The 72089-nt window shown below is 39.7% G+C and overlaps 2 protein-coding genes across 3 annotated transcripts; both read right to left on the bottom strand.

Annotated features, from left to right (window-relative positions):
• Positions 1-21084: 21084 nt before the first annotated feature.
• Positions 21085-22314, bottom strand: gnrh3 (gonadotropin-releasing hormone 3). The gene is made up of 4 exons (XM_072436541.1): positions 22189-22314; positions 21839-21987; positions 21575-21655; positions 21085-21295 (listed from the first exon to the last, which is right to left on the bottom strand). Exons 2-4 carry the CDS (start codon positions 21980-21982, stop codon positions 21242-21244), a joined length of 279 nt encoding a protein of 92 aa, XP_072292642.1. The 5' UTR covers positions 21983-21987; positions 22189-22314; the 3' UTR covers positions 21085-21241.
• Positions 22315-22465: 151 nt separating this feature from the next.
• Positions 22466-49501, bottom strand: LOC140350942 (receptor-type tyrosine-protein phosphatase epsilon-like). 2 transcript variants are annotated; one of them, XM_072436539.1, is made up of 20 exons: positions 49403-49501; positions 39844-39915; positions 39207-39303; positions 38283-38356; positions 37745-37881; positions 36436-36526; positions 36209-36285; positions 35411-35447; positions 35228-35325; positions 33757-33876; positions 31931-32094; positions 29460-29595; positions 28195-28344; positions 26880-26973; positions 26436-26512; positions 26158-26292; positions 25582-25707; positions 25245-25396; positions 23956-24091; positions 22466-23876 (listed from the first exon to the last, which is right to left on the bottom strand). In XM_072436539.1, exons 2-20 carry the CDS (start codon positions 39908-39910, stop codon positions 23802-23804), a joined length of 2043 nt encoding a protein of 680 aa, XP_072292640.1. In that variant the 5' UTR covers positions 39911-39915; positions 49403-49501; the 3' UTR covers positions 22466-23801. The 2 variants fall into 2 exon arrangements, with proteins under 2 accessions (XP_072292640.1, XP_072292641.1); XM_072436540.1 differs by having other exon boundaries at positions 31931-32091.
• Positions 49502-72089: the final 22588 nt, after the last annotated feature.

Raw genomic sequence — 72089 nt, 5'->3', positions numbered from 1 at the left:
CGCACACAACAAGTCCACTACTGCTCGAGTTACATGGAAAAGTAAAGTTAAAACCACACGTTGTTGCACTTTTTTTTTCCCATTGCAGAAACTGTGTATTTATAACTTTGCCATGTTATGCAAAAATTCGCAGACTAAAATTAACCGATGATGCTTTTGAGTTTTGCTAAATATTTCAGTGTGCTGTTGTAGTAGGTGCCTCATGAATAACCGCCGTCATCTTTATAAACATGTACACGATGTGGGAGGGGAAGATGCTGATCACATTATGAAAAGTGGGAGTGAAAGACGCTAAAATTAGCAACTGCCAATACAAGTTTCTATTGAAAAGAGAGTAAAAAATAAAAAATAAAAAGAACCAAAAAAGACACAATTCCTTTTGCATGTCTTGATATGAGCTCTAAATTTGCATCATTGTCTCCTGTTTGCTCCCGTCCAGGTTAGTAGGAGGCGGGAGTGTAGCTTTCAGTGAATTGAGCAGAGCGCGGCTGGTGAATTCACTGAGACAGGAGCACCACCAACTGGCCAAAGGACGCGCATTCACCACAAAACATCTTACTCCTCGCTCTTCTGATGCAAAAAGATAAGTCACATGCATCCAGTTGCAACCTCTACATTTAAACAGTCTTGATTTATTCTTAGCGCGATCTGAAAAACAAGCAAGGCATTTTCTTCCCTTTCCGTCTCCCACCTCAAAAAAAAAAAAAAAAAAAAATCTTCGGAGAAGTTGACTTCATGGTATCCATCATCATGCATCTTTAATGACATCAGGCCAGGAGCATGGGGTAAAATCACAGTAGTGGCCCGGGGCTAAAACCAGTTAAAATGAGGTTCCTCTTACCCCTTCCCATGCAAGAGAGAAAGGGAGAACATCTGCGCGCGGGACAAGAGGGAAAGGGCCCCATTGCAGCCATCGATCGCCGGTTGCGGCCACTCTTGATGGATACATTTGTGCATCGAAAAAGCCCGTCTCGAGAGCGTGGCGGGCCTGAGACGTAAGCTGCGGAGACGCCTTGATTTATGGGTGCTCCTGCAAGACTGAGGAGAGGACAATCTTCTCTCACCCACTTTGGTTTAACTGTAAAGGGCCTTCAGAGACTCAAAAAAAAAAAAAAAAGCCCAAAAAGTTCTTACAATTCAAAACACATGTCAGAAATTGGAGCAGCAGTATAGCTGTGTGTGTTTTTTTTTTTTTTGGCTAAATTCTGTCACACAATTCCACGCATTTCCTCAAATCTATAATCTATTAGTCATGGAACAGCCACTCGTTTTACATTATAGCAATTGTGAATTGGTGCTGGTTGGTTAAGCTCAATTACACACACTAACCCTCAAACAAATAAGTCAAATATAGCTCAGGGCTGACATGCGTTTTATGTCACAGAGCGCCAAACAAAAGCAACAAGCAATAAAAGCCATCTCCCACATTTTCACAGCGTACTGTATTTCGCGGTCATTTCCTGTAGAACTCTGTGATAGTCTGAGTGTGGCTTGGAAACATCTTTCAGTTGCCGAGCCCCCAGCCTTGACCTCGGGGGTCAAAGTCAGTCAGCCTCTTCCTGTCTGTGGCTTTTCCCAGGATCCCCTGCCTGTCGGCATGTCAGCACCTCTCCTGTCTCCTCACCAACTCAGGATGTTGCTTTTGCCTTCCAAGAGTTTCCTGAAACCGGAGGAAAAAAAAAAATCGGTTTCCATGCAGGGGTCAGTTAGTGTGAAAAATATATGAGAAAAAAAAAGCATTAAATATCAGTGTTCTGTGTATTTGACTCAATTTTACAAACCGACTGGCCTTTGACATGTACTATTTGTGGATGAGAGGATGCGACTGTCTCTGGGGAAGCTTCCGTTTTGAAAGCCGAACCATTTTCGTATGCATTTTTAAATAGTGTTTTATTTTTTTTTACCGCATTTTAATGAATCCCATCTTAACACTTATGCATGGAGCTTATTTTTGAATAGCCCTCTGCAGCGGCGAGATAATTAAAGTTAGCATTAAAACCAGGTCGCGTTGGCGTTGGTCTGATTAAAGGGCACGATGGACAATTAAGGGTGACGTTGCTAAAAAAGCCGAGCCGGTTCCACGCAGAGGTGACTGGAAAGTGGGCCGCGGTGTGTTTCTTTCCTTCCTCTTTCTCACCTCTCTATTCTGCAGGTACTGAGTGGAGAAATGAGGGCTAAATGACAAGGTTGCACCCCTGGCTACAGACGTCCTGATTACTTTTTGTCTCACGCCTCACAGCAGCCCCCAAAATAAAGCTGCAGTTCTGAAGCTATACGCCCAATTAAGGGACCGTGTTTGCGACGCACAAGTTGGCTGAGAGTAGCGCACCTCTGTCTCAACTTGGATGCGAAGTCTGATGCTTAAAAATTCTCCCCTCCAAGAGTATACGCGTAACTCCTATTCCCAGGCCGAGCAGCCCAAAGAGTATGTGTGTATAAATGGAAGGCCTGTCATTTCACATTCATTAAAAGTGAAGTTCCAAAATTAATAATGTAAAAATATGGGTTTTAATTAGTCTTCTATTCTGCCCAATGTACTTAAATTGGATCATCTGGTCCCCGATGCCCTTTCACTTAATAAAGAATTAGCCTGTGATGTTCTCAGCTTGACAGGTAGGATAAAGTGCAGAAAATCACTGCTGTTATATAAAGGATATATTCGTTTGTATGTAATTTGCAGCTTAGTCAATTTGACAGGGGGGAGGTTCCCGGCCATGGAGCTCGAGCAGATTTTTTCATTTAATGCATTTCTATCATGTTATGGCGTGACCGCACTATTGCCTTGTGCTGCTCACTTCTGTCGTATAATTAGTGACATTAATCCAATTTGATTGGATGTCTTGCTCGCGTCAAAATGATCATTACTTTGGAAAGCACCTAGATTGCATTACCTTTTATGAGCTGAAAAGAAGTTTATTAAAATCACTTTTAATGAAGCTGTTGGTTGGTTTGATGCATACAAAACAGCTATACAGCAAATAAAGCTTGGCTGATTCAATTAGGCCCCAGTCTATTCTTTCTGTCGAATATTCATCAACATTAAAATTAATAATAATAATATAATAGTAATAATAATAATAATAATAATAATGATAATGATAATGATAATAATACATACATTTATACAAACACATTTTGATCTACAAAATAATAAAGCATAGAAGCAGTAAGCCAGACAAATGAACTAAAAAAGATAAGATAAGTTGTGAAGAGTTGTGCATGTACTTTGAAGGAGATAAATCAGCCTTGACTCATGAGTCTCCAAACTGTGGGGCTTGTTGTGTGCAGGAGGTTAAATGGGAGGTTTAAAGAAGGCTTTAGTTAAAGCATATGGCATCTATGAGTGATCCTTACATTCAGTGGCCTTACACTGGTGTTTGTGCGCACGAGTGGGTGTTGTCGCACTATTCTCAGGCAACGAGCCCAGACAGCTCTCCCTCTCTCTCTCTCTCTCTCTCACTCCCTCGCGCGGGACAGGCACAGCTGTCAGATCAAAATCAATCGCATTTTAAAGGACGTGCGAGCTAAATATTTCATTCTTGCCTTGGGAACCAATTAAGTGCTACATATGAAGTCAGAAGGACTGGTTGAGCCCGAGCCGTACTGGTGCGTACCAGCTGCTCCATTGCTTACCACACCCCCCCACCCCCTTTTACACCATGCAAATGTGTCAGAGTGAACGCTCCAGTTCAATTACCTAGTGATGTTTTAAAAATGCACCAAAGCCAGACTGGCAGTGCGGCATTGGAAGGGATCCACCCCAGGTATGTTGTTTATTTAGTTGTTGTATGTTGTGCTGGCTGTTACCCATTTGCCCTGATTGCAGATGTAAAGGATCGGAGCAGTGCCATGTGTCAGGAGCACCTCACACCGGATGGCAGGGACAACTGGCATCTACTCCTCCAACTGTCCTGACCCTGGCCTCCAGCTCCACCGCACCACCGCACCACACAACTCCTCCCAGATAAAAAGTATCCTCTTCTTTTGGAATGTATCCTCTGGGTGATCTCACGTATATATTTTTGCTGATGGTAAATTCCGTATTCTGTGCCTTTTTTATTTGCTCTCCTGTCCACTTGTCTATTTCCTCTTCTCTTTAATCAGATTCCCTGAGCACGATAAATCACGCTCTATGTATTCCTTTTGGGTTTGAACAACCGTGGCGTCCTTCTGCAGCATCTGCTTTGTCAATTTAAAGGACAAGTAAAAGTACCAAAAGTATGTGCGAAGACTGAGGCAAAGCAGGGGGTAAGGGAGATTAGAGAAAGGAGCAGAGCAGAAAAGTCACACTAAGAAGGTTAAAGTGTGTATGTTGAGGAAAAGGAGGAGAGGGCAGGAGCAACAGTGGCGTACGGTAATCGCCCAGAAGAGGAATCTGTGAGCTTAAGTGGAAAAGACGATATCTGCGAGAGCAAAGAGGAGAAGTGAAAGAAAAACAAAAGCAGTGGAAAGAATGGGGGAAAGTGAGAGACAGTGCGAAAAGTAAGAGAGTGAAAGAGAGTGAGCGAGGAGAGCAGAGGAGTGCGGAGCGGCTGGGACTATGATTGATAATGGTGCTGACAGAAGCCCTCTGGCCATGCTCTCTGTGGCAGTTTGGGGAGACAGGGCCTCCCCGCGTGAGACCGGCTGCCCCTCGCCACTGTCCCAGCACACACTCCACATCTGGTGGGATCGCCCACGCTGGGTCAGGGGTCGCCTGCACCACGGGGGCTACTTTTCGGACTCACTTCCCCAGAATGCTCGGAGAAAAACACAAGGCCTGGTGGGGTACGCTGCAATAATCAGCATTTTCACAGTACAAACATGGCCCTAATCAGTCCTTAGTGATTCTGTGTTATCTGCTGACCTTAGGATGAGGTAATATCTAAAAATGGCAATATGTCCTACATCAAATCCAAATAGTACCACAAACAGTGTAGTGGAGAATTGTAAAGTCATCTGTATAAATAGGAGCAAAGTTAACATATTCTAATGACTTTGTTGCAGTGGTCCTCAATCTTTTTTATTCATGACTCCCAAAGAATAACCAATGGTACTTGTGACCAAATATGATTGTTGTTAAAAATATTCAGACATAAAAATGTTTACCTTTACAGCTTAAGGGGTCATGCCTTGTTTTGCCCAGTTTCATGAGTTAAAAATGTTTCTCCTGATGATCAGGAGAACCCCTGAATCTATTGTCTGCTTGAATAAATAAGAATAGATTTGTGAAGTATCTAAAATCCTCTCAATTAAGAGTAACTTTTCTTAAAAAATATGAATATTTGCCATATACTGTACATCATATACTATAGTTGTCAAAAAGTTCCCCAAATAGAGCTAAATGTAGTGTATTATAACTTCAGTAGATTTATGTTATGGATTATTTAATTTAGAACTACTCTTAAAAAAAGAAGTTAAAAAAAAAAAAAAAAAAATGTTAAGAATCTCAAATCTCAGTGTCATAGATTCAGAGGAAGGTATATAGGTATACATTTATTCTGTTCTATATTAGCACAACATAGAACCGGAAAAAGTATCAACTTAGTAAAAAATGTACCCAACTTGCAAAAGCTGCACAGCACTTGACTATGTTGACTATGTTTGACAGTTTCACTTGCTGTCTGAAAAAGCTGTTCTAAAGCTGTGCACGTGCCTGAACGTGACTGCATGTGAATATTGAACATGTGCCAATGGGTTTGTAAGAGCACTAGATAGCTTATGAGAATTCAGAATTATGCCTTGGATATTGGGGGTTCTCCTAAAACTTTTTTGTTTTGTTTTGTTACATGAATTACAATACTTACTTCCCCAAATTATGCAGTTGTATTATTTACAAGGCATCATTCATTTAGTCCATACTTGGTTGATGTAAACTACTATTGCAGCCACAGCTGCCCTCTGCTTGATTGACAGAAGGCTGTCAAACTGCGTCAAAGCCCTCTCTGACCAGCCCAAATCCCTCAATCACACACTATATTCTTACGCAGACATGTTGAGTGTCTTTCACAAGGACAAGGACAGATCAACAGAAGGAACTCGTCTGAGCAGGGATTGATCTGCTGTGTTTTGGTTGTTCTAACCACTGTGCCACTGCGCCACTGCTGCCCCACAAAGTTTTATTTTTGGCTTGCACCAAAACATAAATAGTAATTAAAAAATGTAAACTTTGTTGTTGTTTTTTTATTAAAAGTAGAAAATGTCATAAATTGCATTGGTATTAATGCTTACAATCAAAATAAAGTTCTAGATCGATATTGTGTTCTTAAAGTGTCCATTATAATTATAATAATTATTATATAGTGGCTTCTGGCTTCTAGAAGAACAGTTTGTAATACAACTCTTTACAAATTCATAACAAATGGCTGTATAATTAAATTCTGAATACAATCCATAGTGTGTATATAAAATAAAATGAGTTTAAAATAAAAACGCATTATTTTCTGTTTAGCCTGCGCTTCTTTTCACATGAGTTTCTTCACTTCCAGCTGATCTTGTCCACTATTCTCTCTTTGCACAGAAAAAGTGATGTGTTAAATGTGAGCTGAGATTTAGTGGCAGTGCACTATGTGTCCTCTGAGTGTGTTCACATCCACTTTATGTGTGTGCATTACTGCCTGTGTGCGAGGAGACAACACTGATGAATTAGAGATAAATAATGAAGGAGCTCAGGGACTGATTTGTGATAGCAAGAGGGCCCATCAACAGAGAACACTAATACTTTTGAATGCTATGCTGTTTGATGTTGATCAAGTTCAACTTGGCTGACAGGGCTGAGAAGACTGTGGGGAGCAGAGGGACCAGAGCAGAGAACCCACTCAGACAGGTGAAAGAGGAGAGGGACAATAGCACTCAGATGCACTCACTGCACAGACACCCAACACACACTTCACACACACACCCGTACACACGTTACACATACACACTCCACTGCACACACTTATTTTAACACTTTCCCTTTAAATAAGAAACGGTCAACTCTTTCCCCACTCAATGATATTTTAGAGCAGAGTTTGGACTATCGAGCCAGGTCAAACTGTCACTGTAAATATAGCAGCACTTCATGGATCTACATTCATGACATGCCGTCTTCCAGTGCTCGGGGCACGGGTCATTTTTGAAAGTGTCACCATTTAACCAGGGGGAGGGCCGGGTCTCCATACCTCCAGCATTAGCCCATGTGGGTGAGTTGGGTGTGTGGAGAGCGTGGCCTCATTATGAAGGAGATAAAGACCGTTAAGGCTGTTTGGTCTTGGGCCGGCTCCAGCCCCTATGGTGAAACACACCTGCTCCCCTCTTTAAAAAGCCCTGCTCCAGTTTAGCTCTTGGCCACGGACGAGTAATGACCTATCCAGGGGGCCGTAACGCCCGCTTCGTTTAGCCTGTCGTTAAGACCCAGAGTCAGCAGCATACTGCGGCACAGTACCGTGCCAAAACTCAGAACAGGGTGTCCTTGCCAAAGATCTAACATCGAGCCTACTCTGTTAGAATATGGATAACTAACTAGCAGACCACATTAATGAAATGGCAGTAAATTTGGCAGTATTACTCTCCACTTGAAGAATTTATTTTAGATATATTGTCAGTTGGGTTTAATACTTTGATAATTCAAGAATTGTCAACATGAATATAAATCAAAAATAAGACCTTGTATTGTGGCCAATAGGAGCAGATTCAAGAACAGTATCCCACTTAGTAATTAGAGAACATAAAGTTACAGCTTGACATTGTTGTCCTGCCTTTGTTGTTTCACACACACTTTTAAGCACTGACACAATCCTATATCAGCCCAACATGTATATATACGCACATAAACACACACTTCACGTCACGCACCCAACACACACATCACATATAAAGATTTCCCAGTTTCCCAGTTATGTTTTCATCAAAGCTTTTCTTTGGCACTACAGAGCAGCGTCAGTATGGTAATGTGTTGTGCTGCCTGGAAAGCTGTCAAAAAGCTCCCACCTTGGATGAGAGACCACGGTAATTCAACTGGGCTCCTGTCTTCTGTGTGTTCAGGTCTCCTCATTATTCCGCTTTGCAGGGTAATGGCGTCTTGCACTGTTTTATCTGTCAGCTCACAGCAAACTATAGTTTTTTAGCCCTGTATATTAGATGCTAACATCAAACGCAGCTGTCTTGACACAGGAGAAAATGAAAAAAATGTTGCGTAAAAAATGGAAACACTCCCGGTAGGCGAAAATTGAATCTCTTTACGTCTGGGGTGATGTGTGTATTGAGAATAGATTTGCTGGTTGGCATCTATGTGTTTGTTCTCGAGTAAACAGCAAGCCTTGTTTGGGTGTAACTGTCAGGTATATGCGTGCGCCCCGTGTGAAAATGGGTTTGTTCGCAAAGTGGGAGTTAGGAAAAAACAGCAACACAAATTCACTCTAGCTGTCTGATCAATGGGGATTTAAGTTACCAGTGACAACTGCATAGCAGATGTCAAGAGACATAGACCCCTCGCTTTCCACAGTGATGCGAGCTGCCTTTTACCAGCAGGGTTTATGACGCTTTCTTATAGCACCTGAACACTTCTGAGAAGTGATTTGTACATGCACTACTTACATCGTTTGAGCACACATTCTGTTTGGAGTTTTATTCAAGTCGCTCAAAAAGTATGTTTCCAAAAACTCAAGTCTGGCACCAGCCCGTCTCCCTGTGCTCCTACCTCTATGTGGGCATGTGGGGTTCCAGGCCCTTGGGTGGAGCAGGATTGTCTATGTGTCTTCACTGAGGTAAGATGGCTGTTTATAGGAGTAGATGAATGTGTGTGCGTGGGGGGGTTCTTTAGAAGACGCGAGTAGAGCAAATTAAAACTCACCGCAGGAAATGAGCGCCCTTGGCACTCCTCTTCCCAAGCAGCTGCACACACCCCAACCATCATCTGCCATTTTGACACATCCACGGGGCGTAGCAAGCGGCGACAAGGGGGAGCGAGGGGTGCCAACGTGACACCCACGGCTGTAAGCATCGCCGGGCCGCAGCCTCCAGCCAAACAGGTGTGTGACATCATGCCGCTGGTTCCTCTTCGGGGGCCTAGGGAGCGGGCTGGGGGACCACTGCCGAGAGGGGGGTGCAGGAGGAAACAAAGGGAGGTTAGGTCTCTACCTGACAAGCTCATTGATAACGTTTGGGACACGAGCCCTGAAGTCGATGGCAAATTGCCTCTAATGTCTCCCGGAGATCATGGGCCAAAGTCAGGTGCTGGGCGCTAAATGGGCTCATTAGTTATGATTTTTTTTCTTTCTCTTCTGGACTTTGATAGGAGTTTCAGCCACACACAAACACATTCACATACATGTGCATATCATGTCACAGAACGCTAAAGCCAGAGGGCTTTTGCAAACTTGGGACATCATGATAACGCAAGATGGGGTTATAGCAGAGCCCAAGTGTTGAGACCTTATCCTCACAAATCTAGTAGCACAAAGTAGCTCCTTTTACATTTGAGTCATGGTTTTATTATTTTGCCCAATTCTGCCCAGCTGAGCAGTCTGGGGAATGCATAAGTCAGATCAGATTGATCAGAAATCACAATTTGTTGGATAATGCACATCTTTATTCACTGAATTTGTAACCACGACTAAACTTAACAGGGACAGACAATAAAAGAAAGGGGCACGCACCTATTTAGAATTCTCTACACGTCTCCCACATACACTCCTGTTCACACTTCAGTCGAATCCCCCAGCGACTGATCCTGTAACAGAGGAGAGGGAGGCTGTGAGTAGCCTGGGGGGTTCCTGAAGGCACCCGTCTGGGACCTGCTTCATAATCAGTGGACAGAGAGGATAGTGGTGGTACAGCTTCCCACAGCCACTCTTCCCCCTGGCTGCCCCAACTCTGGTGAGCACCCCAGGGCTACCTGTTAAGGTGTTCCCCCTGGTCTGGGCTCTCTTCCTGGGCAAAAAAAAACCCTCACATGAAGTCTGCTGTGTCTCCAGAGTGGAGTCTATAAGATGTGCCATGTGATTGGCTAAACCTGTGAATTGTGCTTTGGTCTGTTTGCGTACACATTTCTTTTGACAAGTACGTTGTGACTGTTTGGGCTCATTATATGTGTAAGGACAAACACTCTGTGGTGTTGGGTATGTGATAGTGCATATGCATGTCTCAGTGTGAAAATAAAATGTTTCACTGGTTTTCTTCTGAGACTCAGAGAAGATATATTATTAGTTGTCAAGGAAACATTGCAGGCGGGAGGAATTACTCACCCACATGGATATAACTGCAGCCAAATAACAGCCTGGACAATACAAGTCTCTTGACAGACCTGTTTGGCCCTTATCACCAATAATTCTTGTTAATAATGTGGAATGCCTCTAATTAGTCTGCAGTGAAATTAACTGCTGTAGACTAATAAGAAATTATCTTACAGATTATAAATGTTTAAAAAAAAAAGCAGAACACCGCATGGTGGAAATATAGAGCCAGATGCGCATTTGAAAAGGTTTCAAAATGACACTTTGTCTGATGTGTGGGTTTTTATTGTAGTTACTGTAGATGTATGTAGCATTGGCTGCACTTCTCTTTCCATAGTCGGAAACAAAATTCCCTTGACTGTGCCTCGGGGTATATCTCCTCCTTTTCGCTGTTCAACAGCAGACCTCAAGATCAGCGCTGCTGTTGTAGATGCAGAGAACACTGTAGTAGAAGTAAGCAACTGGGGAGGCAGGTCTGAGGCTGCAGCCCGGACTTTCTCATTCGGGCCCCGGCCAAGAGATCTGGGAGACATGGTGGATTTTAACAAACACACTGGCCATTTCCAAATGTGCCGTGTGTGCTCAGCCGTCCGTGGTTCTCCAAGATATCTGGAGGAAAGGGGGTGGGTGTTAGGAGGCAGGAGGGGGTGTGCAAGGCAGAGGGAGCCAGGACGATGCCGTCTCCAGTTTGGTTTGGTCCGAGCACAGAGCCAGCTGGCCTCATTAGGACTTGATGGGAGGCGGGCTGGCATGAGACGTGCACATGCATGCGCACATCAACAAATGTAGTGTGAAGCGTGGCCTGATGCCCGTGAAAGACCCACACGGAAGTTTTTTTATTTCCTCCTTCAGTCCTTTTTTTTTGTTAAACAAAGTGCACTGTGCACTGTTGACAGAGAGGGTGCATGATGTGAGAGAACATGATCATTAGTTTGTGTCTCTCTTTAAGGGCTGTCTTTACCTGGCTCACCTGAAGGACCTCAGTGCGCTTGAATGGTCGTTTGAGGAGAGCGCAGAGCATGGGTTGGGATTGGATGGAATGAAGAGGGTATGGAGAGATGAGAGGATATGATTCATGGTAGTGCGGGTTCATCACGAGAGACGCCCGCTGACCTACAGTCTGAGGGCCGCTGGACCAGAACCAAGGCCTTGTTCCGACAGAGCGAGTGCAGCGTGAGCTGTGACGGATGGTGGCGGTCTGTTTGAGAGCCCCTGAGCAGGTGTGTGTCTCGCTCACATCTGCAGGCGAGCACAGTGAACCGAGACCAAATGGCAGACGCACGGGGCCCATCGGGTACCTGTGCACTGAGACACACTAATGATTATGGATGCAGGCCTATTAACGGTCACATCTGTAAGGGAGAACAACAACCAGCACACTGGGAGTGAGTCAGCACTTTTGAGCCCCACTGGAACATAGACATGCTGGTGTCAATGTGAAGAGAGAAACTCAGTCAGAATGCTGCCTCGGTCTGCACTCTGGTCTGGCACAACCCTCCTCTTCTTCTTCACATAAGACTTGACATTAGACTTCTCAAAGTTTACTTATTGAACTTGTTGAATCCAACACACTATTGCGTTTGATTTTTTTAGGCAGCATGTGAAGGGCATTTCAGGAGGTAAAAATTATACAGCTAGTAAAGCACATTAACAAATTATCCGATGAATTCATCAGCTTCAAAACAGTGTTAAATATTCATTCTAAGAGTATAGGTAATACATTAAATATAAGGCATTGACTCATTATTTAAAAATGCATAATATGATTTGCATAGTTTTATCCTGATAGGAAATAATAATGGGTAGTTGTCTTGTAGCGTCTTTCATGACGGATGAAGCTTGCATCTTTTTGTTCCCTCATCATCCCTCTCTCCTACTTGCTTCTCATTAAAGTTTTAACTGAGGCTGTTTTAATTGTCAATCCTTTGACAGGTTGATAAAAGCAACTTGACAATTAAGTTCATTGGTTCTGCAATGCATATTAATTAGGTCTTATTTGGGTTTCTATTGTTATTGGAAGGAGCACTCATGGTGTAGCAAAATGTCATCCATTAACTTCCCTCTTCACAGAACTTAATGTAATTAAGCTTGCTATTGTATGACTACGAGAGGAGTCTCTAGAGAGGAGAACTTTTGCTATTCACTGTATAAATGAGTAATGCTGTTCCTGTGACACTGCAACAACGTTATTTCACCAAAATCAACTGTTCACAACTTTATTATCTTTAACAACTGCTGCCTGCTCTTGTTTGGTTAATGGACAAAATAATTCCCTTTCATGTCATTGTGTGTTGGTCGGCGTGTGAGCAGTTCCTACTACAATCATGTTTATGTGCAGCAGTAATAAAGCACTGGGCTAAAACAGACAGGGACTAAAGAGTGCAAAGTGCTTTCGGAGGAGAGAAGAAGAATCGGAGGAGAGACGGGTTTGAAGGGGGTTGTTGGAGGAGATTACCCAGTGCACCTTGCTCAACTCTGCAGGCCCACACACTAACATCAAAGTGGTACCCCCCATCTGCCTGAGGCTTAGTCGGCCCCTGTCCACCCCCTGTGTCACTCCATACATCCTCCTGTTCATGTTGAATAATTGACAGTTCTGTTTTACATGCTCAGCATTTGCCAGGACATGAAGTGTGACTCCAAACAGGGCATGACTCCGAGAGGCTCTGTGCATTGGGTCGGCTTCATTAGAATGTGCCATAGTAATGCTTGACGCATCCTCCGAGCTGAATACTGTCAAGGATAATCCACGGAGGTACAGTCAGCTGAATCAAAGCACTAGGCGCAGTAGTAAAGATGCATTCTTGCTGTGGTTTTATCAGCTTAATTGCTTAAGTTGCTTTACGAGTTCTGTGTCCCAAATGTGCATGTTTTCATTTCATTGCCAGCTTCATGGAGGGAGCAACAGCTCCCATCATTACAATGCAAACGTTTTATTTTTTCTGAAGAAACAAATGTAGTGTCTGGTGTGTACTTAGAATGGGATTCTGCTGAACTTGTTGGATGTCACTCAAGACTGCCAGAACGGCAGCGTATAGCGAAGGACAATGACTGCCATGGGTACGTGAAGGGGGTTAGATGTTTGTGCCAGGGCAATCTCTGAAGTCAAATAAGCCATTATCAGTCTGTCAAGCCAGGTCTCATCGTGGTCTCTTAATAACAGTTAGGCAGTTTGGTGGAGTCTCCATGAAAGCTGCGGTAATAGCTTTTTACAACTACTGCAGAGGAATTAGACAAAGAAAAGAGACAAAGTGTTGCAACAGTTTGGTGTGATGTTGAATACACATCAAAATGTGTTTCTTGTTTACATTGTATTGGCTGGTGGACCTCTCTTGTTGCAGTCCAGTATAGTCCTTGAAGTAGGCGAGAGGAAGGCCAGGCTGTTCATTTGATAGTTTACCTTGACCCCTGAAGTGTGTCGCTCGCACCCTGAGGGCTTGGGCTGGCAAAACCTTTCTGCGCCCCCCCTGGGAATGATAATCTCAACGTGGGCGTTTACCACAGACACCAGACACAACACCATTAGCCACAGCTCTGCTGCTGCTCATTAGGACCCCGATCGATATAGGCGGCCACAGAAATCGCCAGTGCTGCGGAACCGGCTATCACTCTTCAGAGTTATTATCGTAAACAGAACTGGCCCAGATTTAGGGCAGCACCCCACTTTCAACAGTGGAAATCGAGAGCAGTGAGGGCAGTGAGTGACTGACCAGAGGCCTTCAAGGTTATATTAGAACTTGTTCTCAAACTTCATTCCTCAGGATGAAATTAGAAGCAGTTGTGGGATGATTGTATACACGGCTGTATTCTCGGGGGTTCAGTATTATGACATGGCCGCTGCAGAACAGCACTCACACAGACTTACTCCTCATTACGCTGGACATATCTGAGCCCTGATGTCTTCCTCATTGAGTGTCAGAAACAAATGAGCAGAACAAGACCAACATTATACCAAGCAAAACATTTTGCTGAGTGTGCAGTGTAACCAAAATGAGAGACAAGATCCAGTGAGCTTAAGGGCTGAAATGATCTGCTAAATGTACAATGACCCAACAGTTTTAACATATTTGCACTCACAGTGGGACCCTGTTTGAACCCCCCCTAAAAAAGCTAATTTAATTATTTCCCAATTTTTTGCCCCACTCAGCGCAAGTCGCCAAGACATTAGTCACAGGAAATTGTAGATGAAAAGGCAAGAATGGGGGAAAACTGTGTATTCTATTGGTTTCTGGCAGAGTAGAGAATAATATTGAGGCAAAATTGTGAAAATAAGAAAAAGGGGAGATGTATTGATTTTTGTTGGAGCCAGGCAAAGAAAAGAGAGGGAATAAAGAAGTGCTCTTTGGCCGATGTGTCCAAATGATGTCTCATGGGAGGTTCTTAATGGTAGGGGGAGGGGTGCAAGGGGGTTAAGGGGGTGAGGTGGGGGTGAAGGGGGCAGGTGCCTACCCTGACTAAGGCATGGAACTGCCCTTAGGCTAGGGCTAATGGTATTGGCTGAGCTTACTTTAAGCAGCTCTTTCCTAATGGCCAACTATGAGTGTGCCACAGGATAGACAGGTATTGATTGCTTCAAATGCTCTTGAGTTGACAAGAACTGAAAGTCCCTCAAGCATATACAATCTTGCAGCAAATTATGTCACACAGAAAGGTGATTAAAACAGCAGCTCGGGGCAGCCAGACTCATTAAAAGTGTATATGATATTTCTCTTGTTGTCCTTGTAGCCTCGCTCTCGTCTTTCCTACGCCAGTCTCTCAGTTTGTTTGTTTCTGTAGACTGAGAGATGTCGGTTTTCTACACTGTAAACATCCACCAGCAACTCCACTATTTTCACTATAATAGAGTGAGATTCAGAGCAATGACTGTTGAACCTCCATTGCATCAGTCACAGAGTTAGTGCTTTAGCAGTGCTGTTCTATTGGTATAGAATAGATTAATGTCACTTTTTCAAAAAAATGGATCCAGGTAAGGCAGTTACAATGTCTTTAAAAAGGTGCAGTGTACAGGTAATATACAGAGAACAATGCTATATATTTGCTTTGTTGCCATGCCCCCCTTCCTCATACACACATACAAAAATGCTGTGTACAAGATTTTCTCTTATTCACAAGGGGCGCTTTCTAGACTGCTTGAGGCATCTGCTTTGATTGCATAATTCCCAAGAGACGAACAACACAAAACAAAAATACTGACTGAATTCAGACTTATAATATACCGAACAAATAACATACCAGCTCCACTCTTCAAAACCATAGTTCTCTAAAGAAAAGGAATTGGAGAGTAAATTCAAAGTTGAAAGCTTAGCTGTTTTGCAGGGTGCAGGGATGAGGGTGAAAGATGAAACCACTTTTTTCCCTAACAGAAAATGTGCAGCATTACCAAAACAAATAGGCAAAGGTACAAGCATTTATGTACACTTTAGCCAAAGTGGGACATATCAAAGTACACCAAGTATTTTTTTAGGTTTAAATATGGGCAGGATAGGAGGAATGATTGCTGAAGAAATGGAGAATTATGCAGGGGTAATACAACAAGTCCCAGGCATCATCTGGTGCTTTGCCAAGTGTAGCATGACAGTTCATGCTAAGTAAACAGTGTTGAACAAATAAGAGTTAAATTAAATGATGAGTTCCTTTCCCTGATAAAAAAAAAATGAATATTTTTTTAGAATGAGATTTTCTGCATCCAAATGATATGGTTTCACTCAAAGCTTGCAGCTTTCCTCACTTTCGATTAAATGCTCTTTCTCTGGCTGTTTGTGCTTTACAGTGGAGTGTGCTACATCGCTACTTTCTTCTCTACAGGGGCCCCTGGGCTCCCCAAGCAATAGGAGTAAATTAGAGTGCACCTGTTCCAGCTCCAAGATAAGCCATCTCCAGAGGATTTCCTCTGAGTAAAATGAAGTGAGTGAAGAATAAACAGAATATCACAGCATTACTCCGCCAAGGTGAAGTTGCTGCAGCTCTGGGGACACGGTTCGTTTTGCACAACACCCAGCAAAATATCCTCTATAAACCTCTGGATGTAAGACTGTAGGAATGGTCTCTGCTCACAGCGGAGAGAATAGGCGCTGCACTTTGTGTTCCAACAAGCAAGGCATGCGAGTGTGCTTCCTGACTGGATCTGTGCACAACATTGAGTTGAAATACTCTTATTTGAGGTCTGGGTATTGTGGTTTGTTTCCAGCATGTTTTGACTCGGCGTCAACACATCTGTGATAGTCAACCATCAAACTGTGTACTTCTCTGTGTTCCCCCTTTGTTGTTCTGCTGCCAAATATTCTTTCAAAGTATTTAATTAAGTCGAGGGAAAAATCGTGTCAGCAGTGTATCGGCTTAGCTCCATGAGTAACTCCTTGTATATTTCATGGAGGAAATAAAAGCCGTAACCCCAGTGTGACGCCAAAAGACCACTGACCAGAGATGTCTAGAATGCAAAATTCACTCAGTTGGTTAACACATAAAAGGCAAGGATAATTAGAGGAAAAATGTAATTCATCATACGTTTGATAATCAGTTTGATTTGGTCTCCTATCTGCACTAGGGCATTCAAATAACCCCCCTACTATTAGCACCCCACTCTCTCTCACACCAGTGGTCTGTTTTACCCTCTCTTTGTTCCCATACAACACATTATCATTATTGTAGCTAATTGCACGCTTCGCCTTGAAGTCGTGCTGGAGACTCGTGATCCAGGGTTGAAACGTGGACAGGGATCCAGTCTTTTCCACAGCTTGCCGTACACTACTAATTGCCATTAGCTCAGGATCAGGCACACTCCTCGCTGTGGCCAGCCGGACGCCGGTGGTTTAAAAAAAAGTGGGGTTGAGGTAGGGGCGGGGTGGGGGTAACCATGGCACGAGGGCGGTGAGATGTGGGAGGGATGGAGCCGAGGGTGGCATAACTTAGGTGGGATGGCTAGAGCAGATTGGGGAGGGATAGGACATCGGTGGGGGGTAAGCGAGGGGGGATGGAACCGGTGTTAGATGTAGGTCGGCAAGAGTGAAGTACCCTAAAGATTACAGTTGGTTAGTGCGACCCCTCTCTGACAGGATCTGAGCCCTCTGTCCCAGCAGAGGCGGACCCTTGCATTTTGGGGACCCGTCTATTAGTGAGGCTAATAAAGCCCCGGTACAAAGTTTCTGAGGCTGCCGTGCCACGGGTCCAGGAAGTCTGCCACAGGTCCAGGAAGTCTGCCCCGTTATTAATACTGTTCTAAATGACAAAAGAAAGCCTTTAAATTACTGTTAATGAGACAGAGCGACTGCGCTGCCATATAAAAGAGATGTACGGCCCTTTAAAACCAATCCTAATAACTCTGTTTATATGAGCGTATCCTTTTATTATCTTTGTTTATTAAAGTCAGAGCGAGGGATACATTCTTCTAACTCCACTTTTTTTTTCTCTGATAGTTTCTTAATTCAGATGGGAACATTAGTTTTACACCACAGTATCAACTTCCAACTTCAAAATGAGTCACTGTTCCCCAATGGGCCTGTAGCAAAGGAAATGGAATCACAGACATAACTAGTGACAAAGCCTCCATCACCGCACATACAAGATCTGATTCAATCTTTGGGTCTAGCCTAGAAAAATAATAAATATGCCTCGACTTGTAGCTGTCTATAAGTCATTCAAGAGGTGGTTCTAAGACCAAGCAAAGGAAATGGCATCATTAATGATATACATTATGAACTATAGGCCCTCTTAGAAGGCTTAGCTGACAAATGCATGGTAAGGGGTTGATCTCTATCCTAACAAAGGAGCTCTAAAATATGAAGTGAAAAGCTACCCGGTGAAGACACAAGCAAGGAAGAGTCTATTTCCACAACACAAACAGATTTCCTGGCCTTTAGCCGTCTCTTACTGCAATACTTTGAGACATATCCATCAAAACACAGCTGTATTCATTCATATTTCATACCTTCTCCTTCTCCCAGTGCTTTAACACTGTTCTTTGATCAAAGCGGAGAAGTCGGATCACAACAGGAAGGTTCCCTGCCAGCCAAGACGAAGAAGCGAAGGCCAATTCTACTGTACACGCTTCCATATAACTCCTCTGTGGACAAAATTCAATACAAAATGAATTAAATTGTTAAAATGTGACACTTTAACAAATACAATGTTTGTTTTGTTTCCAATTGTAACTTTCTGTTTCTTTCCTGATGCCATCCAGGACAGCATGTGCAAGCATAAACAACTTTACAATCAACTCCAGAATCCATCTGTAAATTTAAGATAAAATTAACTTTTTTTTCCCCTCAAAACCACACTTGATTGGTGTGAGATTTTCACAGAGTTACACTAATACAGTTTCTCTAACTTAACTGATGGAATTGCTACAGGATTGACAGCCAGAATCACATGCAAAACGCATAGCTCAAGAGTGTCACCATGTGGCCGCTCTGGGACATGACACCGCTGACTCCTAGCCTCCCCACAGCAAGTGGAGAGCAGTCAGTTCTCATTTCTTCCAAACCAGTCTGGGTTATTTATCTTTATATATATATATCCTGCAATTAATGCCTTTGTCAACTGCTTTACATTAAGTCTGTCGTCTCTCTATCACCTCGACCAAATCTTAGTTTCAAGACAATGTACTTCCAAAGGGCCTTTTCACTAAAGCTTGGGGAAAAAAGGGTTTGAAGACCTCCCTGACATTTAGACTCTCTCTGAAGATGACTTTGCCTTCTACTATAGCCTGCGGGAACATAGTAAGACCCACGCTAAACTTCAATTGATATGCACTGCCGGATTCCTCTGGGGGAAATTATCATTCTGTTCATAATAAGAGTCACAACAAGCACCTGCAAAATGACTTTATCATACAGTTCGCTTGAATAAAAGTTTCCTCCTCCTGACCCATCATGGACCGTAAATGGTGATGAAATGAAAACGTATAATTTCATGCATATGATAGAATGCTTATTTGGATGGTGGGATGGCGCAGCTGCTGGGATGATTGGCAGGTGCGTTAATGCGACAGCCGTTGGTATCCTTGGACGCCTCCCCTTCTTCTTTTTCCTCCAGCTATTATCCAAATATGTTCTGTTTCTACAAGCAAATGAATGGGACTAAAATCAAAGTATCAAATATGTATTGCCCTTCATAATGGAATTCCCTCAGAGCAAGGACGCCTAACAATGGACCATTCTCAGTATCCTGTCCTTTCCTTCTCTATATGCCAATGGATGTGACCTCCCCAGCGTTGACAATGGGCATCCAGGAACACAGGCTCTTGGCAGGGCTCCACGCTGCCGTTTTATGTGCGCTGTTATATTTAAGGGTGACACCGGGCCCCCGTACTATTGTCTCTGCCGTGATTATTTTCTACCGTTGTTTAGCCCCAGTTGTGGCTCTTTGATGAAAAGGTCGCCACTCAATTGGAAAACAGTCATTAAAATGCGGTGGGTACTATTCACCCGTGTGCATGGGGGAACCAACTCAACTGAGCTGGTTAATCAAAAGTTAATTATATAATTTTCATGCAGATGAGGGGAAACGTTCAAATGAATCCCAACTCTACAATCATTACAAAAAATAAATAAAGAAATAATTCTAAAATGCTATAAAATGTTCAGGGACTGGGAGGCTGTAAACAATATGAAGTTTAATTTGAGGTAAACAAAGTGAATATCCACAAGGGGGTCTGGGAAGGAGAAAGTGAGGTTAAATCAAATTTGGAAACATAGATACCAGCAGGTTTTGTTGTCCTGATGTACGTGCAATTAGCCAGGTCCTTGATGAGGACACTGGGAAAGAGAAAGTTGAGTTTTGCAGCAAGCGCTTTGGGATTTTTTGAAGGGAATTTATGTTTTTTTGTGTGTTATCTGTAAACATTAATTATCCTGCAATTGAATTAAAGTCATATTTTGGAAGAAATAATATAAAAGCATAATTATCTTTTATGAGGATGTTGCGAAATTGCTGAAAGGTAGGGCTGAACTCAAAACAACACGGTCTACAGTGGATTTAATTCAATAACTTTGTCAAAAATGTATAAGGTACTTTTCAGAAACTATGCTTCAAAGGGGGACTGAGTTATGCAAATTGCAGTTATGAATATTAAATGTGAAATGAACAGGCATTGTTCTGGAAGTGCAAGGGAATGTGTTTTTTAATTTTTCTTTTAATTCTTATGTGCTTTTTATAATGTTTACCTTCTCCCAGTTGTGTGAACGGGTTTTGGGTTCATTGGTGTGCATTACAACCACGCTCTAACAATGCGCGGCCATCCCCGGTGTCAGCACAGTTCATGAATCCTGGCCCCTTATGCACTAGGCGATTAGTATGGTGCTCCGTCTGTGGGGCTTTGCCAGAAAATGAGTTCTCTTTAAAACATATGCCCCCTGCTGATTCCCTTTCCTTTCCTGATATGAAATTCCAATTTTATAATGAACACCAATTTCCTGCACGGAGAGGGGGGAAAAGTTGCATAGTCTAGTTTTTGTTTTGGATGAGTGCGGCTATCCTAAATGAAAAGTAAAGCTGTTTTTGTTGTTGTGAGCGTTGTATGTGGATAGAACATTTCAATTGTGTGCGGCTAATCAACTGTCAGGTACAAGCAGATCCGGATCACATGGTGTAATTTTCCACATGGCGTTTGCACTTGACTGCTGTGGCAGAAAATGAAATTACCAAAAGTGGAGCAAATTTAATTAACTCATTGATTTCTAATAAATTGGCTTAATCGCCAGCTGTTGTCATGGTAAGATTGTTGTGTCACAAGTTTGTCATGCTTGTCGGTCGTGGCTGCTTTACAAAGACTGAATCTATTCAAAGGCTTTTAAAAGGGCAGTTTATATGATTAATATTTTATTATTATATCATTATGATTGCACTGACTGGAAAGGAAAGGCAGCACTCTTCCCATAACAAGCAAATAAAAAAATCTGATTCAAAACCTTTATTACAATGTAGCATTGATAGCAATGTAACATACATAAACATCGACATTTTTGTGATAAATAGGAATACACAAATATATGAAGGCAGCTTTCTTCACTCATCATTCCCATCTTATTACAGTCAGTTCGTTTATCTCATTTTTATTCTGAGGGGAACATTTTCTTTCGGTTGAAATGACTGGAATCCTCATTAATCTAAAAAGATTGAAATTTTAGTTAGCTTGAATATTTCATTCCAAACACAAGAGCTAAATAAGGCTGGACCGAGCGCACCACAGTCACCCAAAAACGGCACAATTATTACGCATGCACGTACTCAGTCATGCAAAAAGAAAAAGATACAAACAGTCACTGGACGCTTTGTATATTGTCATTGCTGCTTTGGAACACAATGGCACAAGCAGCTAAAGCACACATTAATATTGTACAATTGAAGTAGACATTGGTCATACATTATGTATAATAAGCACTTACTACATTGTATGGCCTGAGCCTCTCGTGGGTTTGGGCACTTGTCTCATCAGGAAGAGACACCACACCTCCCGTGCCCATCATCTAAGCACAATAAAACGGACATTTCCAGGAGCCATGATTAAATTAGAAGAAGGCCTTCAAGTAGATGTGGCGCGCGGCAACCAACTTTTAACCCATTCCGCGCCATGTTTACCCAAGTGTGAAACCCCAAAACAACGTGCTTTTCTTTTCTTTTCCACAACGGTGCTCTTTTAAAATACTTACTCTAATGGTCGCCTCCAGCTCTCCCACGCTCCTCTTGCCGCCCGGTAACCAGCCGTAGGACCAGTGCTGGGACAGAGCGACCTGCAGCACCAGCGCCATCACAAACACCTGCACCATCACTTTGCTACTGTTGCTAGCTTCCATTAGCGCTGCGGAGGGATACAAACAAAACTTTTTTTAATGAACTATATAATGTCACAACCTCCCATTCCGCCGCACCAAAGCGCACCGCGTGCATTATAAGACAATAAGACATATTCTTAACAATACTTAAGGCGGTAATTAATAAAGCGCGTAATTATAACTTAATGACCAGTGGATAAAAGTAGTGCTGCGGAGGAGTCACTCACCTCTGTGTTTGCCTTGTTAGCATGTTGTGCATTAGCCGGAGGGGGCTTTATAGAGGCAGCTGTCAGGACCATAATCCCCTCTCTGCAGGTGTGTGACACATTCAGGGACTAATGGCACACAAAATACTTCTAATGGAGCCGGCTAAGTGCTCAGATATGCTGACATCACCGCGGGTGTTCAAACAGCATTAAATATAAAACAATATCATCTTCCCCACTTGTTTGTAAGGCCATTGAACGCATCCTTACAGAGGCACATAAAAAGGACAACAAGATGTAATATGGCATTTCTGCCCATTTATAATTTATTGGAGTCAGCTTTTAGCAACAAACAGCAGTTCAAGTCCACAGTCAGAGGGCAGGTAGAATTCAAACAGGGCGACTTTAGATCTGCTCGAGGCTCACATTTGATTTAAAAAAAAGAAGAAGAAGTCTATTTTCAGATTTAAGAAGTGAAGATTAAAAAGATCAAGTTTCCACATACATGTAGGCTAGTGTATTTTTCTGGAGAACATTCTATTGTCTTTAGATGCTTGAGGCCTCTAAAAGTGGGAAATCAGTTGGAAAAATAGATTATTTATTATGCAGAAAAGCTACCACATTGACTACATATTCAAAAGTTATTAGAATTGAATTAGATATGGCTCATATTATAGCACTAAATATCTACTATTCTTTACATTTTTCTAATAGCCTGTTTACCGATAAACTAATTTTACATTAACATTGCTAAAATGTATTTTATACTGTAGTACCCTCTTTTCCTTTATAATGCAAAAGATGCAATGCGTAAATAAAACTGTAATTGAACAGCACATTAGCTATTTGTTTCTATTGTCACTAAATAAATATAAGGTTAAACATTGAAACAAACAAGTAAAATGTGTCACTTGGTGACAAGTTTGCATGATTAGAATCGTCATTCTAATCAATATGGCACTGCATTTACAGACAGGAGAGTCTAAAATAATGTGTATAAAAGTTACTGTGAAACCTTTTAGGTTTGTCTGATGCGGTTTCATATAAGAATAATTAATGTTGCCTGTTTCATTTGTCTGTTTTCAGTTTGCAGCATCAGGCACCAAACTGGTAAGTCATATTGCCAAAGGCAAACGGAAAGTTGGTGAAGTTGAATAAAATTGCAACAGGCAGCAGCTGTTAAGTTATTCACAGACTGAAGTGAGGTCATTTGGAGTTTGTCAAATGGAATAGTGTGTTTCATATTATTCCTGTTTATGATGGCAGATGTAACATAGACCAAGGCATTGTGGTTGTTCAAATAAATAATACAGATAAATATACATTTAAATAAAATGATACCATAATACAATATAATGTATACATAGATCAGGTCATTACATCTAATGGAAATCCCTTACAATGCTGCCGTTATGCAACACAAACTATTGTGTAAATATACAGTATATTAAGTAAACAAACCCTCGCAGTAGTACAATGTATTACTTACATTTCTAGGAGCACATTTAAAATAGATTACTGTACATTACAACACATGTTGACAATGATGAGTGTAAAAAGAGCTTGCTTTAGGAAATAACATTCAGAAAAATTGCATAAGTTAAAAAAGGTACCATGAGCAGTGGGAGCACATATTACTTGAAATTGGCGTAGTCTGAGAAAATGTCAACAAAATCCTGCACCACCCTGTAGCAGAAGTCATACTGCTCCTGCAAGAACAATCAACATCACATCAGTTATTCCTCTGCCTCTGGAATGACTCTGAGTGTGTTTGTGTGTTGCACCTACCACAGTCTGAACCATGTGTGGCCTTTGCATGCGTAAACTTTTGATGGTCTGAAACACATCGAGGAGACCTTCAGCTTTGACTCTCTCCAGAATGTTACTGAGGGCAATGAAGGTTCCCGTCCGACCAGCTCCGGCACTGTACACACCAAGGACAAATCCGTCAACAAACACATCCCACAATGCCCACTGGAAGACCTTGGAAAACTCTGGGATTTCTACCAGAATTCCAATTGAGGTGCAATATAGATACTTGTAGACGGGAGGACTTAGGAAACTATTCAAGAGGGGTGAACCCAAGAGTAATTATCTGATCACACCTGTATTTGTATGTGAACAGCTGCTATGTCTCTGGAGAAGTTACATTTTAGTCAGCTATATTACTTTGCAGTGAACCAAACAGCAATGATCAAACGTTTCAGTGTTTGTATGTTGTCTCATTCTTCTTATCACTTTAAATAATGGGAAAAGGAGCAATGTATTGTTATCTGTCGGTTTATATCAGTGTTTAGTTGAAGTCAATTTAGTATAAATTTGATTGCACTCTCTCTAGTTTGCACATTTGTTTCTTCTGAATGGAAAAGTTTATCAGAGAAAAGGTGACCTCTGTGTAATAGCAGTAATAATCATCCTCACTTAAAGAGACTAATCCAATGCTAACACTAATCAGTTTGGTGGCTGCTGTTGGACTGAGTCAATGTTTACAATGATGGCGGGCAGAAGCGGAGAGAGATGTGCAGCATTCAGTATAGCATTCGGGAGAGGAGCGTAGCGAGACGTTTGGGATTGCAGCGGGTTAGCCCCATTCCCAAGAGGCAGCAGAAAAAGCTTTAAAAAGCCCTCTTAGACAAGTGGTGATGAAGGAATAGAAGAGAGTGATGACACCATTTCCTGTCGTTAGCTCATCTTATCAGATTAATCATAGTGGGAGTCAGTGGAGATTTCACTTTGAGAGGTTTTAATTGACTGTGAATCGGTGGATTGGATCAATCCCAGCGGAGCATGCTGCTTTAGAATCACTTCACCTGAAGCTAGGTTCTGATCAAAGCTTTCTCTGCTAAGTCTTTATAAGGGATCACATAAGTGGTTTAGGCAGAGAACACCGGGTCTACCGAGGCAAACTGTACATTTGATTGTTACAGACATTCGTAGGAAAGGATAGATAAAATTGCAATTCCATCTGATAATGTTCATGATGTGAAATGATCAAGTAATCGAAGTAAAAATAGAAAGACAGCGTATTTAGCGTGGGATTTTTGCTGCTGTCGTATTGTTAAAATGATCTTCCTCACCTGCAGTGGACAATTATGGGATGGTTTCCAGACTGCTGCTGCTGCCTCTGCACAGCAGCAATAATGTCAATCATCCCTCTTCCCTCCACTGGTATTCCGATCTCAGGCCATCCGTGGAAGTGGAAGTGTCGAACGTGTTGTGACTGCTTCTCCTGGCATGACGGAAAATCCAGACAGTTAAATCCATGTAGCTAAACATCACTGTCATACTTGTGTCAACTGTCAACAGCTTAATCGCTTCTGACGTGAAGTGACGGCAACAGGAAAAAAAACAACTTTGAATTTAACATATTTTAGTTTGTTTATTTTTTTTTGATGTTCTGAAAGCAATACGTACCATTTTATAAGTGACCACCAAGTCTTTGAGCGAGAATGTGTCACAAAGTGTGTCTGCAGTCAGCTCCACAGTGTAATCTCCAAATGTCATACTGCCCTCTGATGGCCAGTACTGGTAACACTTCTCCTGGTTTGACAAAGGTCACATGGAAAAGTCATCAGGTTTGATTAACAACCTTTAAAATGTTCCCTCCCCAAAATAATGTGCCAAATGTTTAATGAACAGTGAAAATGGCTGTTATCCAAGTGCCAATAAATCCAATTTGTTTTTTAGGGGCAAGCCAAATTTAGAAAGAAATAATTTGCTCTGTGTTAGACCTTGATCACTTTTTAGATACATAATTCTACTAATTCCACTAAAAAGAGTAATTACGGCAGAACTAGGAGATTTTCCAGGTGCTTCGGGTAAGACCATTGACTCATTCTAATCCCTTTCTATACAATTTAATATATTTAAGCACAATTTTCTTTGGCACAGCACCACAAGCACCTCAAAGCTCCCCTCAATAAAATCAACCCAATAAAACATTTCCACTTCTTTCCTAAGTTCTCTTTCCAAGGCTGCGGCGTGCCTTACCTGCTCTCGCTCCTTGAGTTCGGTGAGCATAACGATTGAATGGCACCTCCACTCCCACACCATCCTCCAGAAGTCCTCCACCGTGTGAGACAGGGGGCCCTGGGTCGCGATAAAATAGTCCTTCTGCCTGTAGCCCTGCAGGGGAGAGCAAACCCAGTAAACAACAACTTCAGGAGAGCAGCAAACCTCATATTTTGCATTGTTTGTGAAGGAAACAATGAGCTTTATTTATACTTCTATGGGAAATCTATAGTGCTAGGTCGTGAGGGAAAGCTTACATCAATAAAGGAGGCATTGATGTAGTCGGTGAACTCTTGTCCTCTTTTTACTGACAGGATTACTCGGTTAAAATCATCTGGAGAAGAAAACAACACAGGGGTCAAAAAAAAAAAAATATTTGCCAGAAGTTAAATCAAATCCAAGTTATTAGCTTTGAACTTGCCAGCACTCATATCAAGCCAGTGCACTGTATAATAAAGTTTTAAAAAAACTAAAAAAGTTTGGTTCTTTTTCCCCCACATTTAACTCACAACTTTCAACTTTCGAAATACAAGTTCGGTTTAAGTATCATTGATCACACAGACATGGATTGACAAGCAGGAAATCTATGTTCGGCAAAAAAAAAAAAGATAAAAAATAAATTCACACACGGTGCCGGGTGTTTGAAGTAGCTTGGATGTGATGTATAATAAAAATGCCGAGAGTGGTGGAGCCGTCCTTACATGGGATGATCTGAAGCACGCGGTTCTTCTTCATGTTGGCAGGAAGGTTGCCCGTTCTCATGTTCTCCTTCATTATGCGGACATTGGTCAGCTTCTAATGGGGGCGAGAAGATGTGGAGAAGGAGAAGATGGGAGAGAGGGGGAGTGAAAGCCAACAGACATGATCAAAAAATGAAAGCCAAAGTTTGTACAAGGAATGCGCTGGTGCTGGTTGGACAATGAGTTAATGCTTTGTATTGGTGAACAAGGAGGAATGTTGTCAAGAAAGTTGCCCTTGCTTGGAAAAACAAAAAATAGATAGTGTAAATTGTATGTGACGGGTGGAGATAAATGAAGTAAATTAGCTGATAAAATTGAATAAAAAAAAAAAATCAGGTACAGGCCCTTTGATTCAAACATTTGTTGGTTCTAAGATTAAATAAATGTGGAGAGATTGTGTCAAAGAAAGCAACACGGTATGCTAAATTAATCTGAAATCAATTCAATTAACCAGGTGATTTACTGTAGCTCCTCCCCTAAAAGAAAAGCCAAGATCTTAAAATTGTGACTTTTTGTTGTGATTTTGGGTTTAGAATAGGGCTGCAACTAACGAACATTTCACTCATCTATAAGTCTAGCAATTATTCTTTCGATTAATTGATCCGTTGTTTAGAACACATGTGATGATAAGACTTTTACAACATTTGACCCAGATGAAGCTGAAGTGAAGCTGTTTGAGGTGGAGCACATTTACGGACAAAAGAGTGTTTTACATCAAATACACTAAATTGAAAAATGTTCCGCTTCATTTTAATGCAGTAACAACTCAATTTGAGACATAAAACCTATGTATAGACGTTAACAATTATTTGTTTATTAAATTAGTTGACAATTATTTAAACAATCGGTTAGTTGCGATTAACTTGTTGCAGCCCTAGTTTGGAAATTCCAATAAACATGCTGTGAAATCTCTTTGGGACAGTGGCAGCCCGGACCGAATAAGTCTGTAAAAATGAAAATACAAAGTCTATGTTGAGACTGAATAAATTTGAGATGTATGGTATAAAATGTAGGTTTATGCAGTACTTATTATTTATACTGCTACTGACACAGCTTAAAATAAAGTAGCTCGTGTAAATTTTATGTGACAGATGGATACGCCCCAAAGTTTCAGCTGATATAAAGAACAGTTATTTACAGCCGAGAGCAGCACCCAGAGCAAGTATTCCAGGAAAAATATTCCATAGCAGGGTGCAGGCTTGTGCGGGACTATTCGTTACAGTGAAATATTTGACTTTTTTTGGCGTGTGTTTTTTTTTTATCACCACACACGTACCCTGAACTCCTCCTCTAGGCCCAGCCTGTCGTGTGGAGCTCGGGTGTTGTGAAGCCGGTGAAGATGGCCCTCCAGAGAGCACACATCCAGCTCCGTGTCTCCGAACAGGTAGTACTCCAGCAGCGCCTGGTAGATGAAGGAGTACTGCATCTGAGGAGGAGACAGCCAGGAAGGAGCAAAGTGAGTTTATCAAAGCCCCCACTGTCTGCGAGCCTGGGCGTCACATGACATCGAGGAATCCTATTGGTTGTTTTGAGATTCCACGATAGGATCATGGGGAGGAGGCATTCTTGTTATGATGATATGTCTAAATTATATTGAATAGGAAAATCCACAAGTGGGGCAGTAGTAATAAGTGGGGAGCAATTAAAGAAAATATAATTAAATAAAACCATCAAATTTGATGAACTGAACTTGAACATTTTCCAGGTGGATTCATTAATCAACTGAATTTCTTTGGATTATTTTTTTTTTTCTCTGGGCATTGTCTACTATCAGAGCTGGATTATTGTTTAATACTGCAATGTGTGGACTGTTTTATGTATAAAGTAACCTATTGAGTGTATAGTAGATCATTCTACGCTGGGTTATTAGCCTATATAGATATTGATATATATATATATTTTTGGCTGCTCAGACCAGATGAAGTAGAGGACTAAAAGTATGTTATATTATATGAGATTTTGGAGTTTACAGACAGACTAGTCCTGTTCTTCTTTTATCATGCATCAGGAATCTACTATAACGTGCCTGTAATTGTCTTGGTTGAAGTTCAAGAATCTCAGAAAACATGAAAGAAACATAGAATTAAACACAAAAAGGCTGAAACTATATTTTAATCAGATGTTTGGGAGATTACACTAGTTAATAGTTTGAATTATAGACAATATACTTTCAATATATTATACTTTCTTGACATCTCTAGTAAAAATTGCCTTATAATATTATGGTATCCAATGCAACTTATGGTGATAATGGAACCTGTGATGTGGTTGGAAGAATATTGCTGAACCCCAGATTCTTTTGTTAAAATTAATGCTTATGTTTTCCTTTTGAATAAATATGAAAAATATAGCATTATCAATTGAAATTCTCTCCTTTTCCCCTCCATCTGATAATGCCACATCATCACATTCTAGAATCTGAAAACAACCAATTTGAGCCTCATCTCCAGGAGAGTTTTGCTGTTTGTTTACGCAGACGGTGGAGGAGTGAGTGGAGCTGTCAGAGCGCGGTGCAGCGGGTCAGTGCAGGTCAACACTTACATCTGTTTGGATGAGCTGACAGCGCTGCTCCCGAATCTTGCTCACAAAGCCGAACACGTCCAGCCTCTGTTCCATGTGCATCATGTCGATCATGCTGTCAATGACGATGAACGTCCCGGTCCTCCCCACGCCGGCACTGTGGAGCAAACACACCGGGTACAGGGGAGTCAGGTACATCACTGATACAAGAGAGACATCAGACTGTAAAGAGTGGGTCTGGGATGCATCAGAGGGTTCTAAAAGGAGAGAAGTTTAGTTAGCGTAGTATTCCTCGCACACGCCTCAAACTGTCACTACTCTATTTACTAAGAGAAAGAGTTTAAGAGTGAAAAAGTACTGGGGAAAATGACTACTCAAGTAAGTAACAGTGGGAGCAACCGACTGCACCTAACATTGGATTTTTAATTTGAAGTAAATGTAAGTGGAAGGACAGTAAATAATGGACAAAGCCTGGTATTTTTAAAGGATAGATCACAAACATTAGAAAAACTACATCATGCCTGAAGGAGCGATGCAAGAGACACAAATGATCTTTTAATATTGTCAACATGAAGCTTTTGTCACTTATTGTCACTTGTCACAGGCGGAAGAAGAGTCTGTTTTACACAGACAAATATATATGACACAAGTAGGAGTAAAAGTATAGTGTTCAAAATTACTCTCAGGAGTTGAAAAAAATAATAATCTAGTAAATGTAATGTAATGTTTGCGACAGCCCACCCCTTCCCTCTTTTCCACTTCTCACTCCTTCTGTCTTCCAGCCCTCTCAGAATCACTTTGTCTACCATGATCATCATCTTCACTGTAAAGGAACTCCAAAATCATTAAATGTGAAAACTATTTTGCTTTTTGAATGATTAAGTTAAATAAAATCTAAGTAACGACATTCCAAATTAAGAGACAAACGTGTAACATAAATGATCAAGCAAGATATGACAAACTTCATAATGTTCGAATTTCGAACATTCCGAATTGGCTCATTTTATTTAATCTTCTTTACGTACCAAGCATAAACTCTCTAACTCATGTTTCAAATCATCATTTAAAAAACTTCCCTGACTGAAAAAAAGAAGTCTAGAGGGAAAACTCACAAAGTCTCCCTAACATAGATATGTCTTTATTACACACAACAGTTTGAAAATATACTTTTATCTACTTCGCCCTATGAGATAGAGATGTCAACCTCCCTCCACCTTCCAGTGTGGACAGCCCTGAGCATGTGTAAAAGTGCTTCACCTCTGCTGCCCTCGGAGCCTTCTAATAGATTTACAGGGGTCATTTGAGCGGCCAGCACCTTTGGGAGGGCAGAGCCGGGGATTCCACAGCGGGGTGTTGAAGCCTCTTTCTGCGGGCCCCTCTAGAACAACAGTCCCTCTCCCTCAGCACCTGTTGCAGCACTTTCTGTACCACCAGGCAGCCTTACAGTAACAATACTAAGTGCACCGAGGAACAGATGGAAATCGAGTTAAGCCCAGTGGAATAAAAACAGGCTGTCCACCAAGATCTAATTCAGTTGTAAAAGTGGTGGTACAAAGCCATCATTATTGACTCAGCGTTTTGATATTAAACAAGACGTGAAAGTGTTTGGCTTTTTAGTGAAATCTGGTGAGGAAATTGCAGATTGAGTTTCACATGCGCACACCTCATGTTTTGTAGCCTGGCCAGTAAGAACTTGTCGCTTTATTAGCAAAGTGGGCCTTGGAACTCCTCCCATTGCAACCTATTTCCATCAAATTAAATCCTACTTGACCAATTATGCTAGTTCATCAAATCTGGCCCTAGTAAATGAATGGAATCAAGTCAAAGTTGATATTTTATGTGACTTTTTAAGTTTTATTTGTGAAAAGGAATTTTGTAAAGTAATTTCTCTAAAGTTGAGTCAAGCAGCTGAGAGAGGCATAGAAGTACTTAATACTACTACTTAAAGGTGCTAAACTGTATTTTTACCATCTTAAAAATGTAAAAAACAGAACTAGTTCATTTTAAATAAAGCTTTAGCAGAAGTACAATGAGTTTATAGGCGTTTTTCACAGCTTGCTAGAGCGGTAAAGCTAACAACAACTAGCATGCCCTTCCTGCTTCACGGAGAATAAAACGTTACATAATTAGATGCAGACAGGGCACAATAGACTCATTTTCCCACTGTTACAATATATCTGTACTGGTGAAAAATATATTTCACTTCATTACATGAAAATGTATGACTTCTCATTTTCAAGTTGTAAAGTCACATAGTCATTTGGCAGATTTTTAAACCAGATGCCTCGAAACACACTACAGTAGTTGGTATAAAAAAAAAAAATCTGAATGAGTCTTTATGAGTACAGTTGAAACACATTCAAGCAAACCAAATGGCTTCCTTCAGTGCTTTCATGGTTAAACGCAGTATACTGCAAATGATGGTAACCAAACTCCACCACATAATGTCCCTTTCTGCTCAATTAAAACCCTTAGACCCTGTAATAATATACCTGCAGTGCACCACAATGGGCCCAGCGTAGGATGGATTGATGCTCTTGACCTTCTTGAGAAATTTTAACATGCCGATGGGCGTGAACGGCACCCCGAAGTCTGGCCAGCTGGTGAAGTGGAGCTGGGTGACCAGTCGAGGAGCGCGCAGACCATCACTGCCCTGCTGTGATGCAATAACACAGAGTCATACACTGCAGGCTGGTGGAGTGTTCAGAGTGACGGATAAGTGCAGGGCTGTGGCTTTTTATCAAGTTAAATATATGTGCAGCTGGAGGGGACTTAACCAGTGCATTTGGTAGTAATGTTGTTTTTAATGGTCTAATTTGTTAAAAGGACTACGGCTGCACAATGTCTCAAAATGATAGTTATAGCAATTTTCTGAAATTATTTTCACAATATATTCACATAGTAAGCATTATGTATGAATAAGTAAAATGTTCCTTTAATAAAAGTGCTTTGAGTGCTATGAAGGTAGAAACGTATTATATAAATATAACCATTTACCATTTATGTTAAACCTCTAATTTAGCTTTTTATTGTGAGTATTAATTCCTTATTTAGCCGTGTTGACTTTGATTTTACTGTTGATCTTATTTCTTGGTTTTTCCACATATATTACAAAATATAGTAAAAATATATAAACATTAAAGGAGACACATTAGACTTTTTTCACATACTTAGTATTACACTACAACATCTAAAACAGCTTAGTAATAGAAACAGGTCCATTGATTTCCTGTTTAAAACTGCAGAACTGATAAGTCCCGCCTCTTCTTTGTGACATTTCATTGTAACAAGCAGCGGATTGTAATTGAAATGTTTTCATTTTTGAACCCAACCTGTACTGCTCTGATTCAGAATTTTTCAAACAATCGCAACTAATTACAGGATGTGGCCAGAGATAGGGGGTAGGTGAAAACATACATTTTCTGAACGTGGCAGGACAATACAATATTACTCAAACATGAATGGATGAATCAAACTTTCAGTACACTAATGAGAAAACTCTGGTTAAAAGCTCATTCAAGTTGATTTCAGATAACATGTCCCCTTTAATTATTGTATATCATCACCTAAAACCTACTTATGGCTCTCAATCCACCAGCCATTGTAAAAAAATATATATACCGCTATATTAAAAACCTAAATTGTTTCCACAGTAAATGTCCTGTGTGGTATTTGCATCTCTTCTACGCTATCATTTGCCTTTGTTCTATTTAATATAAGACTGCACGGAAAAGCGGCCACTCTTACACCAAAACTTTCCTCCAAGTCAGACAGAATCTTCAAACACAGTGGAGACAAAGTGAATTTCACTGTGAGCCGTCGACTGCGAGATGTTTCTCCAAGACGTGAAAAATGGATAGGGCAATTCTCCTAGATTCAGTGCACATTTGCAAACTGTGAATAATAAATATGCTGCCTATTGATAATTTTCACACTGCGCACTATATACCGCCTTTTAATGTGGTTCCATACTGCTTTTCATTTATTTATGACTTTTCCCATCCTATTAGAGTTCAGCAGAATGTTCCAGAAAGTTCCCACGGGAGACATTACTTTTCCACACCCGCTTTGTGTTACATTTTTAATTACAAAACAGCTATTATGCGAATGGATATTTACAACAATTAAAACTATAGAGAAATACAACTATCCGCTTATTACAGCATTTAGAAAATAATTGTATTATATTTACCGCGCAAATATCTGTAAGCTAATTTAAGTGCTTTATTTGCGATCATTTTTACTGCGCAAATTAAAATGTGTTTAATAATAAAATGTGTTTTGAGGAGTACAAAGTAAATCAGATGACTTTACTTACATATTGAACACAGAATTTTCTAATGGTGTAGTCCACCAGTACGGTCACGTCGTCCATGGCAACGCGGATGTTCCCGTACATCCAGCAGCCTTTGTCTGGCCAGTACTGGTAACACTTTTCCTGAAGAGAAAAATAAACTTTTTATATCACTTTTTCAAATGGTTGAACTGCATGACACACATTATAAGAATGACAGCTCTGATAATAGTAGAAATATCATGGAAAACTTGCATCTACGTTTTTAGTTTTAAAATGTAAACTTATTATGCCAATAAAAAATAGCACTTTCAATTTAGGCAGTAATTGCTGAGAGATGTTTTGAAGATGATTATTGTTTAACCTTTGTTCACCCATGTCCCACTCACGTTCAGACTCTCTGTGTGTTTAGACCTCAAAACGGAGGATTCTGCACATGTTTTACATGTTTTAACTCTAGGGGACAGTAACTATTAACTAGTAATTATTTTAATAGACGACTTGTCAGCTATTATTTCTAATGTGCATCGAGACGTTTTAAATACAATATCAACCAAATAAAGGTTGAAATACGGTGACTGACGTCTTCTAGATAGAGAATATTTTCAAATTAGGTGTATTATTGATAAAAATCTGAAATTGTTTATTCTTTTTTGAAGAATAAACAATTTCGCTGTCTTAGTTAAAAAAGGCATTTTCGTATGTGTTTTTAGTTTTAGTTTTAGTGTCTGTACAGTCCAGAAAACAATCACGCTTATCAAAATCTGTCAACGGTTAACTCAGGGAGAACATGCAAATTCCACATTACTACATATTTTACTACTCGATCTGAAAGTCAAACTGTGGACCTCGCTGCGGTAAAATCGGAGTACTAACCTATGTCACTGTGAGATAAAGTTAGGCGGCCCAAAGAGGCGCTTTAGTAAAAAAACAAAACAAAGGACATTAAGTTTGTTTGTCTGAGCGAGAAGGATGCGCTAACTTGGCACTAAACAGAGGCGCTGAGTTTGCATTCAAAGTCCACGCTCATCTGTATCTGCCATGTGAATATTTCAGCATCTAATTCCGAGGCAATCAAAGCGACTTTGTGTTCCCCTGTCAGTCAATAACATCACGCTGGTGACGTTTCAACTCATTAAGTAGATTCTCAGACTAATTATCATGTGCCCTCTGCGGATCCATCAACAATTATTCCCGCATTGATCCCCTTTGCCTCTATTCTTCCATATCAAACCTGCTGCTAAGCCCACAATTGATCATTCCTTTGAGGCTAAATTTAATGTGATGCTAAGTAATCTGCCCGGTGACACTTTGCATAGATCCTCAGATGGGAAAGGGTCAAATAAATTATACACTTGACTTTGGGTCATGAGATCACAAAAGGACTTTTTCGTAATTGTGTATGCAAGCCCTACGGATCGAGGTTAATTCGTTTCCTAGTTCTGCTTATTAGTGCTGTAAAATTGCTGTAAAAGGCATTAATTTACAGACAAACCTCTTTCCTTTCTTTCAGATTGGTGAGCATGACGATAGTGGCGGTTTTCAGTTCCCAGATCATTCGCCAAAAGTCAGCCAGAGTCTCTAGCTTTGGGCCTAAGAAGCAGATGTGAATATTAAAATTGCATATTCATTTGCATAAAACAAAACAAGACACAAAAATAGTTCAAGCTGTGGTTACCTTGAGCCGCGATGAATTTGTTCTTCTCTTTGAAACCCTGAGATAAAAAGAAAAACATAACACTTGGTCAAATTATGCCAAGTCTCTTTTTTGATAAGATTATAATGTCAGTTTTAATATTTAATAAATGCTTTTCTGCTTGTGTTTGGGTTTTATTTTTTGCAATATTATAATTTGTATGCATGCACAGTAGTATACCGGTATGTAAAAAAAGTTAATTTAAAAATCCAGTTTTCCCAATATGTTGATCCAAAGCAATTTTCTTACATCATGTGAACATTTAATTGACATAAACATAATACAATACATTGATTTATAGTAACATTTCATTTTTGAATATTGCTTTTTTAATCTTTCTTATAATGTGCATGTTTGCAAATGTAAATTGTAAATAATGTAAAAGTTTTTAGCTTTCTTTTCTATAGCACTCTTAAATATAAATCATATTTTTTGAGTCCACGTATTAATTTCAAGTTCATGTTTTAATTAGTTTGTTATTTATTGTAGATTGAGGAGTGAATTATTATTATCATTATAAAACACATTTTATTAATTAAATCATTAAATTTAGCCACACATAATTAAGAAAATAAATCACATAATTAGTTAAAAAAAATAACATATAAAGTGATGAATATATAGGGTGATGGCTCATTTACCCCTGAACTAGAGCATTTACCCCTGAACTAGGGGGTAAATGCATTGAAAAAGCTTTCTTTCGTCTTTTTTGTTGTTGTTGAGAATTCATAAATGAATCTCCTCTCGACTCAAGTAACCCTCAAACCCTTCCACACTCACATCTATGTACGACGCGTTGACGTAGTCCGAACATGGGTGCCCGTCCAAATGGCTCAGCACCACTCTGGAATGGTCATCTGCAAACAACACCAGCCAAGAAAAGACCAGTAAATAACACTTTGATTTCTCCCCCTCATCCGCTGCCCTTAAACTTAGTGATCAATAAAACTCGTGGCTTTAAAGGTTACAATAATATCACATGGCGGAGAACTGGGATAATCACTCACATGGTAAAATGTTTGGATATCTGTTTTTCTCTCGGTTGTGCTCCCGGCTGGCCTCCTCAAAGGACCCATGGTGGTAGTAACACGGCAGCGACTATAAAAAAGACAGAAGATCTCAGGAGATTTACACTTTCATATCTGGCAGCCCACTGACATAACATTTTTACGACTTCTCTCTGTACTTGTTACAAAGGTTCTGGTGGACCTGTGCTGCCGCGGCGGTGTGCACCAGCGCTTCTCAACATGTGGGGCACGTACTCTAGATGCTACTCAGGTACTTAGTGTTTGTGCTTTTATAAGATAGTTACTTTGTTTGGAGTTGAGTAGTTCTGGTGCAGTCACTTTATTATGAAAAAGTGTTTTAATCTCAGCGGATCTGTCCTGGTTAAATAAAGTCAATGAATAAATAAAAATACAGTATATATTGAATTATTTTATGTTTAATTTGATATCAGCATTTCTGTAGCACCACATTTTTTATGATATGGATTTCATTGTTTTTACATATGCTTTTGTTTATTTGTAGTCTTAAACATTGGAATTTATGCCTGATTTGTCCCTGAAGGAATTTATCTTGCAACAAGAGCATAAAAAACAGAAATGTAGATCTCTACTTCACTCAAATTAAATGTTTGTTCTGCATTTCATCAACAGAAAAGTCAAAAGTGATCCTAAACCTTAAAAGTGTAGTGTCTCCAGATGTTTACGGAGAAGAGGTTTTTAAACTAAGTGGGACTATTTTGGTTAAATAAAGGTCAATACAAACAAAAATTGTTTATTTCATTTTTTGTTTGTTTATTTCTTTGAATTAGATATTGTAGCATCTGAAAGCACCACACAAGTAGAACTGATAAGAATTACAAGCTCTTTACAGATTTGTATTTTGATACAAAGAAACAGGCTTTAGGTTTATGTTTTGGTCTTGTTTATGTGCTTTTTTTTTAGTATCAATACTTGCTCAAATGAGTATTTCGATACATGTTATAGTACTGTTTTGTAACTGATTGTATATACTTCTGAATGTATGTATATGTTGTTATTTTTAGCCGTATAGTGAATGAAACTCTACACAAACATAGTTCTCTACTCCTCTTAAATAAAATATATGCTCTATATCGCCCGTAGAACAGTTACAGAGTTTTTGAGCTAGTTAAAAGTCATCTAAACAATCAAAAAAAAATGTATTTCTGGTTTGGTGTGAATTTTAACATTTAGACCACACTTACAGAACCACATATTCCTACTAGTTCTTCTTGTACTGTATAAAGTTTCAAACCCACTGGCACGGACAAAGGAATGAAGAAAAACCCACATTGAACTCTTCTCTAAAGAGCTTGCCGTCATCAGCCGAGCGTATCCGGTACTCGTCCTCCAGCGCGTCCAGGGGGATGGGGAAGTACCTCTTGGAAGGCGAGGGCGATCTGGGGAGGAGGACCACTGTCTGCTCTCCTGTAAAAACACCAAAAAAAAAAAAAAAAATACAGCCGTCACAATGCTAACGTCTCCCTTAAGAGAGCATTACAGAGCCCTCCGGTTGCACCTGCAAAAACATACAGGATCCATTAAGATCTCCCTGACAGGAATGATTTCTGCAGTCGTAAACATGGCGCACATAGCTCCACCAAACTGTCTCACCTTTCAGAATTCCACTTATTTATTTTTTTGTTAAATGAAACTTTATATGGGTCCCCGTGTGCTGGGAAAGTGAAGGGTCCACAGGCAAACGCGTTCCAGCTGAACTTCATAACATTCACAACTTTCCAACGCCATAAAGAATGTCCAAATTCAAATAAAGCGGGGATAAAAATTAAACGCAGGCATTACGTTTTAAGGCAAATGCACAATAGTACCTTGTTCCTCCAGAAAGCCATTGGGGAGCTTTTTATCCACGGAGGTAACCAGAGCCTTCCTGTGGTTTTTGAACCTGCAGAGGACAAGAAAGTGATTAAAGGGTAAATATCTTGAGCCGACAAATCTCTAAAACCAATATGGACCATGGGATAGAGGCAGAGCGGCTCTTCTTCATGTTGTCTTAGGTTTACGCCGCGTTCACGCTCCATATGAGTGTCCACGACCCGGCCTGACCTCGCATTGTTTGTTTGCAGTCTTGCTTGAGGTGCAGCTGTTTACCCATAAACCACTGCAGACCGCCTGTTCCCCCCCCCCCACTCCTCTGTGCACTGACCTATAACCACACAGTACATGACACACATACAGACTCTCACTAATACTGCCACCATTGTCGAAATAGAAACAAAAAAAAATAATTATCTTTGTTAAAAAATGTATTTGGTCAATAAATAGGATGAATATGCATAAATATGTGGATTAGGGCTTTTATATTTTTACATATTCTTCTTGCAATATTTTTGGCTTTTTTTGTCTCCTTGGAATTTGCATCTTATGTTTTAGAACTTAAAATAATGCCAATTTTAAGTAATTAGAGCTTTTTAGCGCTCCCTCTGCTTACAACACTAGGCATGGACTATGAAAACATTTATAAAACTTATTCAGCAACATATCCAAGGTTTGTAATGAACACAATTTGAATGCAGAAATGTTCAGAACGATTCCGGTCATGGCTGATCAACTTAAAAACCTGCAAAGGAGATTTCTGTGTTTTCGATCTATCTGAACGTGCATCTATCTCATTCCAACTCTGCACATTCCTCACATCAAAACTGGGACTAAACCAGGACTAAATAAAAGTGAATCTAAAGCTCTTAGTGAAGGACACAGTAGTTTGTACGTTCAGAGGTTAATTAAAGCGTTACCTTAGGCAGTAGATGGTCAGCAGGACGACGATGATGAGGAGCAGGGAGATAATCAGAGTGGACGGCAGCACATGAGCGCCTTGGTGAGTGGGGTTTTCTGAGAAGAGAGAGTCTAAAATGTCTCTGATTCTATTGTAATCAAAAAAATAAGGGATTCAGACAAACTATGTCTTATGTACAGTATGTGTAATGTGCATTATATAGCATTAAGGTAGTCATAATTTTGTGTTTTAACATAATAAAAAAAAATCTTGATGAACTGACCAAAACATTTAATTGTATGACTTAATGTCTGGATATGTCGATAATGTAATAAAAACTTAATAAAAATGAGGCCAAGTAGAGAGAGGATCCAAGCTCTTAATAAAACAGCCTATAATTACAGTAGTTTATTACTTTTCAATCAAAGATCAGACTAAAGACAAACTCAAAGTCCAGTGCCAACACTGCAGCGTGAAAAAAATCCTCATATTAAAGAGTTTAGCCGTGTGTTTCTCCGAGTGAATGAAAGCATGGGATCGTTTGACTGTTTAACACATGACCTCAGACTGAGCCACGGGGCCCAACACTCTGAGCAGCACTTGGGAAATGAAATATAAGACGATTTGAAAAAAAAAAAAACAATAGCGGCACTCACCACTCGTCTGATTCTCATGAGTTGAATGATTTAAGGCTGTAGAGACTGCAACCAGAAACAACACCATGGTCACTGCGGAAAAACAACACAACATAGAATAAGTCCAAATCAGTCTTGTTTTATTTGATCGTGAAAATCAAATACAGATATCTTGCTGCTGTGGTTGAAGTGAAGTTGGAGGCTGAACATCCACAAGCTCTGTTTATTTGGGGGAAAGAGCAGGAAGGTTAAAGAAAGCCGTTTCACAAAGACAAAAATCCAAGGCATTCTGTGATTTTAGACAATTAAAAAGCCATTACTACAGCATTATTATTGACATAAAATACACAAAAACAATGTACTACTTTTGTAGATATAATTACACAATGTTTTTATCTGGAATATAAAATAGATTGTTGCGTGATTGTGAAAACATACAGTCTTTGTAACAAAATATAAGCAACCATTTAGAATTCCTGAGGTAGAACTATCAGTTAGATAAAATGAAAAAACTATTGTGCCTTCATCATTTCTGTATTTGTCAAGTAAAACCTAAGAAATGGAATGTTGCTTTCATCAAAATGCGATGTATCTATTGTAATATAATTTAAAATAATAATAATTTGTGTAAAATACAACAGTAAATGTCTTCAAACGAGGCTCAGATATCACTTAACAATCCCCAAAAGATGCTCTGCCTTTGCACACTGTGTTCTGTCAACAGATCTGCAGATACGCTCAGAATTTAAAAGAAGAATAATAAGAATTCTTGATGAGCTTTTGTTTAAGATTATGATAATGTGTGTGTACATGTTCCCTGACAAATCAATAATAAACTAAATTATCTACCGGAGTGTTGTTGTTTTTGTTGCCAAAACCAATTCGATTTTTCATATTTTGTAATAATCTGAGATTCATCAAAATTCCTCCATTGAAATCACATTCTGTTGCATCATTTTTGCTTCCAATTACTTTCCAACAAAGATAAATATTGAAAACAATCAAATATAAAATAGAATATGGTTAGAATTAATATAAATGCAAGTGAATTAATATATTGCATACATAATTTAAATGTTGATCTGTTCTGGTTTTATCCATAGATCCGTGTGGTATAGGGATGGATAGTTTAGAAAATAAATACATATTAATAATAAAATTCCACATTCCACGACATAAATGACACCAAAACATCTATTTGAATAAAACCACGACCCTCCTTCATCTTCAAGAAAAACATTAGTATATCGTGGTTTACAGTATGTTTTTTTTTATTTTGTTGCCTTACCTCAAATTGACCACAAGACGGCGCCAAACCACACAAAACCCTGCCCCTGCCTTCCCTGTGAGGCAGTCTGCAGTGGAGTGTGGGGCTTTGAAGAGGCTTGAGAGCACTGCTTTGTGTCTCACCGCTACATTCAACCTCCTTGTGGGAAATGTGCCCGTCGTCGTGTACTGTCAGAGGCACTTGAAAGCACCACAGAATGTAAACTGGATCAAAACTGTACAGAGTGCGCGGTCTCCCAGCGGTGACAGTAACCAGATCCCCCGCGGATTCCAGGTTTGAATCTGGGTTTAGTCGTCTCGTCTTTGCCCTATTGTCTTTGATTTGGAACGCTACAGAAGAGCACGGTTAGACAGTCGAACTTACTGACCTGTTTTTTTGGTTTTTTATTCAAAGTACAGTAATGTTGTCAAGGAAAGAGCGATAAGGAAGGGAGATACTGTATGTTTTTGTAGAATATCTTATAGGTCGAATATGTTTTTTTTGAATGAAAGTCACATTAGAAAAATGTACTTTTTGACTATTTAAAGGTGAAATATGTAACTTTTTCCGGTGAGGGGTTTGTCACCTGCTTGTTGTTAGCTAAGCCTGTTAAAATAATGACTTATCGTTCACTAATTAATAGCTGCAACAATGAATATTTATTAACAAGTTTGAATCCAACATTTTGCTGCATGTCCTTCTCTCTCATCCTCAATCATATTTTACAGAACTAATCTTTACTTTAACAACTATATATATATATATATATATAATATTTTTTTACAAAACCAGAGAGACTGAATGAAAAAACACAATTTATCAACTACTTTTAAGCATTTCTAGTTGTATTTTGTATGATATTGTCAATAATTTACTGTATTTTGACCTTGTAGCTCACTTGGCTACTACGAAACTGACCATTTTTACTTGTCATTTACTTTTGGCGTTTAATTATGCATCTTCCAACCATCAGTTTCCTTCTGTGCTGTGATTGTAGATGCTAATTTGCCATAGTGAATACAAACTTCTCATTTTAAAGCAGCGGTCGTTAAACTCGAGTACGGCCTTCCTTACTCATCCTCGACGTCTCCTCATTACAGATGGAAGTTATACGTTATTCATAAAGGACTCTGAAAAGAATCCATCCTCACCACTAAAGCAGACCTACATTGACACGGACACATTATCCTTACATGATACCATCTCCTGAAAACCAAAACAAAACATAACACTGCAGTCAATTCCTTCTCGCACAACTCGATCTCTTTATTCCTCTTCCTTTTGTGCGCGTAAGAGGGTAAGAAATCACAGAATAGATTGGGCAAACAGAGCAAATGTGCTTAAATGACTTTGATGGCACAAATGAGACGCGCCCGATCACAGCGTCCTAATTTATCCTTTCCTCTCCGTCTCGTTCTCGTTATGAGGGCCGTGAGATTAGACGAGATAATTCATGGTGTCAATTTATTTTGTGCGGAAATGGGTCATCTAGGGGCCTAATTTGTGATGTTTGTGGAAAAATCTCTGCCTATAACCCTGGGGGGCCCGCAATGAATACATTCCCCTATGTCGGAGCGGACACGCATTAAAGCTTTAACAATGAGCTATAAAATGCATTGGTGTCAGAAGTTATAATGTGATGGTAAATTAGGGTTGTGGCTGAGTTTTTTGTATTTCTTTATTCTATTTTTGTTTCATATTGAGGAGGTAGTCAAATTAGCTATGCATTATATCGTAAATTAAAGGGTCATCTCATGTTTTACAGGGGTGTGAATGAGATTTTCTTATTTTAGTCAATATAAACATAGAAAAGGACCAAAGATGTGAAAACCACACACCATACAGACACATTTTAGAGCAATTAAAACACTTGGGTGTTAATTTTGCTTTCATCTAATGGATTACAAACATTCAGAACAAAAGAGTAATGATAAAAGTACTTGTATTTTGAGTATACATTTAACACAAAATATTCATTGTTGCTGCCTATGATTCTCATGATTATTGTTGTTACCATTTCTTCTTTTTATGATATATTAATACCTGTATAAGTCACAGTTATCGCTTAATCGTATAATAATGATATTTCTGTGCAAGATGTATATGTTTAATGTCATATACTGCAACATAACATCACCATGGAGACAAACAGGTTTAGCTCCCCCTTCACTAGTAATGTTAGTGCACATTTAATAATACTAATGCAACTACTTTTATTTTTCTCAGTCCGACCTAAATCTAAACTTACAAGTGAAGTATGTATTCAGTGTCTTTCTTTGGTTATAATATTATTTTTAATCGACACAGGACTTGCTAACATTTCTTTTACAGTTCATCATGTAGCATGCAGCCCTATTTGAGACTACTGATAATAAAAACAAGCCAAGAGCAGCAGATAGATAAATACAGCAATAAAGCCACCACAACCTACTTAAAATTACATTTATGTCAAAAGTGATTATCAATTAGTGGAGAAAATCTGGAGTTTAATGGACCCACATATGGACGCACTCTCCAGATGTAATAAAAGCGGAGCATTTTTACACTGTACGGCCCATCCACTTGAAATGATATATGGCGTCTTCAACTCCCTGCTCGTTGTATGTTTACCTCCACAGATGTTGTACAAAAAGAGGCCCATGCATCATTTAAAGCTACCGCATCACTCACACTAATACACAGGGCTCTCCCACTCGTCACATGTATCTATGCCAGCGTTCTGTGTGCCAGAGGCTGCGCGCCGCATATGTGCCGTCGCAGTGCCGTGTGCTGGAGGAGCCAAAAGAGGAAAAAAAAAAGCTTCCCCAATGTTAACAAGATGACAGTCAGCACCTGTCCTCACACACACACACACACACACACACTTTCCCACTGCGGGCGTGTGGCGTTCACTGACACGGCTCCACTCTGAGAGACATACTGCCGGTGTGGGTCATCGAGCAGGCCACGCGGATCTGTCAACATCGAGCCGCACAGAGGAGGGAGGAAGATGCATGAGGCAAGTGGAGATGGAGTTAGAAGATGGAGAAATACACTCTGTTTTTGGATCGAGGAAGATGGTAATGGCTTAAAAGTAACGTGTAAGAGGTGACGGCTGGTGGTGGAGTGGTCTGAACTGCAGAAGGTACGATGTCAGGCCCGACACAGAGCTGAGGTGGAAGAGTAGACAAAATATGTACTTTAAAATATTATTACTCAAGCCAAAGTTCAAAGTAGTAGTCCAAATAATTAAGAAAATAATTGGAGAAAGTACTACTAACGTAAAATGCATTTAAAATGTGATTTCTGATTTATGAGTTAATGTAATCGGACTAATAAAACCTTAAATAATGCACTGATTCTGTTGTTTTTTCAAAGAATTGGCATCAAATTCATATCTGAAGGTAAGGTATAAGAAACAGTGGGATGAGGAACACTTACACTATAGTATCCAAAAAGTTAAAATATAATAAAGAACCGAGTACTAATGGGTAGTATTGAGAGCAGTTACTTAAAATCTGCAATATAATCCGGGTCAATATATCATCTGGGTCAATTTGTTTTTATTTTTTTAAATTGTGACTTAATTAATCAACAGAATGGAATGGTAAAATAATTGTTAGTTGCAAACCTAAAGTAAAAGTAAAATAATTATTATATAGTTGATAGAAGAGATGACATTTTAAGTATAGCCACTAGGGGTCAGTAATAGAAACTGAGAAACTTCAGAATGCATGGATGACTGTTAACAATTAGAAACACTAGTTGATAATATGTGTCCTTTACCTTGACCTTGACCTCACCTTTCCTGTGTGAATGATGTTCACAGATGTGTGGCCTGGAGTCTGTTAGTCTCTACAAAAGTAACTTACTCCCACAAGAATATCATTAATAGTAAAAGCGGAGGCAGGAAATGGGATAGAAAAAATCTTGTAATTCCCTGTATGTGTGAGTACACGGTACAATTACACATCAAACATCAGTGACGTGAGGACGACACTGCTGTCCCTGACACCTCCCGCTGCACCGTCCCATGTCTGTCATCCTAATAACTCCAACCATTAAATAACAACCTGGTCATTACTTCTCCATCCTGCACCTGCCTGACAGAAAGGCGCTTAGTGAATTCAATTATGCTGCTCCACTAGAGTTGGGAGATCAGAGGCACATTACTCCTCTCAGGCATGATCCCGTTGTATGGCAACCAGAAAGCTCCCACCTTCTGCTCATGGTAATGTTATGTACACTAATGTGCCCATTTTTCAAAATTAATTAGGATTTAAGTTGAGGAGTGACAACTATTAAAGCGACACTAGCGTTTGTGGTTCGAAATGATGAAATTATAAGTGTCATGTAACATATTGACTCCGCCGCCGCCCTTATGTACCAAACGCAATAGGTCAGTGATGAATGTGTACTATTAGCCGTATCGAAAAAGCTGAATATATCTTCATTACCGCTGATGAATGCGCATTGTCGTTACGTTTTTGTTTTAACAATAAAAAAGACATTACACCTCTAATGGTTGATCTATGTTGACATTTCCAGGATGCAAAGGTCGCGGTAAACATCCGAGCATAAATCCACGCCTAACCCCGGCGTGAGCGGCAGATGGTTATGTATACTGGGAGAACTGCATTCATTATATCATAAAGGTTACAGCGCTCCCAGTGTCGCAACAACACACTCCGCTCATCCAAAACGCAAAGCACAGACAGATGCCACTTTCTGCACGTCTGCTGACTTTGTACAGTGAAACGTTTTGACTTCATTGGGATAAAAGACATCTCCGCCAACTCAAATGGTGTAACTACCTGAAATCTCCACGCAATAGTACAAAGTGTACACAGTGTAGCTCTGTGGGGTGCAACTTCAACTGCACAGTACATCTTAGCATCTTAGATAATTATTGATGTGGAAACTAGTATCAAAACTAGACAGGTAGATATACTTCATTGACTCATTTGTAACCTAAAAAACAGGCCAAACTTGGGCTTTTTGTGAATAGTTTGGCAATGACATTGTGGTCAAATGCACTGTGTAAAAAGAGTGTTTTTTATCATCATTGTGGTATTGAAATTGTGTGTCGAACTTTTTCCACCTTCCTTCCATCACGAAAACACTAATAACGCTAATCATTTGACTTCCATGAATTTAGAGAGTTTAGCGGGACACCAGTCTTGTGCAAATTAGACGGAATCGAATTGAAATTTTATCAAAATGAGATCCAGTCATTTCAAAATGTCAATTACATGCTTGGGTTTTTCAATCTAGAGGTCATTAAACGCATGTTGGAACACGGTTGGAGGAATACATTTGACTATTTGTTGTGTTAAAAGTCAGTAAATTAAATATTAGGCCGTTAGTCAGTTTATTTGTTTTTGAGATTTGATGAATACGAAAAAACACAAATATTATTGTTATTTTATTTTTTAAAAATCTATATTATTATGTCTAATTTTCTAGTTAAATTTACTATTGTCAAAATCAAAATGACCAATCACGTAATAAGACTATCACATGTGCTTTAGCTCCATATACAGACTACTGTTGTCAGAGCAAAGCCTGAATAAATATTGACTTAAATTATTAAAATTAGTATAAGAGACATATTACGTTATGTCAATATTTGCTGTTGTTATTCAAAATGCAACATACTTTTAATGAATGAGGTCCTTTCTACGTGTAGCCTACATTATTATCTGCTGGTGTAAGAGAAAATCATAATGTATAATGAATCATCTCTTCGTGTAGGTAATTAGGAGTAGATTTTACTGTAGATATTATGAAATGAAAGCATTAGTGAGCAGCAGTTGACTGTAACAGTGATAAGGCTTGATGAAAAATGTACCACTCATAAATAATTCAGCAGGGGGCGTCAGTGACATTGTGCAGAGGGCAATAATGACCCGTTTGCTGATGTAATGTTTCTGCAAGAATTAAGATCAGAGTTTCTTTTACATAGTCAAGCCTGCATTGAGGTTATAACATTATTTAAGAACATCTTATTCACAATTTACCATAAAATGTGTCTGTTTGCAACCTGAAAATCTGTGTTTTACTGTAAATAATGGTAACAAATATATATATATATATATATATATATATATATCCCACATTCCTACTGTACAGTTACACATATGATGACAGCAACATACAGTACATTATAGTCTGAAATGATTTGTTTAAAATGGTTCTAAATTGAAACTTATTTTCATTATTTTAATTTAGTTCCAATGTTTTTATTGACTTATTGACAGCATACATACATATAACATACATATACACATACATATATACCACATACAAATACACACACATACATACAAATACACATACGTTCATCCATACATACAACATACATATACATATACATATACATACATACATACATACATACAACATACAAATGCACACACATACATACATACATACAAATACACATACATTCAGCCATACATACAACATACATACACATATACATACATACAACATACAAATGCACACACATACATACAAATACACATACATTCATCCATACATTCAACATACATATACGTATACATATACATACATACAAATGCACATACATACATACATACATACATACATACAAATACACATACATTCATCCATACATACATATACACATACATAAATACATACCACATACAAATACACACACATACATACAAATACACATACATTCATCCATACATACAACATACATATACATACATACATACATACAACATACAGATGCACACACATGCATACATACATACATAAAAATACACATACATACATACAAATACACATACATTCATCCATCCAAACACACAAACATACAACATACAAATACACATACATACATATACACATACATTTATACATACAGATGTTACACGCAATGGTATTTATGTATTTATTTGTCTATGGGAGTTTTTATTTATTTATAGGAGATCTTCTACTGAAAGTGTTCTTCAGACTTCCTATAAGTGATCTGTTCTTCTGTATCTACCTCTGTATCTACCTGCGTTGCACCAATGAAATTTCCCCATGTGGGACAATAAAGGATTATCTTATCTTATCTTATACAGTTGCCTTAGCTTAACTCCACTATCAGATCCTAAAATGTGTAATTCAATATGAGATCGTTCCAATGTTTTAGGTTCTACATTTCCTCTAAATAATTCTAGTTTAAAAAAAGAGTTCTTAACAGTTCCATTCTGGCGCTCAGCAGACGACACGTGTTGTTCGCCTAAAAGATAAAAGATCTCTTTCTGGTTTCTGAGAAGACAGAGAACAAAGCACAGAGCAGAAACAGAATGGCAGAAAGACACAGCGCTTTTGTTGCCGAGAGTCAAAGCGAAAGATGGAACGGAAGCGCCACCAGAACATGTCAGTTAAGAGAGAGAGAGAGAGAGAGAGAGACAAGGAGTGGAAGAAAGAGTGGCACTGCAGAAGATGAACGCGATTGAGTTAGAGAGCCATAACAGATGACATACTGCTAACACAGAGCCGCTAACAGGATTAAGTGTCCCTGTTTTATAAATCACCGCTATAAATTAAGACTGGACGTGCAAAATGTGATCCGGTGAGAGCAACAGTCGGACATGGCATCGAGACGAGCCAGAGACTATAACTGGCAACCTGGAAACAAATGTGATAGCGACAATTAAAGTTTAGATATTTTTTCGCAATATTCTTACCAAGTTCCATGATTTGGACTATACAATTTTCAATTTAAGTACGCAAAAAGATATTTTTTCAAACTGCACAAAAGCTATATCTACATAATTGACTGTAAACTATTTCAATTCAAAGTAGTGTTAAGTAGTTTTAAATAGTAAATACAGTTGTAGATGTATAACTTGTACTTTATATTTATTCTTACCGGCTTCGTTTTAATACATTTCTTCTTCTCCAGACAATTATTTTCATCTACAGAAGCAATTTTCTTGCTGCTCAAAATAGGAAAAAACAAAACGGTTTGAAAATGCCTTGAAACAGAAAACAATAAACTTAAAATAGCCTGATTTAAAGTCGTATAATATCTATGGTTGTGCACAGATAGAGAGAAAGTAGGATTAAGCTTCCCTGCATTACACATCGAACCTGTAGATTAAAGTACAGCATTATCTGGTATTATGCACGGTTAAGGTCAAACGCCTCCGTGTAGTGAAACGCTTGTAAATCCAATTAGGAGGAAAATACTCTGCAAATATTAAATTACCGACCATTAATGGATGAAATTTCAATTGATTTGGGCGCATCGATTGGGAACACTATTGAGCCGGGAGCGTGGTGGGAGAGATTAATACTGCAACTTACACTTCCAAGCAGGGCGGGTGCGCTGTGGTATCGTTTGACCCGTCAGTCCATAGCAGCCAGCCGGGTAATCCTAGCGGCTGTCAAGGGGGCGGGACGCACGGGGGGGGGGGGGACTTTAGCCGCGGTAACACATCCTTTCTACGGGCGAGGGCTTCTGGAGCGGCGGATCAAAGTGTAGTGTCGTGGAAACCTGGTTGGAAAGCAGAGGAAAACAAACAGGATGCATAGATTAGTATGTGTTTTTATGATACTACTACAAAAGTACTTCAAATAACAGAGGGATCAAAATATTGCAATCGAATAGAAATCGCATCATGAGTTGAATCGAATAGCAGAGGTTGCAATGATCTATCCAGTCAAAAAAAAGCTGTTTCCAAAGAGTGGCACACAGTGAAATAAAACCAACTTGTCAACACAGTAAATAAACCATAAAAAAGGATAAACATTGTAACGCGGAATAAAAACTGAGTAAAATAAAAAGTTAAAATAAAATAAATAAAATAAATAAAATAAATAAAATAAATAAAATAAATAAAATAAATAAAATAAATAAAATAAATAAAATAAACTCAATTCAATAGATTAATTAGACAATAAACAACAGAGGACCACAAAACTCACAGTGTTAAAAGCCAGAGAATAAACGTGGATCTTAAGGTGAGACTTAAAACACTCCACTGTGGATGTAGGTAACAGAATGTCCTCAGCTAAAGCATTGTCACAAAAAAAACAACGATTTTGATACCCTTTGTCACCGGTTCTGTTCATAGTTTTTATGGACAGAATTTCTAGGCGCAGTCAGGGGTCGGAGGGTGTCCGGTTTGGGGACCACAGGATCTCATCGCTGCTGTTTGCAGACGATGTTGTCCTGATGGCTCCATCAAACCCGGACCTGCAACATGCACTGGGACGGTTTGCAGCTGAGTGTGAAGCGGCTGGGATGAGAATCAGCACCTCCAAATCCGAGGCCATGGTTCTCGACCGGAAAAAGGTGGCTTGCCCTCTCCAGGTGGGTGGGGAGTCCTTTCCCCAAGTGGAGGAGTTCAAGTATCTCGGGGTCTTGTTCACGAGTGAGGGAAGGATGGAGCGTGAGATCGACAGGCGGATCGGTGCAGCGGCTGCAGTGATGCAGTCGCTGCATCGGACCGTTGTGGTAAAGAGGGAGCTGAGTCAAAAGGCAAAGCTCTCGATTTACCGGTCGGTCTACGTTCTGACCTCACCTATGGTCATGAGCTTTGGGTAGTGACCGAAAGAACAAGATCGCGGATACAAGCGGTCGAAACGAGTTTCCTCCGCCGTGTGGCTGGGCGCTCCCTTAGAGATAAGGTGAGGAGCTCGGCCACACTGGAGGAGCTCGGAGTAGAGCCGCTGCTCCTCCACGTCGAGAGGAGACAGCTGAGGTGGCTCGGGCATCTGTTCCGGATGCCTCCTGAGCGCCTCCCTGGGGAGGTGTTCTGGGCATGTCCCACCGGGAAGAGGTCCCGGGGAAGACCCAAGACACGCTGGAGAGACTATGTCTCCCGGCTGGCCTGGGAACACCTCAGGATCCCCCCGGAGGAGTTGAAGGAAGTGTCTGGGGAGAAGGAAGTCTGGGAGTCCCTGCTTAGACTGCTGCCCCCACAACCCTGCCCCGGATAAAGCGGAAGAAAATGGATAAATGGATGGATTTTGATACTAAGGAATTGGCTTGATACACAATACTTGTTTTGATACCACAATGATAATGACAATTATTTCTTACACCAGGTCAAGATCATTCTAAAACTGTTCAGGAAAGGTCCAATTCTGTCCTCTTTATGTCGTTTTGGCAATATCGATAGGCCCACTTCAAATGAGTATCTAGTTTTAAATTGATACAGGTTTTAGTAGTATACTGAATAATGCCTGAGTTTTAATACTTTGGATAACCCTACTGCATCTAACTTAATATCCTGTCTTTTTGTAGAAAATTGGTGTACCTGTAGTTTAGACTTCTCACAAACAAGTTTTGAAATTTGTGGGATTCTTTTATTAGTTTAGAAGCTCAGATTTCTCTCAAATGTTGCTGCTCAATTACAGCTGATGCTGTTTGCAATGATCACTCTGAACAGAATCTTACAAACATCACAAATCTAATTGCAATCACAATTCTTTTCCGAAAAGCAGTTTTCAATCAATCAGGGTTCTCCCCCCCACCAAATTGTGCAGCTCTTGATTAAAAGCACACATTCCGTCACATGCTTGTCATAATGGAGATGCTATTGCTTTGCCATGATGTTCCACATTATGGCATTATGCATATTATGTATTTTGCATTCATTGATGTGGTTTCATTGTTAGAGAATACCTTGAAAAACATGCATTCTTACTGTGAGCGGTGTCCCCTTGCTTGTCTCCATGGAGCTAGATTTGGAAATTTAATGCCAAATTGTGGAGTATTCCAAGCAAAGCTACATATCACACCTTAATGTGAGCAAATAGGAAGTAGGATTTTGCAGCAAACTAAATATGTTGCCCAGATATGCACTGTTTTTTAGAAAGAAAACGTATAAATTAGTCTTGATATAGTTTCTGATTTGTTATATTGAAGTTTTTGTTTTGTCACAGTTTTAACCAACACATTAAGGCATGGATATATTTGTTGCAATATAAATGATTGTGTGAAAAAGTAGAAGTATGGAAATAAGATCCATATTGCAGTAAATACAGCCTTACAGCTCTTTCCTATAGTGTGCAGCATAAGTACAACTAGTACTTACATTAAAAAAAAAAAAATACAGCAAAAACAAACATAAAACAACATAAAAACGAAACCGGCAGGACCAAAGAGAACACGGGATAGAGTAAAGAACAAAGTAAAGAATACAATTTGAAAATAAGGTGGTGGCATCCAAAGAAAAGAAGGCATATTAAATCCAAAATAAAAGTCCATTGTTTGTCGAATTTGTCCATTTTCAAATTGTGCGTGTGTTGGTTACGATGTCAGTCACCAGTCCTTTATCGTCAGAGCAGTTTGTGTCATCCAGTTTTTTTAGATGGCCTTCTTCCCAGGAGTATATTTTAAAGATATCTGTCCAGTATCAGGACGGTCCCAGAACAAATAGTAATGGTGTTCCTCCTGACAACCACAGCCTCTTCAACATTCAGCCCCTCCCTGTGAACAATGAGCACTTTGACATGGCGGTATGAAAAAACAAGTTACATTTACATTCCCTCCAAACATGAGACTTTGCGTATATATTATATTTTCCCCCTCCTCATCCGTCAAAACAAAATTACCCTCTTTTCCCATTTAATTTAAATATATTTAGTAGAGTGGCTGTCCAAGTCATCAATTCATTAATATACTTCTTGTTGTTGCTTTGTTCTATTTCTTTATTATAATAACTCCTTCTTTACAACTACTACTTAAATCTCTTGGTCTTATTTGGTGGTTGAGTAATTTTCAAACTTGTACTACTTCATAAAATATTAGTCTATCACCAAGATGAGATCGAATTATTCACTGCACTTTTTCTACTGCACTTTGAATTACTTTGCAACAACAAAGTACGGATGTCTGACCTTGGCTTTAATCTCTTTTATGAGCAAAAGTTCGATCATGTTTCTGTTTGCCTTCCGTATGACAGTTCAGTTAATATGAAGTACATCTATGGGACGTGTTATTATTGCAGTGATCAACAATAACCACTGCATCGTCTTTCATACAACTCTCCACAGTTTAATCCCGTATTGGACTCTTCCTTGAACTGCTTGAACGCTCAATCACAGATAAGTCGATTGAGTGGGCGACTGCATTTGTCTCACAGAATGACTTTGCATTTCATTTCATCTGCTGCCTATAAACGTATAATATTATAGTTATAATATGTAAGGATAGACAGTTTATGTACTATTTCTTCCGTGCTCCACTGTGTAAACCAATCCCAGAAGCTATTATTGCCTGCTGTTCTTTGAGAAAGTAGTTTAGATTAGGCTGTTTATGTGTAAGGAAAAGTAGAAGACACAGACCTATAAGACCTTTATACCTGTTTTTCTTCATAAATAAATAAATACATCTTAAAATAAAGGAATAAACGTTAACTAAATGTTTCACTATGATTTCTTTAAACAACTTTTATGTGATAATAGCTTCCTGCATCAATTGTCCCAGCAATACTAAGGACTAAATGTAAATGTTGTTAAGTTAATTATGCAAATATGACTGTGTTTTGTCATTGGTAATGCTGTAATGCAGTATTGCTTCCTCTCAGTCACTTCAAAATCTAGACTCAGGCATTTGATTAAATGTTCAGAGATTGTTGGGGCAACATTTGGATGAACCGTCCACCTGTCAATCACACCCATTTGAATTAGGGGAGATGAAACTGTGACAAGACACACACACACACACACACACAATCAAACACAAGAAAAACGAACAAGGACAACAGAAAAGGTTTCTGTTCGACAACAATGACAACAGACTGTTTCTTACAAAAGCTTAGGCACAACATTTTTTAAAAAGATTTTGTCTTTTAGAATTGCTTGTCAAACTGCAGCATGTTGGCATCTAGCCAATAAAACATTGATGGGTGTCTGTTATTTAGCATAATATGTCTTTACCAAAGTAGCTTTTAAAATACAACTATTATTTATTATTGCATGTATCAAATTCAAGAGGAAAAAAAGCTAATATCTGTGAATTATATGTTCACTATTACATTTGCACATAACTATAAGAAAATGCACACTCCCTTACAGATTACAGATAACTGCAGTGACCCAGAGAATACGGCTGAACGGGAAAGTGCAGTGTGATTCCCTATATAGGCCATACTATAGCACACAATAAACCAAACGGTTGTGTGCAGGGAATGGAAAATCCAACATCTTACTTGTTTTAAAAAACAATGTATGTATCTGGGACATATAACTCATGCAATGGACACAATCGTTGGATGGCAGGTTCTTGTCTCAGTTTGGCTTTGTCCATTGCCGTCGTGTTATACAAATATCGGTCGTCCCCATAGGCCTAGATTTGCTCCTGTAACTTCACCTCTGTGGTTTGAAGCTTAAGCTTGACCTCCTTCAGCTCTGAGGCAGAGCTGTTGGCATGGCTCTCCTGAGAGCTATAGCCTCTGCTCTTGGGCCTGGTTGGTCTGATTGTGGAGGAGTTTAGCCCTTTCTCTCTCGAGCTGGAGAAGGTTATCCTCAGGAGATGAGGGAGCCTGGATGATGGGAGACACCACCTGGGTCTCCTTGGGCTCAGGCTGATCAACTTCCCATAGCTAACATTTTTGCAAGGTTCAGACACTAGATGCCTTCCTTGTTTAAAATGGATCGCTCAGCTACACAACATAATATTGGTATTTGAACATATCTTCAGCTTTTGGACACGACTCAACGCCCCCTTCTCAACTGCTATCCTGTCCAACAAATGAGCCACTGAAGCACTGCCATTTGAAACATGCCATTCAATGAGATGAATTTGTCTGCATACGCATGCTCGTAGACTGTTTATTTGCAATTTCCCCTCTCTGCGCCTACTGTAAAACCAATCTCCAAAGCCAATCACAGACTGGCCACACTAGTATGTTCACTGTTAGCCTGTGGCTGCTTTTCCAAACTCGCACCTCATCTTAATAAACGTCACTTTGAGTCAGCGTCAACACCTGGGCTAATAATGTTTTATATGACCACTTTATGTGCCCCTCCTGAGCAAACAGTAATGAATCTGTCCACCCAAACACATTGCTTTTATAATAAATTGTAATCTGCTCTGGTCACACAAAGACTTGCCTGTTATTCTATCGACTTTGGAGAAGCGGCCCACATGCTCCTCCACTCTCGCAGCCCACAGGTGTGATGCACAAAGCCATATTGTTAACCGTCGGCCGGGGAGACTTGACAGAAGAGTTAGTAATAGAAGAGATGAGGTGAATTAGTCAGTAAGCCCAGCTGGAGCCCTCTTTCAATAACAAGGAAATGAATCATAAAAAGAGGTAGGCGGTAGAACATGAGCACTCACTGTTTCCTAAAGTCTCAAAGGCAGGAAAAGGTTTATGTTGGAAGTTTCAATAAAGAAGGGTTTATAGTACTAACCAATGCAAGGCTGTGGTCTTGTAATATAAAAGTCTAATTTGGCTGTCCCAGTAGGAATAAACAATATGCACAAATAGTGTCTTGTCAAGAGTGTAATGTCATTTTTAGTGTATGGATTTAGCGTTTATTAGATTGTGTTCTGGCAGACATCTGATCTAAAGGCATATTTGATTTTGTGGCGGTATGGTTGAATGTGGTAATAAGTGCATTTGACAAATATAATAAAGTAAATTGACATTTGCTGACATTCATAAAGTCCCAGGCATAAAACAAATTCCATTCAAATTTGATCAGCGTATATTGTAAAATTGTCTGTAAAGAAGACAATCTCCCTCGAGAAATGTAAAATTCATGGAGGTAAAATCACCACTTTGCATGTTTTGTTTAAGCTGAAACCTGTCCATAAAAAAACACTAACTCCATTTTATATATACACCAATAATATTGCAGAAACTGACACCAACATATATTCATTTACTCGCTGATTCACTTACAGAGCCCGTGGATGCAAACTGGGAAAGACACTGTTTCGATTTGAGTGTGCGCTCCTCTAACACAACAAATCAAGTTAAACTGAAACGCAACTGGACACAAAACTGACTCCTTATATGCTTGTTGACTTTTCTACTCAGCACGAAGACTATCCATCTGTCAGCACACAGTACATATACAAAACATTAAATAAAGCGATATATGCTTAGCGATATAAGACCCAAAGGACTATTTCTTCTTATTCAATATTAGTATTATGGTCCGACAAATGCTAAATGTCTGTAAAGTGAATCACAGAAGTGCAGAAATGTCACCTAACAGGCCAAACATTGCTTTTTTGTATTTCTCAACTCATTTTGAAGCATTATTTTAGTACAAACACAACATACTCAATATTGAAATGTTGCATATCTTCATACAACTTTCACAACATTATCCAAACTTTGATATACAGCCCACTTCTAAATGAAAAATACAGTAATGATCCATTTATAAGTTCATTTATCCATTTGCTTTTCCAGAGGACTGCAACCGTCTCATCAAACCCTATTTACAAGACATAATTATTTAAGTTAGTCGTTATTTGAGAGCTACGCTAACTTGCGTCATGGTCATACGGTAAAAAACATACAAATCCAAGGCAGCTTTAGGAAAATAATGATGAGTTTCCCTGTTTCCTCCAGCGCAGCTCATTGTCTGACTCCAAATCTACTGACTCACAAAATCACTGAGCAGGAAGTAATCATATGAAAAGGACTCATTTCCCTCAGGCGCCCTCTGTAGCCACGCCACATTTAGGCTGTTTAAAGAGTGGATTTAAGTACATGTTTTCATCATTTATAAAGCAAAAAAAGCTCCCCTATTGGTAAAGCTGACAGAGCAACATGACACTAATAAATACATCCACTTTCTCATTTCGCAATAAAAGCAATAAAATAAGCATCTCCAAACTGGGTTAAACTATTGGAAGGAGGAGCTTCAACGACAAAACAACAGCTATAATACGTATAAAAAATGTATGAAGAGTGTTAAGTTATTCAAAATCTCCTTGAATTCTCGGGGGAATCTTTATTGAAACCATCTTTCTATCCAATTGTTCTTCTTTCAAAAGTGGCTCCAAAGATGAGCATGCGATTACTGCCGGCAACGCACTTCCACTCTGCGGCTTTCACCCATTGACTAAAACAGGAAACAGGCAAGTCATTAATGTCTTATGAGGGATTCAGTCATCACCCGACACTCGGGCTCAATCGTGAATTCAAACCAGAGCAGACATCGCTGAAGACAGTTCTCTCATTGGAAAGAATTGGCACAGAATAGTGTTAATGTGGAGTTGTTTGCAAGTCGGTAAAGTGTCTTCTTCTCCTCCTCACATCATAGTCTCATTTTATCCATGCCGTGCGCTCCGCCTGGCATTTAAATCCAACGGTGATGGCTTTGACCCTAGAGGCACATGGGATGAAGCAGGGTTTTTACAGGAAAATCTAGGTCTGAGCAGAAATAGGATGCACAGACATAGTTGAGCTGCATCCATGGGAACTCGATGCTCCAGAGTTCATGGCTTACAACACAAACAGTATCGATATGTTGCTATAGGATCATAGTTGTGAGTGTCAGTTGTCCACCAACTCGAGGGTTGTCCCTGGATGAGACATTTCACCCATCTGTCCTCCGTATGAAGGTGGTGTGTGATTGTGGATGGCACCGTCTACTCCAAGTGTTAGTGACTCAACAATAACAACAACACTAAATCATCAAACTAAGGAAAACATTCAATGCTCAATACTGATTTTAAAAAAAGAATCATTATTGAGACACAAAATCCTGTCATACTAGTTTATTTTTCTCCTTGTGGTCTTAAACTAGTTTTTCAATGCTATTTTTAGTATTGATTAGGATCTTGGCAGTGTTTTGAGAAGCTATGTAAAGCCTCCAACATGCACTAGAGTTTAAGAATGATTGAAAATGCATATAGTATATACATATACATTTACATAAACGATGGCATTCTTAATTACAGTAATATATAATAATCAAATCTTCTGCTCAGGGAATATTGCTGTTAACAAAGTTGTCTTTTTCCTAATTTTGTTTATATATATGCCAAATAAAGGCTATAATGACATCACACACATAAACAATATACACAACATACATTAGCTTTAGCTCTGAGGATATGGGATGTTAAGCTTCGTCAAATGAATTGAAAATGACACATGTAGGCCATGCAAAGGGTGAATCGAGGGTCAAATCTGAATCATAGTCATTACAGCTTTGCTACACACCCACATGTACGCACTGACATGTGTGAGCGTGTGTTGAGCGTGTTCAAAGTAAATGTTGCCATCACAACTGGTACTTTATATAAACATGTTAGAATGACCTGAATGATCTTTTCTCCAAAGTCTCTCACAACAAGGACCAGCTGCAGTGGAAGGGACATATGGTAATTCTTGATAGAAATGCAAATTCTCCAGCAAAGTGTGACAAGGACAATACAATGTGCAACCTACGTGGCTCTAATACATATTGTGGCACTGGAATATTGTTTATAAAACCTTTTTGCATTTCATAATAACCTATATTTACTATATTGAGTTAGGATAGGGGAGGTTAGACTTTGTTTGCATACTACAACTTAAAGTGGAAAGTCATTACTTTTCTTATTTAAAAGCTTATTATATATAAGGTGCAGCAAACAGATTCTCTGTTTTGATATTGCTGGAGACAGGGAAAACATATGGTTTATATGGTTTACTAGTACTTCTCTGTGTACGTCAGTGTTTAATTTAGTGTCTTAAAAATGTAGTGTTTTAACATTTGTTGGGCTTTACTTCACACATCATTTGCTGTGTTCACACATGGCTGTTATGGACAGTGCTGTCCCAGTGAGGAGAATCATGTTGACACTTTTTGGCACAACTATTGCTTTTGTCACACCTTGAGCAAAAGCTATTAGTCAACTGTCCAACACTATTGGGATCACAGCGGCTTTTCTGTGGCATCAATAGTGCTACTACCAAACATACAGAGGAGTCATTCCAACCAGTCAGTCCAAAAAGTCACCACAGCCTTGTGTATGTGGTGATTTATAGTAGTTTATTGGGTTGTCAAAGTATTAGCGGCAAGAAATCTAATGCCTCAGAAAACATTTAGGCCTAAGTGAAATAAACTTACTCATTCATTACCAAATCAAGACTAAATTGGCAACAAAAAGGTTTAATTGAGTTTGAACCAGGTTTTAATTATAAATATATGGTGAAATAAATGGTGGATAAAAATTGGCCTACAATGTGGGCAAACTGGGACAAATCCAGATGTGAGCCCAGAGTATAGTTTATACCAGCTTTAAAATAGAACTAATCCGGGTCAGGACCAAACCAGATCTAAAAAAACAAAAAACAAACTAGTACTATTTCATGATTAAACTTATAAACTAGGACTTGATCACAGCCTGTTGACCAGCAGAAGAGGTGGTACCTTCATCTCACTTTGTGACCCAGTTTTGTGTGTAATCTCGATGCCACTAAATGTAGGTTGTGAGACTGTTTAATTAGACCAATTCATAAATGAGGCTGATTCTAAAATGAACAGTGAGCAGATGTGCATGGCCAGCAACAGTCTGATAAGTAGAAGAATCAGCTGATCCAATAAGTAGATCTGTGTGTCAACATGGACAAAATAAATCTGACGGACAAAAAAGACCTGGTGACAACAGTGGATTTTTAGAGTAACTACTGTATTCAAAAGACATAGTACCACACATTTTATTAACTAAATCTTTCACATTTTCTTTTTCACTCATGTCTTTTTGCAACATCAGTTTGCCCTTCTTTGCATAACATTCCTTGTCAAACCCTGCACAGCTGTTAAACAGAACGAAATCCGATTACTCCCTGTTTACATGACATTTCAATAGCCTGATTACACCAAAAATCAGACAACGAGCAGGTTTGTTGTGCATGTAAACATAGACAGTGGCAAGAACCGTTATAATAAAAGATGCTATGATGCATCCTCAGTGCAGACGCGCTCCATAGGCATGTGCCCTTCAGTATTAGGACACTAGCCGCGCAATGCTACTCGCCACACGTGATCTATTCCCGTTTACTGTGGCACATTAGCGGCCTGCACGTCCTCGCCTCCTGGATGCACCAAACATACCTTTTTTTTTACCCGCCCACGCCGCATACAAGTCGCATTAGAATGATGAAAAAGCACGCACCCGTCACGCACTGTCTGGCACTGCGGTTGTCACGACTGGTAATGTCACGCACAAAAAAAGGGGGGCACGCGCTTTATTGGTGGTCGAAAAGGCGTGAGGTTGTGCTCCACTAACCTATATATTCACGCCAGGGGATGTTGTTGCTGAGGAACGGAACGGCACAACGCGAAGCCAAAGCAGATCGAGAAACGCGTTTTTAGCACAGGGAGGAAAAAATGTGCGCAATACAGATTATTATAAGAGAAGTGCGGGTGACATGAATGGAAAAAGGCGCGTTGCTGGGAGTGCGGCATCTTACCGTGTTTCACAGCGTTGACCTCGCCTCGCATCGAACCCAAGATGCCGGGGACTCGTAGCTCACAGCGCCGCGGAGATGAGGATGAGGCGGGGGGGGGGGGGGGGACCGGGACAAGTTGTCAAGATCGGTGCGTCCGGAGCGCGTCAAGCTCGTGTGGCCCCGTATGGTTCACGTTTCACAGTGAATTCTCAGAGGATGTGCGCGTGAGTGAGTGAGTGTGTGTGTGTGTGTGTGTGTGTGTGTGTGTGTGTGTGTGTGTGTGTGTGTGTGTGTGTGTGTGTGTGTGTGTGTGTGTGTGGTGGCGGAGGCTGCGGAGACGGACGCACGGGCGCGGACCCTCCCCCCGGGGCAGACAGCTGGATGAATCAGGTGGACACATAGTAGCATCGCATTCCTTCATAGCCCATCGGACACGTTATAAAGGGCAGGTCAATATAAAGAAAATGAAAAAAAGAAAAAAAAAAAAAAAGGAGAGTATATTTGGTCCTTTTGTGCGCATTTTCATCCCCTGTGGTTACTTTCTTTCATCAACGTCTGACATTTTGGGATGTGACGTGTACAGTAAGGGTTGAGTTCTCTGACATTGCATTTTCTCAAGGGTTTTGACGTTGAATTCACGTTGACCTTAAAGTATTCCCAGTAGAGAGCGTCCTTTATCAATATGCGTAAGTGTAAGGTTGACATTGTCCGTGGCATTGTTAAGGTCGTGTGCCTTTTCAATAGAAATTGTTGTAGTTGTCCTTTGCCTGAAAATTAAATTGGATTTCAAAGAAAACACAAAACGTGGCAGAGGAATTCCTGCAGGATTTAAAGGCCAATCAAGGACTTTGTTTGGGATAATGTTGAATAATGCCACCTGCTGGACAAATTAAGACAAAGCATACACCCCACATTATGCACATGATACGCCTTTTGTATTGTAATGTAAGATGCTGTGGTATAGAGGGGATTTGGAAGGCCCACACCAGCTCATATAAGATTTATCCATGCACAAGAGCAGCCATTTGTGTTTTATAAGGTTAAAAATAACAGAAGCTGGAGGCAGTGGTTTAAAAGCCTCTCTTCTCACAAACTCATACATAATTCAGGTTTGCCACAGAGCAGGCCACTTTCTCCAGCTAATTATCATTATTATTATCATCATCTATGTTATTATTATTATTATTATTATTAGTAGTAGTAGTAGTAGTAGTAGTAGTTAGTAGTCATAGTAGTCATAGTAGTCTTTGTAGTAGTAACAGCCTATTATTGCATGACCTTAACCCATATTTCTTGTTAGTTTGATTGAATTGGCTGCAATACAAGCAACAGTTGTAAAATCACATTATTCATCAATAATATAAGTGTTTCAGGATTAGATGTTTGTAATCTTATTGACATTAGATTTTGTGTATTATTATTTTTTGGGGGGAGAATGCAGGGGGAGTGCACAGTCAATCAATCAATTCCGTCTAAATCTAATCATCTCAAACTATTTCTAACTTCACTACAACATCTAAAACCTAATGTTCAACTTGATGTTGAAGAGAAAGTGCATTACATTACATTACATTACCACCTGAGGGCAGTGTTGTTCCAATTTCTTGACGCAGCCACAGAACGGAAAGCTTTTTATTTCCCAGGGATTACAGCAATGTTGGAGTGACCTGGTCCATTTACCTGCTTCTATGAAACACTTCCATATCCACCCATTTATCTGATTATTTAATTATGATTTACTTTATATTATTTAAGGCAAAGACAACAATTCGTGTTATAAGTTGTAGAAAATGTTTAAAGAGTGGACTAAAAGCCTGGAAAGCATAACTTAATTTGTAAGGATGAATCATAAACCGGATTTGACAGAACGTTGATATTACAATTATACTACAATGACCACATTAGGTCTATGTGGTGATATTATTGATAGGCACATTTATGTACCAAGAATGTATTGTAAATTAGTGAATGAAATTTCCCCATGTGGGACAATAAAGGAATATCTTATCTTATCTTATCTTATCTTAAAAACCTCAGAGCCAAAATATGGCCAATACTTTTACTTTCACACTTCACATGAATCAGTAGTAGACAAAAATCCCTAATTCATGTGGCCATTAGCGTGCAGAATTGGCTAAGCTGCTGTAAGCATTAGCTACATCCATTTGGCTGTTCAAGGCAGATGAGACCTTTATGGAGGAGGATGTTTGCACCTGAATATAAAAGGGATTTCTGTCCTGAAACAACCCTGAAAACTCCCCAATCTGGCCTTCATCTCTTTATTTTATCAGACAAAATAAATGGAGGGAGGCGTTCTAATGGGCTCTCAACACAATCATTTTTCTTCAGGCTTTCCTCTGTCAGCAGCTGTTGACTTGTCCTTATACTAATGACTTATTATAGGCTCAGGAAGTTTGGTTTACATTTGTATTCAAAGTGCCACTGTATTTTAACCAGGAGCTAGACACAGACAAATAAGTGAGAGCAAAAAATAAAAAAACTAGCCAAGATAGCCATAACAGAACTTTTATATGGAGTTTCTAAATAGTTATCAATAATTGTCACGCATCGGGATGTATACAATATTTAGAGTTTAAAAAATGCCATTGCCTTTCATCAGATTTGTGCAACAGCAAGCTAGAAATGTATTTTTGCGTTGATTTTGGAGGGGTTGCATTTGGGGGATGATTTAACTGTCTCAACGATTGAAAACCTGTGTTAGAGTTGTGTAATGCCGTCTATGTCTATTAATTTGGCACGAGAAAATAGTTTGAAGAGGAATCATCCGCTTTCCACAGAATAATGCTTGCATAATTGACTGCTCTAAAATGTTGATTGTAGAAAAATGCAACCACAAATTGAAGACTGAGAGCTCGTAATTCACCTTTTCCAACAACAAAGTTTGTCTGGATTCTTGTCTCAACCCTCATCTTCCAATGAATGAAATGGACAGCGAGAGAGATGCAGCTTTTGGCAAAATGTAAAGCTGAGAAAAAGTAGTAAGAGAAGTTCCAAAGTGAACGATACGGGGACATTTGAGACTCACTGAACTTCTGCAGATAAACGGCTGTGATTGGTCATCCACAGAGCACATCAAGTGATAGAAAACATCTAGCAAACGCCACACAGAAAGGCCCAATGCGGTCTTCAACTTCCTCTGGTGCTGACCGTTTAGGATATGTTTCATGCTGGACAGGAGAGAGCATTTACCCCGGTCTGCCACATCCACATTTTCAGTCACTAGATGGGGCCAGTAGCTTTGTGCTCCGTCATAGCTTCAGAACATCACTCCAGGACACTTCAGTTCGAATGCCGCGGTGAAACAGATATATTTCTACAATGACAGCCCTGTCCAACATTCACTCAGGTCATCCGTGCCCTTGACCATGAAGCACCCTCCACTCTGCTCTGCTGTAGCATCCTCCTGATGTCGCCTTATTTGATGACCGTTTGCCCCGTGCTGAGTGACCGTCGGCAGGAGTCCATTTCCTCCTTCTCGCTCTTGCCTGTTAGCTTTCACGTCGCAATAGACAGAAGATGGAGCTGTATAACAGAACGCTTTATCCCCCATTAACCTACGCAGAGTGGGTATGATAGGGATTTGAGCTGGTCCACACGCACAAGCGGCGAGAAGACAGGCTGCAGAAGAGGCGTCCTTCTCCTCTCTTCTTATTCGTCTTCTTGGGGTCATCCCTTAACAGCGTTTGACAGCCTCCGCCGATAAGACAGCCACCTCTGATAAGAAAATGATGAATGATATCACGCTTTTCATTGAAATTCAATTCACATTTGGGCTGAGGACAGAAAACGCTGAGTCAGAAGCTCTTCCACAGGCACCCCAAACATAAATATATAGTATTAGTGAAATGTGAAACAGGGCTCAGCTGGTGTGGGGCAGGAGAGAATGTGATTTGCTGAACTGATTGTAGCACATCTAAAGTTTTCTTTTACAGATTATCAGAAACAAAAGGTCACCATGTCTGTTTTCATAATTTGGCTATACAGACATATTTCTTGCTGATACGCCTATTTGAACGCTTATTTATCTTGAATAATTCTGACTTAATGTTATTCTGCTGCTTATATACTATTGTAACTCTCACTGTGGGACAAATAAAGCTTTTTCATCCCTACTCTCACCCCTAACACTGTCATCCAAGAGAATTCTGGTGTGAATAACCTTAGATATGCAGTCACCCATTTTCAGAAAGTGACAAGTTTTGGAATTATATTAAGCTATATATATTATTTACGAATATGTGCATTAAAAGGTGTATGTTTCCTGGAGCGGGTGGCATCTCCATAGGCTTATAGAATCTCTTTGGGGATATTCTGTCATGAAGATTTGGGTTATTTCTGCATGAGTGTATTTTTCCATCCCTTTGTAAGGGAAAGTTGAAGGTATGTGTGAACATAAGAAAACATTCACCTCTATTTCATTCTTATAATTGTTTTCAAATAATAATTGTGAGGATGAGGAGATACATTACAATCCATGTACATAAATACATGGCAGACAGAGAAATACCTGCCACCCATCAATCATCCATCCATTTTCTTCCTCTTATCCGGGGCCGGGTCGAAGGGGCAGCAGTCTGAGGCTGGATGACACTTCCTCCAGCTCATCTGAGGTGTTCTCAGGCCAGCTGAGAGGCAGACCCTCCAGCGTGTCCTGGGTCGTCCCTGGGGCCTCCTCCCGGTGGGACATGCCCATAACACCTCCCCAAGGAGGGGTATAGGGAGTACTCGGAACAGTTATACGTGTACTAGATAAATCTAAAATAGAAGCAGGTAGTAACAAGTAAATTGAGAAAAATAAAACTGTTGACTTTTCCTCATCCGTGCCCCCACTTGGGACCAGACAACCAAGTCATATAAATGTTATTTAGAAACTATAAATATTCAGAAATGATAAACATTCAGAACTGTAAACATTGCTGGTTTAGAATTCATGGATTTATTTCAACGTTATGTTTTAAATGTCCCAATAGTATACTTTTTTAAGTTTTACTTGTGCATTTGTGCTGGCCTTTGCTCTAACCTGCTTATATCTGAAAGTCTGCATCCCATTTTCATGTTAACATGTTGTTGAGTGTTGTTCTTTTCGTCTACAAGCGAGCATCGTTTGGCTGCTGTCAGAGCATCAGACCACATGCTTTTCAAAGATGAAGTCTGTCGTTCAGAAGCAAACAGAGTGCGCAGGACATTCTATGATAGCAAATCTGAAAGCGGATTTTAAACACAGTCCCACAAAGCTTTTACTTTTGGGAAAACCTGACCAAAATGCACAAGTGTTATGATTGCAGGGTGGAGTTTTAGGAAAAAAGTATATGTGTGTTACAATAATCTTTATTTAATGTATGATGATTTATTGGTGATATGGTCGAGCAGGGAAACAGTTGTTAAATTAGAATTTGCATCCATATTGAACATGTAATTCTTTGGTGGAGGCAAGAAAACATTCTAAAGCTCAGAAAAGTAATTCTTTGTTGGCAAGATTATGTCAGAATGATGGTTTGTCATCGTATCACTTAGTACTAATGTATTTTTGGATCAGTTTTAAACACAGTTTTCATGTTAATGGTAATTGTTTATTTCCTTCATATTTTCTGCTCTCTTTGAACCCCTGCACCCCTCTAAATCTCTCTGAGGTTTGACATATTGCAATCCTCTTTCTCACTCGTTGCTGCCTAATTGTCCTGGATGTGCGTCAGGGATTTCACTTAGACAGGATGATCAGGATTCACATGGCACCTGCTCTTTTTATGTGGCAGGAGCAGGCTGGCAGCGAAAACCATTAGCGCGCTCATTTGTTCTCTATAGACAGTAGTGACCTTTCCAATTGGAACATCCCCTTCCAAATATGACAGCTTTTCTATCCCAAAGCCACTGATGTGGTATTTAACATGCACAGTACATGCACAGTATATGCAGAGTACATGCACAGTATATGCACAGTACATGCACAGTATATGCAGAGTACATGCACAGTATATGCACAGTACATGCACAGTATATGCAGAGTACATGCACAGTATATGCACAGTACATGCACAGTATATGCAGAGTACATGCACAGTATATGCACAGTACATGCACAGTATATGCACAGTACATGCACAGTATATGCAGAGTACATGCACAGTATATGCACGGTACATGCACAGTATATGCACAGTACATGCACAGTATATGCAGAGTACATGCACAGTATATGCACGGTACATGCACAGTATATGCACAGTACATGCACAGTATATGCAGAGTACATGCACAGTATATGCACAGTACATGCACAGTATATGCAGAGTACATGCACAGTATATGCACAGTACATGCACAGTACATGCACAGTACATGCACAGTATATGCAGAGTACATGCACAGTATATGCACAGTACATGCACAGTACATGCACAGTACATGCACAGTACATGCACAGTACATGCACAGTACATGCACAGTACATGCACAGTTCATGCACAGTACATGCACAGTACATGCACAGTACATGCACAGTACATGCACAGTATATGCACAGTACATGCACAGTTCATGCACAGTACATGCACAGTACATGCACAGTATATGCACAGTACATGCACAGTACATGCACAGTATATGCACAGTATATGCACAGTACATGCACAGTACATACAGTACATGCACAGTACATGCACAGTATATGCACAGTATATGCACAGTATATGCACAGTACATGCACAGTATATGCACAGTACATGCACAGTATATGCAGAGTACATGCACAGTATATGCACAGTACATGCACAGTATATGCACAGTACATGCACAGTATATGCAGAGTACATGCACAGTATATGCACAGTACATGCACAGTATATGCACAGTACATGCAAGTCCCATGAATCAAGTTTTTTAACCTCACATGTTCAGTGCAAGAGCTTAAACAAAAGGGTACATTCATCACCTTCTCTTTTAAACAGCCATAAAATCCACATAATGTAATATTTGTTTCTACTTTCAAAGCTCTATTCATCTACGTCTACTCAACTCTTCTCATGTGCAGACTTCATTTATATGCCTCTTTTCTTTATTGTATAAGACCATATAACCTTATTAGTATACCCATAGTGAACAATAAAAAGTACAAAAAATAGCTCAATTTATTAGTGCCTGGTCAATAATGAATGACAATCATTTGGTGCATTGCTGTGTTTTGAATGGGAAAGGTTTGTGAACAAATCCCTGCATTTCTCCATTGACTTCCATTATAAATGCATGTTTTGATTAAATCATTATAAGATGGATTCAAAAAAAATAAGAACAAATGCAGTTTGTTTGTGTTGCTATGACGTTAAAGATTGTCCCTGACACTCCTCCTTTGGCCTCTGTTTGAACACATAACTTTGCTCAGAAACGAGTGTCAAAACAAGAGCTCTTTTTGGCTGTCACAAGGTTGCGGATATTTTTTAGAAGTAAATACTATATATATATATTCACATATCACAACAGTTATTTTGGGTTAGAAAATGTGTAGCGGTTGTAGTAAAGAGGTTGTTGAGGTTGTTGTCGATCAAAGAGGAGTTCAGTAACCAAGAAGAAGAGGAGGATGAGCGCTCAAGGACCGTTGCACCCGTGCGTCTCTGCGCATCCATGTGTCTCATCTTACTGTTTATCTCCCTCTTTATGTTTTTCACAACCTAAAACATTAAAAAAAAGTTAATATAGGAAGTATTGTGTTAATATTAATACATCAATACACAAAGAGCAGAGGTGTTACAAGAATGACAGAATACATCTGTGTGCCTCTGCTCATCCCTCATTGTGTTGATGAAAACAAGTGAATCCATAAAGTACTGTCTTAATAATTAACATGTATTTGTAATTACATACATGTAACTTGTAATACTGTAAACGACTCATCTTATGTATTTCCTCATATGTATGTCACAACCGTAAACGTAAAAGTAAATCCATAAAGCAGAGGGCTGGCAATCATGCACATTTGTATAATTACACTTACACTAACTAACAATTACACTTACACTAACTGGGCCAATATATGTGTTTAAATAAATTTGTCGTTTGTGTATTGTGTATAGTGGGACTCGCCCATCGGCCCCTTTGAAGGACTATTAAACTAATCTGTCCAATCAACGCTTCTCATTCAATATGCCGGGTCTTGAAGCACCAATCAGAGGGTGTCTCAGGGGCGTGGGCAGCTCGCAGGCGGCTGATCACGTAAACCGCCCATTTCTGAATGTGTTTGGTGTTTACTGCACTGCATCTAACACTGTTCTGTAAACACCCGAGCAGCTACAAACTCAAACATCACACGAGAACACAAACGTACAGGACACAACAACATCTGTTTGTACCAGAAGCATTTTCATGAACCTTTCCTGTAAGAACCAGAAGTGATTGGACTTTAGCATTGCTGTTGTAGCATTGTTACAAGCTCATCTGGTTCACTGCTCAATAAACATCAGGACAATCTGCGACGGATGGACTAAAATGTGTATTTTTGACAGACAAAATGTGAATAACAAAGACTGGAATGAGCTTTGGACAACAGATGAAGATAGCTGCAGGGACTCATTCATTACGCCTTCAAAACTCCAGACGCACTATCCAAAGGGAATCAGCAAAGACGTAAATTACCAAGTTATTTTTCTGTCAACACAACTGTGCTATATGTTATTAGAAAGTGTAATTTCCCTACAAATGGAACACGGGGTGACACGGGGAACACAAAACACGTGCTTCTTACCTTTGCGTCGGTTCTATTGGTCCAAAACTGACTCATTCAGTCATTGCGGGTTAAAACAAAAGCAGATCCAAATAGATTTCCCTAAACGTATTCCATGATCTGATATAATCCATCAAAACATTGCTCTGTCATTGCAGAAGTGAGTTGCAAACGTTGTTGTCCTGCTCAGATCCCTTTCATTTTTGCCTTAGAGTAGGGTTTCTTGTTTTCATAGTATAAATTATAATATATATATTTGAAATAACACCTACAAAACGTCTTTCTAGTAGTTGAATTATTCCCATTAAAAACAAACATGTGCAACAGCCCCCCCTAGTGTTTACATCAAGGCAAGGCAAGTTTATTTGTAGAGCACATTTCATACACAAGGCAATTCAAAGTGCTTCACACAGCAGGAAAAATGCATTCAAATCACAAAGAAATGACAGAAACAGAAATACAATAAAATGATCTAAATAAAAAAATAAAAAACACCTAGCCAAATCCAAATGTATGGGACCACTCTGCACGCTTTCTGCATCAACCGCTGCCACTGCCATAAAGTATTGTGTTATTATTTATAAATCACTTCTTACAGTTGCATCTCAAAGAGCAGAAGTGTAACAAATAATTCAAGAAATCGATTTATATATAGATATAATAATAATATTCTCACTTCTACGTCTCCAGGACCTTTGTGTCTGTGTTACTCATTTCTTCCTTTTAGGTTATGAATGTTTAAAACTGAAAAAAAAAAATTAATTAATAATAAATTAATCCATAAAGTATTGAGTTATTTTTAATAGACCAATACTCACAGTTGCATCTCAAACAGCAGATAACAAATAATTATACAAATGTATTTATGACGAATGTTTTGCTAATGTTACGTCTCCAGGACCTTTGTGTCTCTGTTACTTATGTCTTTCTCTGTTATTCATGCTTAAAACTTTAAAAAATCCATAAAGTACTGTGTTAAAATGAATAAGTCAATACTTACCGTTTCGTCTCAAACAGCAGAGGTGTAACAAATAAATATAGAAATCATGTGCACAGTTCACCAAATGTCTCGCGCCCCCCTTGACCCCCACTTTGAGAAGCTCTGCATTAGTCCATGTTTCTTAGCTTTACTTTTCTCACTGCACTAGTCAGATCCTTTTGGTTGGAAATGTACTTTACAATAAATTTAGTCAGTGTCCTACCTTGATTAATCGGGAGATTCCCTTGATTTGTGCGACTGACTCCAAGCTGCACACAAAAGCAAAAGAGACACTTGAAGCAGACCTACCACGTCGGGTTGTTGTTGCTTTTAATGGCGGCTGGCAGCCAACTGCAAAGGAGCATTTACCGTCATCTACTTTATTCTTTAGACTTTCTCTTTTCTGACAGATATTTAGACATTTCATGTGGCATTTGCGCTAACACAGCCGTCAGCCGTTAATAAAAGACTGATGCTGGCGCAAACTGTTTCCTGAACCTTCTGCACAACCCCCAAACACGCGTTATCAGTGGTGTGGTGTGATCGCCTCTGTTTAGTGTTTGGCTGGTCCCAGTTCGCTGTTTGTACAACTTGTTTTCTCATATCTGGATGTTCGGGGAACCCTCTCGACTTCTTCTTCTTTGGTGTTTTATGGCAGTTCATGTTTGACTTTATACCATCATGGTTATGTTTACTATGCAAGGATACTTTTTTTTTTCCTCTCTCTCTCTCGCGTTCTCTCCTATTTTGTTTTTTTACATTATAGCTTTAAACATACTTTGAAGACGTACAATTACAGTAGATGGCGGTAAAAACATCTTTTCACGTGGCTGCCAACCGCCATTAAAAGTAACACAACAACAAGTCCGAGGGATACCAAAAGCAATAGCAAGAATCAAAGATTATCTACAAAGCGAAGTTTGAATGATGAAAATTGGAAAATAAGATAAGATAAGATATTCCTTTATTGTCCCACATGGGGAAATTTCATTGATGCAACGCAGGAAGATACAGAAGAAAAGAACAGATCACTTATAGGAAGTCTGAAAAACACCCTCAGTAGAAGATCTCCTATAAATAAATAAAAACTCCCATAGACAAAACCTCCCATTTCCCAACAAGGGATGGAGGGGACAAATAATAAAGATAAAGATAAATTAATAAATACCATTGCATGAGATCACGACAGTAATTGCACATGAATATGTGTCACGACGGCACATGGATTGCACATGAATTTCACATGAATTGCACATGAATTCCAACAGTAATTGCACATATGACAGAATTGCACATCAGTATTAGATTAGGTCAGTATTGCGAGTGTTCAGGACTAACGGTGTTTGTTATAAAGTCTGACAGCAGCAGGAAGGAAAGACCTGCGAAACCTTTCCTTCACACAGCGAGGGTGGATCAGTCTCTCTCTGAAGCTGCTCTCCAGAGCGGACAGAGTGTCCTGCAGGACTCATGGTCCAGCATAGATGTGAATCCAGCCAGGACCCTCCTGTCCCCCACCTCCTGCACCGAGTCCAGAGCACAGCCCAGGACGGAGCTGGACTTCTTGATGACTCTGTCCAGCCTCCTCCTCTCCCTCTCTGTGATGCTGCTGCTCCAGCAGGCCACACCGTACAGGAGGGCTGATGCCACCACAGAGTCGTAGAAGGTCTTCAGGAGTGGCCCTGTCACTCCAAAAGACCTGAGTCTCCTCAGGAGGTAGAGCCGACTCTGGCTCTTCCTGTACAGTGCGTCTGTGATATGAGTCCAGTCCAGTTTGTGGTTCAGATGTTAAGATCCCGGTAGCAAAAAACCCAATAGCAGTCCAAAGGCAAACTAGAATTTATTAACAACAGTTCAAAATCCAAAGGCAGGCACAAAGGCTCAAAATGTCCAAAAGTCCAAAAAACACAAAACATCCAAAAT

The sequence above is a fragment of the Eucyclogobius newberryi genome, unplaced genomic scaffold, assembly GCF_026437365.1.
Source record: "Eucyclogobius newberryi isolate DKJ021-1_F unplaced genomic scaffold, fEucNew1.0.hap1 SCAF_8, whole genome shotgun sequence".
Classification (NCBI taxonomy): domain Eukaryota; kingdom Metazoa; phylum Chordata; class Actinopteri; order Gobiiformes; family Gobiidae; genus Eucyclogobius; species Eucyclogobius newberryi.
Note: the sequence above shows the minus strand (reverse complement) of the source record. Positions and strands in the feature narration are given on the sequence as shown.

What these genes read in the sequence shown, in the direction of transcription:
- gnrh3 (XM_072436541.1), bottom strand. Translation starts at nt 21,982, where the DNA reads ATGGAAGCTAGCAACAGTAGCAAAGTGATGGTGCAGGTGTTTGTGATG. An exon ending in AGCTGGAGGCGACCATTAGA is followed by an intron (nt 21,656 to 21,838) that starts GTAAGTATTTTA and finishes TATTGTGCTTAG; the next exon opens with ATGATGGGCACGGGAGGTGT. An exon ending in GGCTCAGGCCATACAATGTA is followed by an intron (nt 21,296 to 21,574) that starts GTAAGTGCTTAT and finishes CAATCTTTTTAG; the next exon opens with ATTAATGAGGATTCCAGTCA.
- LOC140350942 (XM_072436539.1), bottom strand. Translation starts at nt 39,910, where the DNA reads ATGGTGTTGTTTCTGGTTGCAGTCTCTACAGCCTTAAATCATTCAACT. An exon ending in TCATGAGAATCAGACGAGTG is followed by an intron (nt 39,304 to 39,843) that starts GTGAGTGCCGCT and finishes CTCTCTTCTCAG; the next exon opens with AAAACCCCACTCACCAAGGC. An exon ending in TCAATGCCTCCTTTATTGAT is followed by an intron (nt 26,293 to 26,435) that starts GTAAGCTTTCCC and finishes TCTCCCCTGCAG; the next exon opens with GGCTACAGGCAGAAGGACTA.